This window comes from Mixophyes fleayi, chromosome 8, assembly GCF_038048845.1.
Source record: "Mixophyes fleayi isolate aMixFle1 chromosome 8, aMixFle1.hap1, whole genome shotgun sequence".
Classification (NCBI taxonomy): domain Eukaryota; kingdom Metazoa; phylum Chordata; class Amphibia; order Anura; family Limnodynastidae; genus Mixophyes; species Mixophyes fleayi.
This window is the reverse complement of record NC_134409.1, coordinates 97,161,321-97,233,409: the sequence shown is the minus strand read 5'-3', so window position 1 is coordinate 97,233,409 and position 72,089 is coordinate 97,161,321. Positions and strand designations below refer to the sequence as shown.

The following is a 72,089-nucleotide window of genomic DNA, read 5'->3' as shown; positions in this document are numbered from 1 at the left end:
AGTCTGTGTGCACGTGCATTAGGAAACTTAGACTGTAAGCCCCAATGGGGCAGGGACTAATGTGAGCGAGTTCTCTGTACAGCGCTGCTGAATTAGTGGCGCTATATAAATAAATAGTGATGATGATCATGATAATCTGCCTGACCCAAATCTACTTTCTTTTGCACAGATCCAAGCACAATTTTCAGAACCCAAACCAAGATTTTTTTTTTTATAAATACAGGCACTGGCTACAAAATCTCTCCCTCTTCAATAACACCCTAAATATACCTACCACACTTTTATTAACAAAAATCACATAAAAAAAAAATCACATCACAAAATTCTAAGGGTACATATTGTCAGAAATTTCCAATACTTCTCTAGATGATTAACCACTCTGAGATGCTGTGTAAACTTGTAAATAAAGAATAAGCCCTGAACAGGCACCACCTAAATAAGTTCTGATGACACAAGTGGAACAATGAGGGAAACAGAATATACAGTATATGTTCTAGAGCTGTCTGGTCCTACAGTCAATGTGGAGAGAAACATTCACTTTAATTAGGAGGGTAACAGGGAGTGACCCTGTGTCAGTCCCGCAGATCATATTTCTCCATCATCACCTCCCCACAAACACTAATACCTGCTTGGATGGATTGTATGTTTCTGTACGCCTCCATATATATTCTTTTTGTACTCCATCTAGTTTGATTATTTGATTATTACTGTGTTTGTTCCCAATTGTACAGCGCTACGGAATGTGCTGGTGCTACACAAATAAATGTTGATAATGATGATGAACATTGTCTTCAGACTCACATTTGTCAGGTTTTAGATTTGTAGATATGTCCTCAGTGTTCTGCTCTTCAGATTGCTCTGCAGTTGCTTCTTTCTTTATTCTCTGCCTCTTGTAAGATCCTGATTTGGGGACAACATCTGATGTAGGATTTTCTAGTGATGAAGTAGAAACATATATAAAATACATGCACAATGTTAAATTGATCAAACACCAATAAATATCTCATCTCCCTCACCAACACCCAGCAGCTTATTCAGCAATGTAACAAATTCCTGCTGGTGTAGAAACCCACACTAGTGTGGAGGTGAAGGTTAGGCTACATACAGACTGGCTCTGCCATCTCCAGGGCCCTGGGAAAGAATGCAGCAATCATGGTTTATATGTGTACATAGTGTTTTCTAAAGAAAACCCCTGATATACACTTTCTGAGAATCTTTCTTTTGATATCCATTCAAGTGAGTAAAGGGGCATTTTAGGAGCAGGAAGTATCTAAAGCACTGTAACAAAAATGTCTGTCTGGATGTTACCTTATAGTATCCAGTGTTCTCCTCAACAAATGTTGTCAGCCGGGTGTCACTAAGTAGTAGCCGGGTGAGGGCAGTGTCATAAATCGCAATAATAATAAAGAAAAAAAATGTTGGGGGTTATTGCCCCCACTTATGTCACTTATAAAGGCTCTTGCGTTTATTGCCCCCACTTATAAAGGCTCTTGCGTTTATTGCCCCCACTTATAAAGGCTCTTGCGTTTATTGCCCCCACTTATAAAGACTCTTGCAGTTATTGTCTGATTGCTGGCTGGTCTGGACACACTTTTTTTTTTTTTTTAAATTAACTCATTTTTTCCATGCCTGGCACCTGAACCTCTGGCTGCCTGGACTGGTCAGACTGCTCACACAGTGCTTATTATAACAGGATAAACAATGGTTTCTTTTATTATACCAGGACTCCAAGAGCCGGATGACAAGTAAGAACACCCGTGTGAGCACCCGGGAAATAGGTCCTGTAGAGAACACTGGTACCTTTAATACGATTAAAATGTGAAATCCAGATTATTTCTTCACATATGCCCAACATACAGCATTATAACACTCAACCTTCACAGCCAGTTAGGCAGAATATGTAAAATATTGTAATATTACCTATGATCAAAGTTGAAATGTGAACAGCCAACAAGTTCATTACGTAATGTACTTAACAAAGGCAAAACACAGAAAAATGAAACATATCAGGGAGTTAGCCCAAACTGAGAGGTCAGGAAATTCCATCACATCATAGTAACAACACTGTATTATTATTATCTTTTATTTATTCCATCCATTATACAAAAATATAAATAAAAACAGGGCGCATATAAAGACAACAAACAGTAAACGTATATGAAATCAGATGTAGTGTATCCCAACTTAAAAGTTCCACCTACTCAGTTACTATCTATTTATAACAGCTATTTAATTATTTTTATTCAATAATATTATGTTACATCTCTCACCTTTTTTTTCCTTTCTTATTTTTACTGTATCACATCCTGGGACTTTTTTCTTGTGCTTTTTAGCAGGAGTGGAACCTTCTCCGTGCCCATCCATCCTAAAAAAAAATTAAAAAAAAGAGACAATCTGAGTCAGTGTTGGAAAGAAGAAATTGGTTTTATAAAAATTGACTCTTAATGGGTACCTATCAAAAAACGAATAATTAACTTAATATGGCAAAAAAAAAAATTTTTTCATTTTGTCATTATTAGATATCACTATTGCAGAATACATGTAAATCAGATTTAGCTATAAATGTAACATCAGACACAGCATACTTGGCTTTGGAATTAGATTTTATAAAATGCCACAAACATTAGACACTTATATACCAAATACGACCTGACAACTGAACATGAACAATATACCACGCTGTTACACTTTCTTCTGATATAGAATACTACCCACTGTGACCTGATCAATGGACATGGTCATACAAATGGAAAATTGATGTTAGATTTACTGTAATTGTCTTTTCCTGCACTGTTGACATAGCAGTGGGACTTTCTGTCCTGCAGGTGGACAATAAATTGCTGGGCAGTGCATAAAGGAACCTCCTGCATTCACTTTACCAGTAGGTTTATTCCAGCTAATAAGAATGGTGGGCTTGCCCGACTGCTATGTCTACAGCCAATGAATACAAATTTACAAATCTGACAAATATTTTCCATTTTCTGACATGGCAGTGGGACAACGAAGGGTAATACCCTAGCAGTTAATAGTTAGGGAGGGATGCAATGATATTTATTTAGAAACACAAACTGCAGACAAGACTTTCACTGTGAATCGGATAGAGAAGAACATCTAACTTGCGATGTGTAGCTAATGTATTAATAGAAGTCCAAACTGTTGTTCTGCACAGTTCTTTAAATGAGGCTCTCACAGCAGATGACCACAAGGTCTTGACTATTTATCGAGATTTTATCATCAATGGTTCAGGCACTGCTTTTTGGAGGCTACAACATCTTAATGCAGGTAGAAATCTAATGGGCAACTGTTCTAGGATAGGACAGCAGCGTTCAAAAAAATAATCCAAACAAAGTATAGTGAGTCAGATTGACTTATGTTCTCTTTTCTTTTTAAGAACATTTATAAAGTTCTTATGAAGCTGGCCTTATGCTATACTTACCGCTCACAATTCTTATGGTTAGTGAGGAAAGCTGGCAAGACAATGTTGAGTACCTATTCAAAGTTCAGAAGACAGTCCAGAGCTATTTTAATGTTACTTGATAGGGATTCCTAAGTTTGGGCAAGAATGTAGAGCCCTTGTTGTCTGAGATGACTTCGTACTATTACAAAAACATTGGTGAAGATGCTTGGGGAGGTTGCCAGTCCAGACAAGAGGACATTGTCCTGTCCAGTGCTTGGAACCTGAGAAATCTACTGTGCTCTTGAAATAGGAGTATGGGGAGATTGGCTCGCCAAGATATATCTCAGAAATGCCTATCACACTAATCCAGTGCTTGACTTACCAGACATTTTATTTTGAAGGAGCTTGTTATCTGAAATTTCAGGAAATGAAGACCTAGTATAGCTCAAAAATCTCCTGATGTTTTCCATATTAGGAACAGGGGAACGAATACATGTATTATTTCTTCTTCTCCGATACTTACTCTGAAACCTGTTGGACCACATTTCCTTAATAAGTTTTAATAAAGTTTTTCAGGGCTTTTTATACACTTCTGGAGAGGTACTTGAAGTGGACTAATCCACCCCACCCCCATCCCTTTGAAAATAATTTATTTGCTGTCTTCCAGGTTTTGCAATAATATGGCTAGCCTGGTCTATTTGTCTCTCTCATCCTTAGAAATAGACCTTTAGCTGGAACCCTGTCTCCTTCTTCTGTGGTTTAGGATAGAAATGTAGTTTCCTGGCAATCAATTAAGGACCAAACAAGAAACAAATGTTATGCTTTGAGAGTGTCACCTGCTGCTATCACAACCAAACTGCCATTCTTGAAGCTAGATTAGAAAAAGACCCATACTCTTGTAGAATCAATGGGTGCCTCAGAAATAAAAGCAATAGCAATACATGTCTACCAAGGGAAATAATTGACAGTTTATCTGGGGACCCTCTGAACAGAACTTCATCTTTAGGTTTAATCCAGAACATCATAGCTCTGGATAGTCATGTAGAAGCTAAAGCTGCCTTTGAGACAATAGGTGCTCTTTTTACAATTGTTTCTTGGCATCTAACCAGAAAATAATTTTATTACACTCTGTACAGGAATAGAAAAACTGCAAGTCCCCAACATGACCACTGGACATAACAATTCATAAATTCTACTACATTGAATGCCAAAGATGGGTAACCAGTTATACTTAAAGACCGTATGTGCAATCCTCCAACCTTCAAAATGGCACACATTACCCTTAATTCAAATAAAAAACTGCCCCAAAACTACCTCAGCATCCCCACATGCTGCAAAATACCACCATGCCACTCAGACCACTACTTGCCATAAAATTATCTCACATGCCTTCAGGCCTTCCACAAGCTGTTAGATCTAACATGTACGCCAAAACTCCCCCCACCAACCTTCACTCATTGGCTAATCTAGTTAACCTAATAACAGCATAAAAATTACTTTCCTTTAGTCCGCAGAGGAAGGAGGGAGACCACGTGGTACAGAATACACTGCACTCCCTCTTACTGGATGTGTAGCGTGACCTCCCTGTGTTGTACAGAGGAGATCTCTAATGCAGATGCTGGTTCCCCTTGTTCATTCTTGTTCTCTGCCATATAACAAAGCAGAGAATAAGTCAGACCAGAGGCATAAAGCTGGGTGCTGCAGATGAAAGCTTTACACTTGACCAACATGTCCACCAGGCATAATACAATTATATTATACTATACAGGCATGAGACTCCTGAGAAGCAGACATGACAATTAACACAATAATATTGGAATTTACAAAGTGACTTTTAGTAGCTTTAAATTATTGGAGGAACATTTCAGAAAATTGTTCTACAGGTAACAGTGTAGAAAAGGTGTTGTTGCCCATAGCCACCAATCAGATGTTTGTCAAATTGTATAACTTATACTGGAGAAATAAAAAAAAACAGGATTGATTGCTATGGGTAAAGTCTCAATTGGTATAGGTACACGTGGCACAGTTTTCATAAATGTCTATCATTCTCAATAATATACAGGATAACTGATGCTGAGAGGATGTAACAACTAGAAGTCTGGAAGCAAATACACATGGCACACATGAACAATCTATGCAACAACTACAGAAATATTTTTAAAAATAGAAATGTGAACATATTACATGTCTTTGTCTTCAGCAGAAAAGGAGTTAATAATCAGCCAGGCTGCACCAAGCCCTCATCGCGTATAATCTACAATATTAAGTAGCTATTACCTACCTGCACCACACTGCAAACTAAACCATTAAGTAGAGAACAAATAGAGTTTTACTACTTTACGTCTGCACTGTAGCCGCCATTTTAGTGTGGCTTTTTTTTTAAATTACATTTCAAAATGAATCGGTGTCTCCGAAAAAAATGGCCACCTAAAGAAACCTCCGTACACTAAATAGAATTTGGGAAGCTGCAGGTTTGTTTTTAAAGCTGTGTCGGCAGTGTTATCATCGTGTGGCCTGAGCGGTCAAAGCGGCATAATAACTTATGAAAGTGAACTAGAGGTGGCCCCCTGTTGGAAAGAAGGACTTGAACATATTCTGGGAGTTACATATTAAAGTAATGTGTTACTAATTACGACGTCTGCACCACTAATGAAAAATATATTGTTTTTCTATGTACTAATGAAGGATGCATGTTGTTTTATTCTGAAAGTTAAACAAACGCTTCATGTAAGTGGTTTTAGTTCGTCCCCTGTTGCTATACTGACAAAGTGTATGATTAAGGCTTATAAATAGCTGCTGCTACCCAATATCTGATTTATTGTGCAGCTGGTGCCCTCTTGTGGGGAAATGTGTTCATTGCTTCATATATTGTAATTAGTGATGGATAGTGCATGATTATCAGCTCAAAATGAACTAATCTTCAAAGTGAACAAACTCATGTAGTTCACACCTCTGGCAAAGATTAGTTCATCAGGAAAAATAAAACAAGTGGGAAGAGTTAGACAGAGATAAAGCGCAGCAGCTCCAACAGTCTCACTCACACTGGCTCTTTAGTTTCTAATGCTGTAAAAGGAAAGTAGAAATCACAACACAGTTCATGAAATACAAACCTAATTTAAGAAAAAAAATCTGAAATTGCACTGACTAGCCAAAATAAGAGCTAGAGTAAGAATGTTGTGGGCAGCATGGTGGTTTAGTGATTAGCACTTCTGCCTCACAGGCAGGGCCGGATTAAGGGAATGGAGGCCCCTGGGCTAAGGCGCCTCCATTCCTTAGTATGGAGGCCCCAGTAGGGTCCTCAGTATGGCGATTACAGCACGCCGCGGAAGGACAACAATGACCGGCTCTGCAGTATTGATTGGGCCGGGGGCGCCCCCACTCCGATCAATAAAGCTGCTGAGCTCTGTGAAGGGCCTCCTGGATGCCCGAGGCCCCTGGGCTTTAGCCCAGTTAGACCTCGGGATAATCCGGTCCTGCTCACAGCACTGGGGTCAGGAGATTCCTGACCATGGCCTTATCTGTGTGGAGTTTGTATGTTCTCCCTGTATTTGCATGGTTTTTCTCCGAGTGCTCCGGTTTCCTACCACACTCCAAAAGCAAACTGGTAGCTTAATTGGCTGCTATTAAATTGACCTCTCTCTGTATGAATGTATGTTAGGGAATTTAGACTGTAAGCTCCCATGGAGTAGGGACTGATATGAGTGAGTTCTCTGTGCAGCGCTGCGGAATTGGTGGCACTATGTAAATAGCTGCTGCTGATATATAAAGCTGTGGGAAACCAGAATAGGTAGTTTGTTGGGTTTTGTATTGTCCTACACAGATATAAAATGTTTGAGCTCATTGTTTCTTATACCGGAATATGGCATTATGTTTGTGTAATCAAAATATGTGATTTACATTTGAATATTTGTTATTTCACTTTAATTTCTGCATGTAACTGATGTCAAGTTCCGCAAAAAGATGACGGCTGCAGGCTTCATCATTGCTGGGAATGACCACCCAATTTGTCCAGTGATGCTTGGCGATGCCCGACTGGCATCAGCAATGGCAGAGGATATGTTGGAGAGGGGTATGTACTATTGGATGGGGTGGCATACATTGAGAGTCTAGGCAGATGCTGCCTCTTAAGTTTTTATGCTGTTGTGGGTGGGCAATTGCTGGTATCTATTTTGCAATCCTTTCTACTTGTTTCCTACCCTTCCTCCAGTTTGCAGACTCTGTTCTTTCCTGCTCACTGTGTGCAGTTACACCCTCACTCTAGTTTAGCACTTTCTTGTCCTCCTGTTCTACCCATTTCATATTTCGCCATGTGTATGCTTTCCTTTTTTTAATTAGCCACAACCTGCACCCTCTTATAAATTGTCACGAATGCCCAGTCTTTCTCAGATGCATCAATCTAAAACAGCTGGCCGTGACTGACGTCACCTTAGTCACTTAGCAATGACAACACCTTTTCTGCCAATACAAAGGATTTACTATGGAGTCCTTGCATTCACCAAAACCACGTATTAATATTACACACTTAAATCACATACACATGTAGCATGAGCCTCACTTGCCTTCGTAAATTCACAAAGAATCACTGAGAATATGCTAGATTAAATGTAATTAATCCAAAAAATGTTTTCAAGGCTTAATTACAAAACAGTTAATAACAAGACATACAAAATAAGTTGCACAAATAAGTTTCAGAAATAAAACAGGACATAAAACCAGAGTCACTAACTTACTAGTTTAAAACTTGGCGTGAGAGGAGTACACTTTGGGAGCAATGGCACATTTCAACCGTGACAGGTCTCCCCATAGAAATGAACATTATTACGGGGTCAGCTTAATTGGCTGCTATTAAATTGACCTCTCTCTATGTATGAAAGTATGTTAGGGAATTTAGACTGTAAGCTCCAATGAGGGCATGAACTGATGTGAGTGAGTTCTCTGTACAGCACTATGGAATTAGTGGTGCTATATAAATAGATTATGATGAGTGTCTGTGCTTGTGTATGTTCATACTACTCACCTTTTTTGATAAAAATCACTGTCCTATTAGTCCAGAGGTCCAAACTCATGATGCTGGCTTTGGTACTGGGTCCTGGATGCCCCTTGCCCTACACTCCCCATCTGTGCTAAATATGCTACTGGGTTTGAAGGGGAATAGCTACAATGCTATTCAGCTTTCTCCAGCAATACTCAATGGTCATTACCTCTAAACTACTACAGGTGGCGCCGCTATGCTCAGACATTGTGTGGGACGAGTCATTTTCCTGGATTAGTAGTTCATTTAGTTCACAAGCAGGGCCTGATCAGCCATCAGGCTGCAGCCTGGGGTGCTGGGTTTACGGAGGGCTGCAACGCTGGCAGGCACTCTTTAACATTTTTTTTTTTTAAATGTATTATATTTTTTGTTTTGCCCTTAAAATGTGGGTGATCGCCTCCTCAGTGATCGGGGGGGGGGGGGGGGGGAGCAGCCCCGACTGTCACAGCGTCCAATTAGGCTGATGCAGGCAGCTAACAACACATCCGATGCGGTTAGCTGCCCTGTCAGTGTGGGCTGACAGTGCTAAGCTTAGTGTGGTCACGTGATATTATCACATCTCGTGTGACCACATTAATCACTGAGCCTGCACTGACAGGGCAGCTAACATCATGGGATGTGCTAGTAGCTCCCTGTCAAGAAGACATACTGGCCAGAGAGAAGAGGAGCAGAAGATTTCAAGGCTTCTATTTAAATATCAGGAGGGAAGAAGAGAGAGATAACGGGGGGGAATAACTGGAAACTGCTTGATGGTTGGGGTGAGTTAATGAATTGACTGGGAAAGGTTAATGAAGTAACTGGCGGGTTTAATTAAATGACTGAGGGGGGAGGTTAATGAAGTGACTGGGGGGGTGAGCGAATGAGTGGTTGGGTGGGTAATGAAATGGATGGTGGGGGTCATAATCCTTCTTGTGGTGGTTGATAAAAATGGCTGGGGGGGTGTCGTGGCTGGTGGGGGAGCTAATTAAATAGCTTGTGTGGGGCATGATCTCTGTATTGTGTGGTGGTGACTAGAATGCTAAATACTAGACAGTCAGGGCTGGTAGATATTAGTATATAATTGTAAATAATTTTCATATATTTTATTGTCTATGCCGGTACTAGGGGGTTGTTTTATATGGTCAGAATGATGTAACCGGTGTATTAGCCTAGGGCAGCTGTGACCCTTACTCGGGCCCTGTTCACAAGTCACATGATTCACTCTCCATCAGCTCTCTCATACATCTCATTGTGAGCCAGTACCTCTAACTACCACGTGTGGCACTGCTGCATTCAAACATTTGCACTGTGTGGAGCTGATTGAACTAGAACCAGATTGTCATGATTCATTCTCCTAGTATATTAGCTCACTAGGTTATCTACTTCTTCTACATCATTTAGCTCACAAGTCACAAGATACCTTCCCTGTCCGCTCAAGAAACAGTGCTGTATGCTATATACTGTAGTTCTGTTTATTCCACCCATACCAACCAATCAAAAATAAGATTGGGTCAAAGGACAAAATTGATAAGATCAGGCTTGAAATGGTATCATCTCCCTCGACAAGCATACAGCTCAATTCCTTTGTAGCACCTCTGACACTCTCTCTTCATTTGTGGCATCAAATGAAGAGAGAGTGTCAGAGGTGCTACAAAGGAATCAAGCATGCAGTGATTACTCCCATTTTAAAAAACAGAATTCTGACCCTAACTCTCTCGTAAATTACCGCCCCAGCTCCCATGCCCCTCCAAGCTTCTTGAGAGAATTGCCTACACTCGCCTCACACACTTTCTTACAGCAAACAACCTGCTGGATCCTCTTCAGTCAGGCTTTCTCGCTCAACACTCCACAGAGACTGCACTGACCAAGGTTGTCAATGATTTGATCACAGCAAAAAATAATAACCATTACTCTCTTCTAATTCTCCTGGATCTCTCTGCTGCATTTGACACTGTTGACCACTCTCTCCTCATACAAACGCTACAATCCCTAGGTCTTGAAGGCACTGTCCTACCCTGGTTCTCATCCTACCTATCTAATCGCTCTTTCAGTGTTAATTTCTCTGGGGCCACCTCTGCTCCGCTTCCTTTATCAGTTGGAGTACCACAAGGCTCAGTCCTAGGTCCTCTGCTATTCTCTATCTACATCACTTCTCTTGGAAAACTAATAAGCTCCTTTGGATTTCAGTATCATCTCTATGCGGATGATACACAAATTTATCTATCCTCTCCTGATCTTTCACCATCTGTGTTGTCTCGCGTTACTGACTGTCTTTCTGCCATTTCATCTTGGATGTCTTCTCGCCAACTCAAACTCAATCTTTCAAAAACTAAATTAATAATATTCCCACCCAAAAACAGAAGCTTCCTGCCTGACATTTCTATTTCTGTTGATAACATGACCATAAATCCCACCCCGCAAGCTCATTGCCTAGGTGTAATCCTTGATTCACAACTGTCGTTTATTCCCCACATCAACTCTATATCTAAATCATGTTACATACACCTAAAGAACATTTCCAGAATACGCACATATCTGACACAAGACACCGCAAAAACCTTAATTCATGCACTCATCATCTCCCGCATCGACTTTTGCAATTCCCTCCTTACTGGTCTTCCTAAAGTCAGACTTGAACCCCTACAATCTATTTTGCACGCAGCGGCTAGATTGATTTTCCTTACTAACCGTTTTTCCTCTGCTGAGCCACTCTGTCAGTCTCTACATTGGCTGCCTGTATTTCAACGAATCCAATATAAAATTCTTCTACTAACATACAAGGCCATCAACAAAATTGCACCGACATACATCTCCTCACTGGTCTCGAAATACCTCCCTACTCGACACCTCTGTTCTGCACAAGATCTACGTCTCTCTCTTCCACTCTCTTCACATCCTCCCATTCTCGGTTACAGGATTTTTTCTGGGCTGCACCCACTTTGTGGAATTCCCTCCCACGCACAATAAGACTTTCCTATAGTCTTCAAACCTTCAAGCGTTCACTGAAAACCCACCTCTTCAGACAAGGTTATGATATTCCTCAACCACCATCTTAATTTCCCTAGATTACCCTATTACCATCCTCTACACTGCTAACGCAAGACAACAACCCTCTGACCAACACTGCTACACACACAGCCCACTCAATACTTTTACCTTTGCGTTCTAGCTGGTCCATTGTGCAATATGATGTAGCACATGCCCTTGTGTTTCTAACTCCCATATAGATTGTAAGCTTGCGAGCAGGGTTCTCTTACCTCTCTGTCTGTATGTATTACCCAGTATTGTCTTATCAATGTTTGTTCCCAATTGTAAAGCGCTACGGAATTTGCTGGCGCTATATAAATAAATGTTGATGATGATGAAGGAAAGGGTTTTTTTTTCTAATTACTGTATTTTGAAAGCAAAAAAAAAAAGTGACTCTTTATATATTTGCATACTATGGAAGTACAAAATAATAATGAAAATGTAGTTAACTTTGCAGAGCACAACATGTCACTACTAGTTTGTTGTGATTGCCCTTTTAAAATATTAAAAATGATCAGACATATTAAACATATCTGATAATTTTAACAGGACTATAACTCACCCGATGAGCTAGTAGTAGACATACCTATGTATGTGTAGTATACTAGGGGGTATATTTACTAAACTGTGGGTTTGAAAAAGTGGAGATATTGCTTATAGCAACCAATCAGATTCTAGCTGTCTTTTTGAAGAATGTACTAAACAATTGATAACTAGAATATGATTGGTTGCTATAGGCAACATCTCCACTTTTTCAAATCCGCATTTTAGTAAATATACCCTGTGAGGATACCACCCTTAGCTGGGATGGCAGTTACCCTCTGTGGGATTTAACTCACTCGGGTAGACCAGAATATATACAAAATAAGACTTTATTATGACAGCACAACACCACAAGACGTTCACAAGTTACAGGGTAAATGGTAGCATGTATCCTCCAGCAGCCTCTTGCAGTCAGCACTCCAAAGTAATAGTCTCTGTCTCTTTCAAGGTCTTATCCTCCCGCAATATTACCACTACCGATTAGCAAAACAGTTATGGTGTCCCCCAGCCTGGGATACTGGCTCACAACGACCCTGTCCTGGTAGGGTTTCTTCCAGCGGCACCACGATCCCTGGCCTAGAGTCCTTTTCGCTGATGTCTTGTACACCAGGATCCTCCAAACTAGAATAGCTCCCTTGGCTTTCTCCTCTCCCTATATTCTTTGCTGTATACACAGGAAGTAGGGTCAAATGTCTCAAACCTCCCCCTACAGAAGGGGTCTCTCAGTGGACAATTTAGCTGGTGGACATACTGTCCCTGTTACCTTATTTATACAATAGAATGGCTTGACTCAATTAGCTGTTTTGGCTGGATACACTACACATGGGGTTACAATAGTACATCAAGGAATGACACTGCACGCTTACATGAAACAATAAGACTTTTGACACATTATATCAGCAGTGTTACACATTATAAGTCTGTGATAACTTTTCATACAATTACATTTATATTGATACATATTGATACATTTCCCCATGCTATTTCAACCAATATATTACTGTGGAGGAACATTGCATATCATTTAGAAGTTCTAACCTTATTACCTCTCAGATTACCTAGCTAATTAACATGGGCTGCCAACTAGTTAACTCAGACAACTCAGCTGCACCTCATACAATAGACATTTGAGACAAATGGTAATTACATTAGCTAACACAAGCAAAATGACTGCTGCTGTTCTGTTATTTTCACACAGTATGGCAATATTCTTTATATTTATACTACATACAATATCGCAGGTAATGGCAAGGGCAAAATGTACTTATAACATGAAATAATAATACACCGATGCTGTGATGTATATACTTAGACTGGGCCAAGGATTAAAAAGTACATTAAACTGTGAGAAACGGGTGATGAATACGAAGTTCTCAGTTCAGTAGCACCCCATTTCATCACATACCCCTAGATCTGTTTCCAATCACTTCTCTCAGCAGTGTTCCAGACAGTGAAATAATTAACTAAATGAAATAAACTTTTGAACTAATCTTTTGAGTGAACTAGATCATAATGAACTGATCTCCAAAATGAACTACTACGCGAATTGGGGGAGGGGGGGGGGGGGTGGGGTGCCGCGAATCGGGTCCCGGCAGCCTCTTCTCCTCTCAGTGTCTCAGTGATAGAGAGAGAGGAGGAGAGGCTGCCGGGACCCGACGAGCGATCACGTGACTCTTTTTTTTTTTTTTTTTAAATCTGTTTGGACTGACCGAGGAGGAGCAGCGCGCCAGAGAAGAAAGGCAATAGAAAGGTAAGTAAAACAACGGAGGGACAGAGGTGGTGATGGTGAAGGGGCACAGAAGTGGTGATGGTGAAGGGCACAGAGGTGGTGATGGTGAAGGGGCACAGAGGTGGTGATGGTGATTGGCACAGAAGTGGTGATGGTGAAGGGCACAGATGTGGTGATAGTGAAGGGCACAGAGGTGGTGATGGTGATGGGCACAGAGGTGATGGTGAAAGGGCACATGTGATATTGTGAAGGGGCAAAGGGGCAAAAGTGACAATGAAGGGGCACAGTGTGATGATAGAGGGACAAAAGTGACAAGAGCACATACTTGGATTTATGCGTATTATTTTTGCAAACAACTTAAGTAAGTATTTCTGCCCTGACTTCAATATTTATTAAGTTGTTTTGACCCAACTACTTAAAAAAACGGGACTGCTTGGTAATTATTTAGGGGTGCCTTTTTCTGCAGCAGGGTGGCCTTGCTCTTTTCACATGTTAGGTACGCCCCCAAAGATGCAAGCCACGCCCTCACCTCCTTTGGCAGCACATGCTTTTATGTCTACTTAACTATAGGGGTATATGGTAGGCATGCGGCGGCACATGCTTTCACTTCTACGTAACTATAGGGGTATATGGTAGGCTGCAAAAATATAGTGCTATGGATTGTTTCAGGGAGGGGGCCCAAAAACAGTATCCTGCCTAGGGCCCTATGAGGTCTAAATCCGGCTCTGCATGCAGCTTGTTTAATACACCCATGTTTTATACATGTGTGTCTAGATTTACATTTCTCAATCTGGTAACAACCAGACAATCCCCAGACTTGGGCTTTCAGTTCAACATATTAATAAAAAAAAAAAAAAAAAAATAGATAGCATTGCTATTGTTGGCAGTGACCCCTTATAGAGATAGGTGAATATTTATCAAACACCGAATTTTAAACACAATTATTTTCATTCCCTATCGCAATGTGCACATGCTCCGTTCAAAAACCTCAGGCTTGCGCACAAACATCCCTGCAATGTTTCTATGGGGAGTGCATTTGCGTTTGAAAAGCCAGGGATAGCAGCAGATATCTCCCATATTTGCTGCTGTGCACTAGTTATAAATTGACATGATCCTTAAATATGCGGCTATCCTCCAAAAAACTGTTTTCGGGGGATTTTAATGAAAAAAGAGGATTGATAAATGGGCCTCATAGAGTGAAGCCCTATCTTTGGCAAAAACATATTTTCACCGGATATAGAGCAATTCACCATTTAATAAATAGTCTTTAGTGCCATATGTAATGAAATGTATTGCACTTCTCATATGCTCATACATCCACTTTCATTTAAGAGGAGCCATTCTAGTCTATATTGACAATGAACCTGGTATCAAATGACTATTCTTCATGGCATATCTATTATCCAGCCTTGTACACTCTTAGGTCCTGTTATAGTGTTTAGCCCACGAGGATCCCTTTGTCTTGGCAGATCAGTGATGAGAATAACAAAAATCAGTTTACTATAAAATGAGTACCAAAATTATGAGAGAGGCCATTAGCCGAAGGAGTTTAAAATCATGTGTTGTGAGCTGATAATGTTACTCACCACTGGGGGGTTTTAAGGCTGTAGTGTAATCAGCCAATTAGAAAGGAAGTGGGAGTGTCGTGGAAAGAATATATCAAGCAGTGTGAGAAGGAGAGAGCTTCCTGTTTCCTGGATCCGGAGAGAGAAGCTGCAGCATCAGGCTCAGTATCTGTGTTTTCTGGTTTCTGTTAACTGTGTTTCATTTACTTTCTCACTTTTTCTTTTGCTTTGCTTCTCCTTCCTTTCTCCTCGTTTTGCTTTCTCTCTCTTCCCCCTTATTCTTGTCCACATTTCCTCCCTCAGTATGGCTTCATCCCGCCCTAGACGCTCCAGATCCACCCCAGCAAGGCTGGCCGGGTCCCCCCCTCCTCTCACGGCCGTGTCCACTTCTGCCCATCGCCCTGCTCTCTCCTCCGTCCCCCCCCCCTCCTCTCAAAACCAGCTAGAGACGCCGGGTCCTCTTGGCGCGATCAGCCGGAGCAGGGGAGGCGCTGTCGGCAGCAGACCACGTGTCTCGGCCGCCGCGAGAGTATCTCGCGGGGCAGGCCCGAGATGTGGTCGTAGGTCCAGGGCTCCGGAGCGGGCGGCGAGGCCGCTCGTGTCCGGAGCTATTCAGCGTGTCAGGCAGGCTGGAAGAGCCCGGGGCAGGGGATCTCCTTCCCCCGGGGTGTTGGGTGGCGCCCGGCGGCCATCTTTAATTTCATCCGCTGCGGCGGTGTCCAGGGGTCCTGAGGGCACTGAGGGGGGTGTTGAGGCCCAGGAGGTATCCTCCATGCCTGGCAGGGAACAGAACCCGGGGTCCCCATATAGAGGGCTTGGTCCGGTTATTTTGGACCCCCTGCTTCCCCCGGGTCAAAGTGGGCAGGGTGGGGTTCACCATGGTGTCCTTCATACTCCCCCCCCCCGGGCGGTTTAGTGTCGGGCATCAGTCCCCATTCCCCCCCTTTGGTCTTCAGGAGCCCCCTCCCCCCCCCTTTTTTCGGGGTCATGGTTCCCAGGTTTCCCCCCTTCCCCTTCCCCTGGCCGGTGTTCCCCCCCCCCCTCCCCCTGTTTCCTCCCCCCTTCTTTTCTCCATGGATGCTGTGGTTCAGTCGGGGGTCAGTTTTTCCTCTAACAAGGCCCCGGGTTTATTAGGTCCCCCCCCGGGTAGGTTTTCCCCTGGGGGTAGTGGAGTGGCTTGCCAGCAGTTTCCCATGGAACAATCAGCGGCTTTCCGCTCCCAGGTCCCGGACCCGGGTGAAACCTGGCGTTCCCAGCCACGTTCCATCAATCAGAACAGCTGGGATAGTGACCCCTCTTGGTCATTGCCATACCCCCCTAGGGGTTATGGTCCCGTATCAGGGACGGGCAGTAGGTGGACAGCCCCTTACCCTCCTCTGTCTGGGCAACACTTTCATGCTTACCCTGAACCCTCCTTGGGCAATATATTTGGCGTTACTGGTACGGTTCCGCCTTTTCCCCCGGTTTCCCAACAAGGGGGTGGGGATCAAAGGGCTCCCCCTCAAGCGGGTTTTCTGGGTCATCTCACGGCCTCAACCCCGGTGCCGGCCCCGGCTGGGGTCCTGCCTCAGCCTTTATGTAATCTGCCTTCTCCGAATTCTAACGTGTTTTCTCGTCCAGTTTCACAGGCGCAGTCGTCTTCCTTAGTTGTTCCAGCGGGCATGGACAGGTCACCTTCTCGGTCCCAGCAGGGAGGTGAGGCGGAGTGTGCGGCAGTCCAGCAAGAGTCTCAACCAGGCGGTTCGAGGGATGAGGGCGGAGCGGGAGTCGTTCTGCAGGAGGCGCAGGGAGCGGATGGTGAGTACGATGGTTCTACGATAAGCAATACATACATGTCCGGTTCAAGCATATCTACCACTAGTGACGAGTCAGCATCATCTTCCCCCAGGCAGGGTCAGCGCAAGCTTATCAAAATTCTGAACACTCATTTCGGGGGAGCTAAGAGGAAGAGCGCAGATCGACTGATTTCAATTTCTCCCACACCGGCAGGAGGTCCCCTGGTTAGATGTGAAAACACGGCATTGTTGATAGGTGTTAGGCGCAGCATGAGGCACAAGATTAAGAAAGGTCATTATGTGGATATATTCGAGCTGACAAAGGTCACCCAAAAGGAGTTGGCAGCTGCGTGCGCACGAGGGGGAGTGGGGGAGGATGCATACAGAAACTTTTCCAATTGGCTAACAGGGTATTGCGTTTTTTCAGCTTGTTATTTAGAAACTAGACCTGACGCAATCATAGACGTATGGAAATATCTTCACCTTATTAACGAGATGCATAGTTGTGAATGCCCAGGTACCTGGAGATTGTACGATAAGCTGTTCCGGGAGAAGGTGCACGGTCAGCTTTATATGCCCCTGGCTTTTAAGGATGTTGAGATCTGGTTGAGATTAAATAGGGCTCAAGTGTGGGAGGTGAGCACGGGGTACGGTCCTCCGCAGTTAACCAGGTTTCCATATGGGGGGAGACGAGGTGCTCCCCAGTCCTCCAAAAACCGTTGTTTCGCCTTTAACAATTCCTCATGCGGGAGGGGGGATTCGTGCCGGTATAGACACGTCTGCACCAATTGTAGAGGTAGTCATCCCCTTAAAGAATGCCCTAGGGGCTCCGTCGGAGTCGGTAGGGGACGGGGAGGGGCGGGGGGTTCTGTCTAAAGCGGACTCCCCCATTATATTCCCTACCCTTTGCAAATGGCTATCCCTTTACCCAGATGCGGCGCAGGCCTCTTTTCTCAGGGAGGGTTTTCGCCTTGGTTTTCGTCTTCCCATAAATAGTGGGGTGGCGGGTACTGCCGCCAGAAACCTTCGCTCAGCGTATGCACACCCCGACATTCTAGCGGAAAAAGTAGGTAAAGAGATAGGCCTTGGGCGCATGGTGGGTCCTTTTTCATCCCCTCCCATTCAAGATTTAGTCATTTCCCCGGTGGGAATAGTACCTAAGAAGGCCCCAGGAAAATTTAGGTTAATCCAGCATTTATCTTACCCGGCGGGTAAGTCAGTTAATGATGCTATTGACCCCCAAATTAGCTCAGTGGTGTACCAGTCCTTTGATGATGCGTTAGCACTAGTGAGAGAATTTGGCAATGGTGCGCTTATGGCCAAGTTGGACATAGAATCGGCTTTTCGCCTCCTTCCATTGCATCCAGAGTCCTTTAAATTTATGGGTTTTAGAATTCAGAACCGTTACTATGTGGATCGGTGCCTGCCAATGGGCTGTTCAGTATCGTGTGCATATTTTGAGGCGTTTAGTTCATTCCTCCATTGGTGTATCGGGGCAGGGACGGGACATCGCGGCATTGCGCATTACCTGGATGACTTCTTGTTTATAGGTCCGGCTAATTCCCCTAGTTGTAAGGAAACACTGTATGCTGCGCAAGCGTTATTTCGGGTGATGGGGGTGCCAGTAGCTGCAGACAAAACGGAGGGTCCGGCCACATGCCTGAGGTTTTTAGGTATCGAAATTGACACATTGGAAGGTTGTTGTCGTTTACCATCTGATAAAGTGGCAAAGTTACAATCCCTGATACGAGAGGTCTTGGCTGTTCCATCTTGTACATTGCGTAAAGTTCAATCATTGCTAGGTTCTTTCAACTTTGCCTGCCGAGTAATACCCATGGGCCGAGTATTTTGTAGGAAGCTTCAGCTAGCAACGTCAGGCTTGCGTAGTCCCCATTCCCAGGTGCGTTTGTCGACAGAGATCAGGGAAGATCTAGGCATATGGAGTCGTTTTCTAGTGGTTTTTAACGGTGTGAGAGTATGGCCAGCACACGCAGTAGCTAGTACATCGTTGGATTTGCATACAGACGCATCAGGCTCGAAAGGTTTTGGTGCCTTTTTTCAAGGGGAATGGTGCGCGGCACCCTGGCCGGAATCATGGAGATCCGAAGGCCTGGTGCGAAATCTGTTAACGTTAGAGTTGTTTCCCATCGTTGTGGCTTTGGAGCTGTGGGCTGTCCGGTTGCGCGGCAGGAGCGTGGTTTTTTGGTGCGACAACTTAGGTGTGGTGCAGGCTATTAACAAGCAAAGCGCCTCCTCACGTACGGCGATTAATTTGCTCCGTGTCCTGGTGTTGAGGTGTTTAGAGTCTGATATTACCTTTCGGGCACGTCATGTTCCTGGCGTGGACAACCAAATAGCTGATGCTCTTTCCCGCTTTGAATGGCAGCGTTTTAGATCTCTGGCTCCACATGCAAGTTTAACTGGCTTACAGTGTCCTCCTTATGTTTGGCAGATGGTTCGTTAGGGATAAGGTGGCTAGCAGAAGCGTCCCTGGCTCCGGCAACTAGAAAATGTTATCAAGGGGCATGGGAGCGTTGGTTGAGTTACTGCGCATCTTGCAACAGCGACACTTCAGGTCAGATTCCCTCCATTACGGGTTTTATGTGGAAGTGTTACAACGAAGGGGTTTCTAGAGCAAAAATGGGGTCCCTTTTGGCTGGTATTTCATTCACGGCTAAGTTGAACAACGCGCAGGATCCCACAAAGTCATTTATCATAACTAAAGCGCTGAAGGGTTGGTCCAGGATTCAGCCTATAACTAGCGACACACGCCGGCCGATTGACGGGCAAATTTTAGCCAGATTGATGGCGGCATTGCGTTATTTAGCTACAGATGACTATGAGGCTTTACTATTCGGGCTGGCTTTTTCAATGGCGTATCACGGAGCCTTTAGGGTTAGTGAGTTGGTAGCCAGATCTAAGAACGACATAGGGGGAGCTTTGTTGTTTAGAAATGTTATTTTACAAACTAATGTGATACGTTGTAAGATAGTCAAGTCCAAAACGGATCAGATAGGCAGAGGTCATTGGTTAGCGATGACGGAGCAGCAGGGAACATCCATATGCCCGGTCAAGCTGGCCAATCAATTCGCTAAAATTCGCCCCCCAGGGGAAGGTTTGTGGTTAAGTCATTCGGACAATACGCCAGTAACTAAATTTCAATTTAGTGCTTTGTTAAAACGGGCCCTTGGGGAGGTTGGCCTTAACCCTGTTGAATATGGCACGCATTCTTTCAGAATTGGGGCGGCCACCGCCGCTGCAGCCAGAGGGGCATCTGTCAATGAGATTCAAGCGCTAGGGAGATGGAAGTCACAGGCCTACAAGAAATATATCCGGCCGGATAAATGAGCCTTGTAAGGGCTCTTATATATATGGTCATGTTTTCTCCTTATGTCTCTCATGGTTCTTTATCGCTTTCATCTCTTCTTTTCTCATCTATCACTTGGTGACCCAGGGTTATGCTGCTCGCTGTGTTAAACGGGGGCATGGAGGGATTTTTCCTCTTGTTTTCCTTGGCAAGGCCTGATTAGTGTGTGTGCCTCCCGGGGTTTACAAGGGGTTTTTACCTACATATGGGTTACCAATTTTCCATTTCATTTTGTTAAGAATTAAAGAATAAAGATAATTGCTTAGCGAGACAAAATAGATAAAAATAAATAAATAAATCAGTCAATAAACGAGACAAAATAGTTAAAATCAATTGCTTCTAGAACTAAAGATAGGTTCTTTTTTCCTTTTCCAATATTCGAATTTAGTTGGGGTGGCCCCTCTGGTAGGGAGGGGATACCTCAGCGAAGTGTTAAAATTGAAATAAAAATAAAAATAAATAAATAATATAGTTCTGTTTCTTAACACGGTTGTTTGGTGGATCAGTTCTCAGATACGGTTATGATTGATGAGACTATTCATTCTGTTTTAGGTTTTTCGGTGAAGAAGACAAGGATATGGGTCGTGGGTCATTCATTTATCTTTTGGGCTGCGAAGCACAGGATAGCGGAGAGGTGGTCCGGTTTCACACACCCAGTTGACATCCGCTGGTTGGGTAAAAGGGGCATGGTATGGGCGGCTTTGATTCCCACGTTAGGGGAAGAAATAGAAGTACACGGTACCCCGGATATAGTGGTCATTCATTTGGGAGGTAATGATGTAGGAAAGGGCAAATCCCTTGATTTAATCATTAATATTCGTGAAGATCTCGCACAGATACATGCCCGATGGCCTTCAATGAAGGTTTGTTGGTCCAACATTATACCTCGATTGTCCTGGAGATCATCTATCCCCCCGGCCACATTGATAAAGGTGGTTAAAAAGATAAATGGATACGCAAGGCAGAACATTAGGGGCACGCAGGGGGTTGTCATTAGTCATCCTGGGTTAACGGTAGACAAGAGGCATCTTTTTAGAGCAGATGGGGTTCATTTGTCGCCAGTAGGAACGGTTTTGTTCATAGAGAGGATTTTTTCAGAGCTCAAGGGTTTAGTTTTTTCTTTAGGTGGCGGGCCGCGTGGTCCGTAGGGCACTCGGCTGTGGCAGGAGAGCATGGCAGTCATAAGGTTGTTAAACATACGGTACTTAATGTGTTGGCAATATAGCCTTGGTTCCCTCAATGTTATTAGACTCGTTGGTACTCTTGTAAGGAGTATCAGGTTTTTGCCTAGAAAGGGCTTGACCAGTTTGAGTTCAGAGGGTATTGAGTTAATTTATAGTGTATAGTACCGGCCAATAGTTAAGGTGTTAACCTAGGTTGGTGGAAAGGAGGCGATCTTCCACCGTATTGGTTCATGTTGGTTTTAGATGGCTGCCCTTGCTCTTCGCCACCTCTATAAAGAAAAAGGTCCAAATTGCTTATAGCTTTTGATAGTATTGATAGATAAAATAAAATAAAGATAATTAAAATAAAATAAATAAACATATAATTTAAATAATAATAATGTAATAAAAGGACCTTTTTTATTCCAAACTTAAGTCGGTGTCCGTGTCTTTATTTTATGGTCGTATATGTGGGGATGTTTTGAACAAAGAGGGGAATGCATTTGAAGGGTAATCAACACTATGCATTTTATTATGAGAGAGGCCATTAGCCGAAGGAGTTTAAAATCATGTGTTGTGAGCTGATAATGTTACTCACCACTGGGGGGTTTTAAGGCTGTAGTGTAATCAGCCAATTAGAAAGGAAGTGGGAGTGTCGTGGAAAGAATATATCAAGCAGTGTGAGAAGGAGAGAGCTTCCTGTTTCCTGGATCCGGAGACCCACCCACCCGCCCTGGTTCCAGGTTTTTCATTATATTCCCTCGTCATGAGGAGCGAGGTTTTTGAATGGCAGGAGAGCATGGCAGTCATAAGGTTGTTAAACATACGGTACTTAATGTGTTGGCAATATAGCCTTGGTTCCCTCAATGTTATTAGACTCGTTGGTACTCTTGTAAGGAGTATCAGGTTTTTGCCTAGAAAGGGCTTGACCAGTTTGAGTTCAGAGGGTATTGAGTTAATTTATAGTGTATAGTACCGGCCAATAGTTAAGGTGTTAACCTAGGTTGGTGGAAAGGAGGCGATCTTCCACCGTATTGGTTCATGTTGGTTTTAGATGGCTGCCCTTGCTCTTCGCCACCTCTATAAAGAAAAAGGTCCAAATTGCTTATAGCTTTTGATAGTATTGATAGATAAAATAAAATAAAGATAATTAAAATAAAATAAATAAACATATAATTTAAATAATAATAATGTAATAAAAGGACCTTTTTTATTCCAAACTTAAGTCGGTGTCCGTGTCTTTATTTTATGGTCGTATATGTGGGGATGTTTTGAACAAAGAGGGGAATGCATTTGAAGGGTAATCAACACTATGCATTTTAAGGAAACAAGTAAATGGTACACATGTATTTCAGTTTCAGAGCCTGATTTTAATACTTTAGAAAATAGCCAAATGTCATAGAGACAGACACTTTACATGTTGCCTTGGGCATTATTATTATCGTTCAATATTTATCCATTCTACTCCTTTTTGCTATTTATCCCTATACTTACAAGCCCTTCCCCCCCCTCCTTTCCCTTTTGTCGCCCCTCCTGATCCTTCCCCTTCCCCACCTGGCACTGGATGTGCCACACAACAAATTTAGTTCTATCTGGACTATCCCCATGGCTTTGTCCTAGACTTGTATTTGTAATAAGATTGTGCTGCTAATTTTAATATGTATTGTAACTTGTGTACTTATCTTAAAACTTGGGATTTGGTCCCTTTTTTAAAAAAGAAATTGAAAATACTGTAATGCTTAAAAAACTTTAAATGACCATTTGAATAAAGTATGAACATTGCTGCAAGACTGACATGTATAGGGGGACGACAAGAACAGTCACATCAAAATTAAATAAGAGTAAAATGTAAACTGTGTTAGTTGTTTGCCTGCATCACAGGCACTTTGCAAACACTCACAGGATCATATAGCATATAGAAGACACCTCCATAACATGCAATATGAAGACCTCACTCCCAGGGCCACCATCAAGGGGGTACAGCCAGTACAGCTGTGGGGCGCCCGGACAGACCAGTGGGCCCGGACAGAGCACCCCCACAGCCTCCCCCTTTGATCTTCCGTGATGATGTGGCTCCCAGACACTGGCTGGGTTCGCATGTGCGGTGACGTCACTGCTGTGCAATGCGCTCCTAGTAACAGTATTTTATCCACCATTGAATTAGAGGTATGATTATGTGTGTATGATGATTCAGATGTATCTCAAGATGCGTCCAACTCAAAAACAGTAGTATTTGTGCCAGAGATACAGGTGTATATACCAGGGCCGGACTGGGACTAAAAATCAGCCCTGGCATTTAAAGTACACAGGCCCACCTCAGTTCCAGCAGGAAAGAAACTGTGTGCCGCCGCGCAGCAGCGGCGCCAAAAAGGGCGTGACCACAATATGTTGTGGGTGTGGCCAACATGGGTTATTGATACATACATTATAATAAAACATTACATTTATCACGCCCTCCCAGCCACATCACACCATCCCCCCAGGCACATTATGACGCCCCCAGCCCACTGTACTTATCTATGCTTCTGGTGCTGCTGACATCCATAAGGGTGGGAACTTTTTGTAGAGTGAGTAGGGAAGCTCTTTGTCTCACGAGATTACCAAATTTGCCAGAAGTGCCAGATGACCAGTCCGGCCCTGATTCACTGCATAATAGTGGGATGTGGAGGTCTGACTGCATGTGGGTCTATTTTACAGCAAATGACGGACATGTTGGGGCATTTTGGCTAGTTTTTTTGGGGGCTTTCATCCATGAAATTAAGGTTAATGTGCAGACCTTTTGAAGGTTGGAGAATCGCACATGAGTATATTGGGTTGCCAATTACTGCCATACAGCACCAACCCTGAAGCACCCAAAAAACACATCTTTACTCCGCTCAGATAGTCTTCGATACACTTCACTGTACATTGTATATAAGCAATGCTTGTTGAATAGATAGAGGGTATTATTTGAATAAAAATCCTCTACATGTCTTACATTTAACAATGTTAAAAAATGTCAGCAAAGATGAGTATACCCTTTACAAACATATAAGGGTACAAATTGCTTGATACCAGTAAAAACTGTCCTTATTATGAGAAAAGAACTTATGGACCTAAGGAATTTTTTGGAACAGAGTCCAGCAGCAAAAGATCCTAATCACACAAATGAACTGGTGTTACAAAGTACATTAATTGAGTTCTATGAGTGCCCAAAAGAGACTGTGATATTGAGCTAAAGGTCCACAGAATCGCATTGAAATCATATTGCTTCAGGATAATACACTTAATACTTGCTGTTTAGATCCATCAACTGGATACCCAGCATCTTTAGGATAAATGACCAGGCTGTCAGTGTGTTGGAGGAGGCAGAGAGGCATCACAGGAAGTCACAGTGGAATGCACTACCTTCACAAGCAAATACAGGAAGTCACAGACAGCGCGTGCATTCCACAGTGGAACGCACTACTTCACAAGGTAAAACAGGAAGTCACAGACAACGCGTGCTTTTCACTGTGGAACGCACGCGCTGTCTGTGACTTTCTGTATTATCTTGTGAAGGTAGTCATGGGCAGAGGGGGAGAGGAGGATGGAACAGCCCTGACCCGCACGGTAGTAAGGTGGCTGGGTCCTGGGGAGGAGTCAGCCACCAAGAAGCCAATCAGTGTCGGGGCCGGCCTCTAATAGACTAAGGCCGACCCCATTAACTTTCAGATTGTAATAGCCAGTCCGCAGCGGCCCATCTAGCCATCTGCCCTTCTGGCATTTGCCAGAAGTGCCAGATGGCCAGTCCGCCCCTGGTATATACTTACTCCTAACTATAGTTGTGTCAGTAGTAAGTGCTAAAGTCACACACACTCACAAGTAAAGGGTACAATCCACTTGGCACATATATTGAAAAGAAGTAGTACCTGGCAAGTTATGGGCATTGATTGTCAAGCTGTTGATAGCTTGTGGCTTTTTGCCTTTAAAGCCATTGCCGCTTTAAATTCACCATGCATAGTCGCCGGATATCGGCGATTTGCAAAAATCGCTATTTGATACATTTACCCATTGGTCTATGCTCTACCATGAATTGGAAAGGCTAGAAGGCCAAAAAACCCCGGCTCACCTTGGCATTCACCTCTCTGTTGGTATTTTATCAGGACCACTCTTATGGAGCATCTCTGTGAGTGGAGCAGCAAAATGACTTACAAATCTCCGATTATAACTGACTAACCCTAAGAAGGTTTTCCTAAGTGGCTTTGACCAGTTCTGTATCCAATTGGGGTTTCACCTGCTCCTGTCCCACTCTGTAACCCAAGTACTTAACCTCTCTCCTAGCTACTGCAAATTTTTCTGGATCAGAGGTTATCCCGGCAGACCCTAAAGATCCCAATACGGCCTCTACCTTCGGAAGATAGGACTCCCAGTTCTGGGAATTAATGAAAATATCATCCAGGTATGCTGAAGCATGAGTGGCATGAGGCCACAGGAAATTATCTATGACCTGTTGGAAGGTGTCAGGCGCACCATGTAGGCCAAAGGGAAGGAATTTATACTGAAAAAGGACATCCGGGATTAAAAATGTAGTCTTTTGTTTGGCTGAAAGGGTAAGAGGGATCTTCTAACATTCATTGGTGAGGTCAAGAGTGGTCAAATAATTACTATCCGCTAAGTACTCTATCAACTCATTGACTTGGGGCATTGGGTAGGCATCAAACCATGAGCATTGGGTAGGCATCAAACCATAATTTGCGGAAGTCATTGGAGAATCTTATGGTCCCATTGGTTTTCTGTATCAATACAATTGGACTATTCCACTCACTTTGATCACATCCAACTAGGCAATTTTCTGCATTTCCCACCTTACTGCCAGCCATCTTGCTTCAGGGATACAATATGGCTTTTGTTTGGCTACCACTCCCGAAAGAGTACTTATGTCATGTTCAATTAAGGTTGTACTATTACGTCTCTTAAGAAATTTCTATCGGTCAGTTTTAGCACTGGCCTTCCCAAGACGTGGAGTCTAATGAAACCCCCTGTCTTCAGGTAGAGCCGCCGCAAGGTGGGATGGATTTTGCTGCCGGAGGTCCGCAGGTCGCGGCCCTTAGGTTAGCCCACTGACGCGATAGGTGATAGACAGTTGGTAAGAGACCGAGGGCTAGATTTACTAAGCTGCGGGTTTGAAAAAGTGGGGATGAAGTTCAACCAATCAGATTCTAGCTATCAATTTGTAGAAAGTAATAAATAAATGAAAGCTAGAATCTGATTGGTTGCTATAGGCAACATCCCCACTTTTTCAAACCCGCAGCTTAGTAAATCTAGCCCCAAGTCTAGAGCAGGGAGATCGGACTCTGAAGCGGTAGTGTAGTACAGAGAGGCAAAGCAGGATTTAATTAGCTGAAGTGGTACAGCACGCAAAGAAGAATCGGTGCAACACCGGGTCGGATACACTGAAGAAACATCACACACAGGAGAGTCGCTGGGTCAGATACACTGAAGCACTGACAGCAGGGTGGTCAGTATGGATAGCTGGGTCAGATACACTGAAGCACAGACAGTGGAGTAGTCAGTATGGATAGCCTGGTCGGATACACAGGAGCACAGACAGCAGCGTGGTCAGAATGGATAGCCAGCTTGAATATACAGGAGCACAAAAAGCAGCATTGTTGGTATGGATAGCCAGGTCAGATACACAGGAGCACAGGCTGCAGAATGGATGTCCATAAACAGAGGTTTAACAAGCCAGTAGGTCATACACAGATAAACACCAGAGAGTAGCACAACAGTACAGAGGGATAGCCAGATGCCAAGCGTAACATGCTCTGACACGGCTGCAGTGTCAAAGTGAGCTTAATATAGTCTGCAGATTACATATACCGCCTCCCATCCCTGATCATGTGACTGCCCGAACCAGGAGTTCTGACCTGCACACAGAGGCAGGGGCACAGGAGTGTGGAGCAGGAATGTGGGACAGGTAAGTTTCTAACAGGTATATGCTGGCAGGGCCGAAAAAAACTCCCTGTTCTGACATATCATGCCGTAAGCGTGTTGCCTTTGCTGAAGAGACATGGAGGCATTCTCATCATAGTGTGGTTTCAGGAGGTTTACGTGCTACAGCTGTTCCTCCCTTCTCCTACCCAACTGCCGGTTGTTGTAGTCTTCCTACTGTATCTATGACCTCATACGGACCTTGCCAATGCGAATACAGTTTACTCTCTTGAGCTGGCACCAATACCAGGACTTTGTCTCCCGGCTGTAAAAACCTGAACTACTACAGACTTATCAAAGTTCCTCTTTTGTTCGTTCTTGGGCACTTTGAACATTGTTGTTGGACTAAGGGACCTATTGTTGCCAACCTTCTATACAACTGTGATACAAATTAACAGGTCTTTAGGACCCTGTTCCTCCCAACCTTCTTTAAGGATATCTAAAATACCTCTCGGTTGCCTCACATACAGGAGTTCAAAAGGACTAAAGCCTGTTGATACTTGAGGCACCTATCATAGTGCAAACATTAAGCATGGTATGAGAAGGTCCCGGTCTTTCTTCTTCTTCTTCGCTACAGCTTTCATGATCAAGTGCTTTAATGTCCTATTAAAGCACTCCACCAGGCCATCAGTTTGTGGCTTTTACTTTTAGAAGCTGACATGAATGGGGTGCCCTGGTCTATCAGAATCTCCTTCAGGATTCCCAGAAGAATATACAATAGAAGTAGCACGTTAGAAATGGTACTGGATTTTATATTAGTGGAATGGCCTCTGGATATTGGGTGGCATATAGATTATTACTAGGACATATTGGTGACCGCGAGCAGACTTTTTCAAAGGACCCACCAAATCCATTGTTATACGTTTAAAAGGGACTTGAATTACCGGAATAGAACAAGGGGTGCCCTATAATCAGGTTTAGGACAAGTCCTTTGACATACAGGACAAGAACAACAATACTTACTTGCTGCCCTATATACGCCTGGCCAATAAAACTTCAATAAGATTCTCGGGTCTTATCCATCCCCAAACGTCCCCCACAAACATGTGTATGAGCTGCCTTTAAGACAAAACATGTATTTGCGGTACCAACAATTTTTCCCTGCACATTACCAACTCTATACAGCAAATTGTTTTAATGATATAGTGAGGTACACCTTCAGCTGACCTAGCGGCCTTTTCTACACCATTACACTTAATCACATTTTCCAAAACATTTTAAAGAGTGACATCATTAGCTAGTCAAGTGCAAATTCTCTTAGGGGAAACATATTGGGTATGACCAACCAGTCAGGATCCTCGTCTGGAGGCAGTTAGACCGTAGCTACAACATCCCCCCACCACCAGCGACACAGATGGATTGTTCTTTCGTCAGTCCGGCTGATCACGACTCCTACAATTATGGGAAAGTGTTTCCACGGACCCCTGTCCAGCATCTAAAAATGGCAACTCCACAATTTCAAGGAGCCTACCCCCTGTATCCTCAAACATGTCTGTCAAGATCGGATTTTCGGCCGTTGAGTTAATTGCTGATATATCTGGCCGGACTTGCTGTTGGAGGACTTCTTTAAACAATAGAAAGTCTCTGTCCAAAATGAGTCAGTAACGGAGCTTTGGAGCAATGGCGGATACCACAGTAACCTGCTAAAGTGTCCTCATATGCTTCAATGGTAACGTGGATACACAGAACTTTCACTCTGGGCAACCTGGTGGTTATGGACTCTGGCATAACAGAGCTAGAGACTAAAGTGTGTCCACCAAAGCTAAAACTTAATTTTTGATTTACAAGAACAGTCACTTGAAACAGAAAGGGACTACCCGCTGTAGGACTCAGGATGCAGGAGGTAAAACCACGAAGAAAAAGTAAGTGAACGAAGTGGTTTTATTAGAAACATAGGTTAGGGATGCAATAACTAGTAAGGCAGTAATATAACCACGGATCTTAACAGCGAAATAGGCAATACTGTGAAGCACTGGTGAGATGCAGTAGTCAGCGGGTTGCAGGGTGGATACCTCTGGGGTGGCAAGATGAGTAGCCTGCGGATTGCAGGGTTGGATACCTTTGGAAAGGTGGCGAGATGAGTAGCCTGCAGATTGCAGTGTTGGATACCTTTGGAAAGGTGGCGAGATGAGTAGCCTGCAGATTGCAGTGTTGGATGCCTCCGGAAAGGTGGTGAGATGAATAGCCTGCGGGTTGCAGGGTTGGATACCTCTGGAAAGGTGCTGAACTGTGTCTGCAGCAATGGAATGAACAGCTAAAACCACAAAATCAGGTACACAGGTAAGAATAAGCAGGAACAGGGGACTGAGGTGATAGCTTCCTATCAGGAAAAGAGACCTGTTGATCTGGCCCAGACTGCAGGGCGAGGCTATCTTTTAAGGAGTAGCGGCAGGTGAAAATCTTCCTGAGAAAACGAGCTTAACTCAGCAGGAAGGGAAACAGTTCAAGCATCACAGTGGCCCTTTGGTGACATGGTGGTACTGCAAGCTATATGTATGGAAAAAGTCCAACATTGTTCCTGGCAGACAGAAACTACAGGAGGCAGATCGTGACAGCATAATATGAACTGGGGGCATTACTGTGGCGTAATTTGAAATGGGGGCACTACTGTGTGGCATAACATGACTCATTACCATTATTATCTTGATATTAGTAGCATAAAATAAGAAATATTTTAACACACATGCACACCTGGATTTCACTAGATCATACTTGCAAACTCTCCCGGAATGTCCGGGAGACTCCCGCATTTTGCGAGAGTCTCCCGGGAGAGTGTGGCAATATCCCGGATCTGCCCACTTCACTAGGAAGTGCCCACTTCCTAGTGAAGTGGGCAGAATTAGCTCCCAAACGCTGCGATTCCTGGTGAATCGCGTTGTTTGGCCCCGCCCCCCGCTGTCAAATGACGCGTTTGCGTCATTACGTCATGGAGGCGGGTCCAAAAATGATGCACATTTTGGAGCCCCGCCCCCATCAAGCCCACCTCTCCCGGAAACCAACTTTGTCAAGTTGGTAAGTATGCACTAGATAACTGCCTCTTGATATTGATATAAATAATTTATCATTATGCAGCTTTTATAATATGTGTTGTTTATTACTTTGCTATTGTCTGTGTAATGTCTTAAGAATTTGTACTCTTATTGCCTACATTTAAATTTAATTCCTATTGTAATTCAATGTAAGTGTTGACATGTAACTTTCATTGTTGGTACTTTATATTTTTTTTATTTTTTGTCAGGTATTATTTAATATGTTTTCATTAATATTTTAAATCTTTCTTATAACATAATCTAGTTTTGTGTACCTCTTTTTTGTTCTTATTTGAGTTTTAAATGCATGAAATATAAAACTACGTTTCGGTATATATCTTTTTGTATACTTAAAACAGACATTAGGGCTGAGACCATCGTTACTTTATTTGAATCCCACCACTGGATGCAACAGTGTACTATCACATAGCCAAAATACTAAAAGAGCGTGGGATAAAGCACAGCCAGCAACATGTGGTAAATAAATTAAAGTCACTTTGAACAATATTTCAAAGTGCATGACCACAACCGGAGAAAGAGTGGTGCTGCCGGTATGGAATGGCCATTTTATGACCAATGTAACGTGGTGTTCGGCAACTCTGCCCTGGCAAATCCCATAGCACTGTCATCATCAAGCTGCCGTGATGTTATCAATAGTCCTGAATCAGACTGGACTGTCTTAACGGATTTCACAATTTAGGGTTGTTGCTTGGGTGGATGCAGGTATGATCGAGATCATGATCTAAATTTCCCAAGTTGGGAATAGTGGGAGGAAGGAACTGGTGTCTGATGAGAAGTGCTACATGCATGACCCACCCAAACACTGCAATAGCCTCCTGATAACTATTAATGCATAGTATAAAGAAGGATATTACACTTGACCCATACTCCTTTTGTCTTTGAGGAGATGTCTTGGTCTGTTCATCCATTTCAGCCAAGATGTGTGTTGTATACTAACTCAACCTTATATGCTTAATTATTTCTTTATAATGCCAGACCAGGGAAACATGAGTATCAGTAAAGGACTTTCAAGAAAGTGCAAATTTCACCCCCACAATAACTTTCTATTTGCGTGTGTGCTCATTTATCTGCCTTGTGCATACCCACAATCTGGTTTGTGGTACCGCTCCTGTAAAATCAGTCTATACTTACTTTTGTGGGAATGCGGGTCAGGCTGGAAATGCACAATGTCATTTCAAAGTCCAGTCTGCTAACGATAGGACCACCTCCTTACATTAAATTAAACTTTTCGATTATTCTCTTGAAATAGCCCTCATTCCAGACTCGGTTATGTCTCAACTCAATCATAAGAGTAAGGTGACATTGCCACTGTATTTATTTCTGCCACATTTTAATATTTTGATCACTTGTATCTGTGTGCATATAAATGCTCTTTGTGGTGTGACACCAAAGGGTGAGGTCTGCTTATTAAGACCAGAAGATAGATGGGCTAAACTTGTTGCTTTTGGCAAAGCACTTCTCATAACAGTAGAACTAATGCTTGGCATTACCAAACATCAACATGTAGTAAAGCTTATCTCACACCTGCCATACAAAACACATTTGTTTTCCAGCCAATTCATTTTATCAATATTATGTTGCAGAGCAAAATCTAGGAAGGTAGTCTTCCTTAAAGGAATATAGCTCCTATAAATGTAAACAACATATTGAAGAATGTTTGTAAGTAATCAAACATTCCAAGGTATTTCCTAAACAATATTTTCTCTATAGCTTTGTTTAGATGTATAACTTTCTTATGATGTCCCTCCTACTAATCTTCCAACTGTCCAACATTTTAATCTAAATTTTCCTGTCCCTTTCTTCCAAAATCTATTTTTTTTTAAAGTTGAGCTGAATAATATACAGGAAATACCTGAATTGCTTTAATTCAAACAGATGTTTATGGGGTTCTTTTTCACCCCAGGTTGGTATTTTGCGTATCTTTTTTCTTGATAACTCAGAGCTAGGGATGGCTAAACTTTTTTAAGGAAGAGGGGAGGTATTTAGCATAGTCAAGCCCCTCCATCACTCTGTTTGGTTGGCCTCACCCCTCCTGCGCTTTGATCGGACCTCTCGGCCGCAATTCAAAGGTATGTAGAGTGCTGCTGGGGCAGGGAGGGGACAGAGGCGATTGGGTGGTTTATTGCACAGGAATGAAACCAGTTATATCACAGCATCTTAACTGATATGTCCTAAACAAGTGAATTAAGACTTGAAGCATGAAGGTGAAACACAGTTATCAACAGCCTATGTATAAAAATGTTGTATTTTGAATTTATGCTAAATAGTAAACTTGGCTGGAGCTCCATACATAGGTCTGCTCACTAATGCAATAAATTTGGAATTGCTTAAAATGTCCATGTGGACATGGTCTCATAGGAAAGCACTGCAGAAATGTTAGAGCTTTAAAAGTATCAGATGATCAGAATTATACCATAAGTTGCTACTCAAAGTAAACTGTAATGTCAAAGGTCAGTTGTAATTGCTGGCTGCTTTATATTTGTACTGTCTTGACAATAATAGAAAAATCACACTAAGAAACCAGATTGTGGTATGAAATAGGTTGTGTCCAGTAATCCTACAGGAGGTTGTTAAAATTGTTCTAGCTATTCAAGCTGAAGAGCAATTATTGACTTTTGACAGATGGGTTAATATAGTCTCAAAGCCATCCAGTGTATTATTATTTATATAATTTACACATATGCCATTTTGATGCATTCCAAATCCACTTTTGACATAGCAGTTATAAAGGGTGAGAGGGGAGACAGACAAGAAGTGGGAGTAATTATAAACTATGACAAGAACTAAAAGATTAATGCAGACGGGAGTGCCAGTGTCAGACGGCAGCAGACAAGAGAACAGATAGGACAGAAGAAGTGAGAAGAGGAGGAAGTGAAGGTGATACTGGAAAAAATAGGCTGAAATAAAAGAGAAAGAAAATTAGATTTTAATAAGGAGACCTGCAGAGGAAGCTCAGAAGGACAGGGGAAAAAAAACACTTTAAAGTACTCAGTAAGGATACCATACTTTATTTAACTGGAAAAAGTATTTTGAAATGGGATCTTTGCAAAAGTACATTTTTTTCATCTGGTTAATACATTTTGGGTTCCTGTGGTCTCCAGCTTTCTTCGATCATGCAGTTGACCCCAGATATTTGGACATGAACCAAGCAGACTTGGATGTAAGCGCTCTACAACGCAGACTCTCCTCAGGCACCCGTCCTTACAGCCTCTCCTTGTCACCATTGGATTACCACTATTCTCCAAAACCTAAGCATCTCAGAGTCCCACGTCTTCTGCGCCTTCTGGGTTCTTCCTTTGACCCATTCTGGATGTCTGTGGAGAAACCTGTAGACAATGACACCACCAGCCAGGGGTCTCCATTTAGCAAGGATCTGTTTGATGGTGCCAGTCGCTACCGTAAGAAGCTTTCTCAGGAGGCTCAACACATTGACTTTGATTCCCTGAAATTGCCAGCAGACCTTTCATCCAACGACAGCCATATCTTGCTGAATGAACTCCGCCAGTGGCTTGTACAAAGAGCTAGCTGCAAGCTTATTTCTACTTGGGTCGACCTTGGTCCTGTTTTCTGGCCACGATGGGTGCGGCACACAAACTGCGATGAAAGTAACAATGCATGCTCGTGGCCACCTGGAATGTCATGCCGTCAGGCACAGCTCACTCAGATTAAATTACTGGCCTGGCACTGCTGGATGCAGGATCCTAGCAAAGGCTGGGCATCACAGAATTGCATGTGGAGGCAGGTACCTTACCCAGTGGTGGCTGCCTGCAAGTGTACCTGTCGGTAAAGACATATTCCTTTCCCAGCTGGGATAACCTGTACCAGCAATAATCTTCTGTTGGCAATATTTAGGGACGTGTACTGCAACTATCTGCCTAACAACTGTAAAATAAAGCCTTAGCAAGTTGTTGTTTTTTCTTACTGGAGTCACTGATCTTAGACCCAATACATTAACTACTAAATAATCCAGTGTGCGTTACATGTTTGATACATTCTTTTTTAATAACTCCCTGGCAGTGAAAGGGTTAAGTGTGGACACTTAACCCTGAAGGTGCCTCAATGTAGGGAGTTTGTATGTATGTTTGGGGGTTAACTTGTCATATAAAGAATATTTCTGAGTGTACACAACAAGCCTGAGACAGCACGTCTGGGATAAGAGTGAAGGTCGCAGGGTAACCCAAACACAGCTGAGAGTAATCCAACCAGTACGTGCTGAACACAAGTACACAAACTTACACTATTCTGTGAAAGGAGCTCAATTAAATATACAGATATAGATTATAAAGGTTAAACTGTAACTAAGGCTTCCATCATAACGCGCCTATTTTTAAATGCTAATAAGTGGATTGGTATAACTGATCTGCATTATCATGTCTGTGCATATTACAGCAATTATTTTCCTGCCATCTAACCAATTTGTGAATACATGTTTTATATTTAAGACCAGCATGTACAGGAGAGTTTAGCTACACTTAAGTCCTTTGTTTGGCCCTATAGCAAATAAAACTATCCTTTAGTTTATTTAGTCTGCGAGTGCAGTTATACTTTGTTGTACATCCAGGCTGTGATTTCAAGAAGGTTATCCTGCTTACAAGTAGAGACAATATTTATTAAATCAGTTTACACTGCACTACAATCTTGACTTTGATTAATAAAATAATTCAGAAAAGACATATAGGGGTAGATTAAAAAAAAACAAAACAACGTGGTCCTCATTACCATTACTACAGTAAATTCTCCATATTTTTGCACGAGCAAAAATCAGCAGAGAAATCACCATAGTAATGGTAATAATGCACAGCTATTACCATAGTAATGCTAATAGGTCACGGGCCATGTTATTCTAAAGAACAACACGGCTCCCTAATGTAGTTCTGTGCACAATTATAATTGTACAGGTTTGACATTTGTCAATATGTGCACATTTGCAATACAGTAAAAGCACTAAATTATGCAGTTGTAATTATGCATAGACATGGTTGGAGGGAAAGCCATAGATAAAATAACATTTTGCCTTTATGTTTAATTTAATCATACAGCACCCCCAATTTGAATTAAGACTTGTGTATATAGCATCCCAGAGTTCTTATAGACTAAGGTTATTCATGTCTGTACCTGTCTGGGGAAGGATGGCTACTTTTGGCCTGGAGGGTAGATACAAGCAAGTGGTTCAGGCTTTTCTACAAATGTGCCATAAAGGAAAAATGTGCATGACAAAACCATATAGGGCTTGGTTTGTCTAATGTGGATGTGGTATTGTATAGCAATTGAAATATGAAGACTTGTTATGTTAAAGAACTACAATCAAACAACACCTACCAGCCCCATGTGACTACTATTCAGAACAAAGCACATTCTAGTAACCGATAGAAAATATAATATTTTATTTATAATATATCTATATATGATAGAGAAGCAATGCTAGTGTCCATCAGTCAACACACAATGCATACTAGTGCAGCGATTGGCAACCTGACGCACTTCAGGACCCGCAAGGAAAGTCCTCTAACCTTCAAATGGGCCATCCATCACCCTTACTCTCAGTAACAAATAAGAATATATTTACTCAAAGAAAGAGACACCTATCTGTAGCTTACATTAAAATTCCCGCTGATGTGTTATTAAAAGAGTGTTAAAAGCTATAAACAAACAAATCTGACAGAGCAGTAAAGAGGTTGGGCCCACAAGGGAAGGCTTGGAAGGGCTGCCTGTTGCCCATCACTGTGCCAGTGACTACTCTTTAATGCTGATGTTAGGAACCCCTCCAGCCGGCACAACACAACCCGGAGTCTACTCTGCCAGTCAGGTGTTCACTGGAGCCCCTGATGGTGGGGACAGACTGGGCTGCAGACTGACAGAGGGTCGTGAAGTGTGTACCGGCTGGGGAGAACCCAGGCAAGAAGAGTCAGGTCCACGCAGAGGTCAAAGGCCGGCAGCAGGTAACAGTAATGATGAACAAGCTGAGGTCAGAGGTCACAGGCAAAGTAGCAGAACGGGTAAACAAGCCAAGGATCAGGGTCACAGGAAACACAAGCGAAGTCCAATACGAAGCCAAGGGTCATACACGGGAAGTCAAACGTAGATACAGGATACAGGAACTGGAACAAGCAGGTCAGCAGACTGGAGCACAGAAGCTATAACCGGCAATGAGGCAGCAGACCTCATTGCCTTAAATACCCAGCTGAACCAATCACAGGTAAAACACACTCCTGCAGGTTAATAGAGCAGTCACTAATAGAGCCAATCAGGGCTTGCCCCTGGCCTGCACAGTTGCAGGCTAATGCCTGTAATTGCCTCCTATAATCTGCCTATATTAATTAGCCCACAGGCTGTAGAACGCTGCGCCCGGCTTCCTCCTATTGCCAGGACGCAGCTCTGAAGCGTCTGCTGGTTGCCCCGGCAATGGCCGGGTTATGGCCGGAAATGACGTCCCGGTCGCCATGGCGACGGCTGGGACGCGGGTGAGTGAGTCGCGGCGGCTGGGCACCGCCGCGGCTCGTAACAGTACCCCCCCCTTGAGGAGGGGTCGAGGGACCCCGACATCCTGGTTTTCTAGGGAATTTTTTGAAGAACTCCTTCAGTTTCTTTGGGGCATGGAGTTGTCTCCGCGGGACCCAAGATCGCTCTTCTAATCCGCGATTCCTCCATTGTATAAGGAAATGCACCTGTCCTTGAACATTTTTAGAATCAAGGACCTTTTGAATCACAAATTTTTTTGGCCCACTGGAACCTCTCCCAGGCACACTTGAAGACTGGGCTTGACCAGGATAAAGCACTGGCTTCAATAGGGAACAATGAGAGGTGTTTGGAATTCTTAACGAGCCTGGAATTTTTAACCTAAATGCGACGGAGTTCACCTGCTTGATGATAAGAAACGGCCCGATGAACTTAGGGCCCAATTTCTTGCAAGGTTGTCTGAGCCTGATATTTTTTGTAGACAGCCAGACTTTCTGGCCAACCTTATGGGAGCAGGGGGTACGGTGTCGGTCCGAATTTTTTTTTGCAACAAGTGAGGCTTGTTTTAAAGATGAATGTACTTTCTTCCAGACAACTCTGAGATCCCTGGCAGTGGAACGGATCTCCTGAATACCAACGGACTGGAGTGAATACAAAGAGTTAGATCTGGGGTGGAAACCATAATTGCAAAAGAACGGAGAGGTTTTCGTGGATGAGTGACAGGAGTTGTTACAGGCAAATTCTGCCCAGGGCAACAAGGAGGACCAGTTGTCATGGAACTCCGATATGTAGCATCGCAAGAACTTCTCCAAGGACTGGTTAACCCTTTCAGTCTGCCCATTTGACTGAGGGTGGTATGCAGATGATAAACTGACCTTGATTCCCAGGAGGGTACAGAATGATCTCCAGAACTGCGCTATGAACTGGGAACCCCGATCGGAGACGATGTCTGTAGGGAGTCCATGGAGGCGGAAAATGTGTTGAATGAACAAGATTGCCAAATCTCGAGCAGTAGGAAGCCTAGTGAGTGGAATGAAATGCGCCATCTTGCTGAACCGGTCTACCACGACCCAAATGGTATTGTGTCCCGCAGAGGGTGGCAGATCGACTATAAAGTCCATGGACAGATGTGTCCAAGGTTTACCAGGGGCGGCCAATGGAACTAACTGACCTACCGGGCGAGTCCTGGGAACTTTGTTCCTGGCACAAACTTCACAGGACCGGACGTGACTCTTGACGTCAGCAGACAGAGACGGCCACCATACAGTACGGGAAAGGATTTCCAGTGTTTTGTAGACTCCAGGATGCCCAGCAGTCCGACTGTTGTGTGCCTCAGCAAGGACTGTCTTCCTTAGATGAACTGGGACAAACAAACATCCTGCCGGAGTGTTATCAGGAGCCAACCTCTGGAACCTTTGTAAGGTACAGCTCAAATCTTGAGTTAATCCGGCATGAATCATAGACACAGGAACAATAGGCTCTGGGCAGGTGACCGGAGCATGATGTGCCAGGAAACTTCTAGACAGGGCGTCCGCTTGAATATTTTTGGAACCAGGACGATAGGTGATAATAAAGTTGAACCGAGTGAAGAACAGCGACCACCGAGCCTGTCGGGGGTTCAGACGTTTGGCTGACTGTATATACTGTAAGTTTTTATGATCCGTTATAACGGAGATCTGGTGTGCAGCGCCTTCCAACCAGTGCCGCCATTCCTCAAAGGCCCATTTAATTGCCAGCAATTCTCGGTTTCCCACGTCATAGTTGGTTTCCGCTGATGAGAACTGACGGGAAAAAAAGGCACATGGATGTAAGCGGTGGGTCTGGGGGTCTTTTTGTGACAAGACGGCCCCAGCACCGACGTCAGACGCATCTACCTCAAGAACAAACGGTACCCTAGGATCCGGATGTCTGAGAACCTGAGCAGACACAAAAGCTTTCTTCAGGGTTTTGAATGCATTTATTGCCTGTTGTGACCAAACAGTTGGATCACCTCCTTTGCGGGTCAAGGTGACGATAGGAGCCACGATATCAGCAAAGCCGCCAATAAACCTCCTGTAGTAATTGGCGAATCCCAGGAATCTCTGGACCGCCTTGAGGTTATTCGGTTGTATCCAATCCAGAATTGCTTGGACCTTGGTTGGGTCCATGGAGAAACCTTCTGAGGAGATTAGATAACCGAGGAAGGATACCTTCTGGACCTCGAACTCGCATTTCTCGAGTTTAGCGTAGAGGTGATGTTCCCGTAATTTCTGTAGGATTTGTCTGACATGACCCTGGTGCACAGACAACGATTTTGAATATATGAGGATGTCATCTAAGTAAACAACAACAAAGTGTCCCAGGAACTCACGTAACACCTCATTAATCAAGTCCTGAAATACGGCAGGAGCATTACTAAGGCCAAACGGCATGACCAGGTATTCGTAATGGCCCGAGAGCGTGTTGAAAGCCGTCTTCCACTCATCACCTGCTCTAATACGTATGAGATTATAGGCCCCACGAAGATCAATTTTTGTGAAGATAGTGGCTCCTCTTAATTGATCAAAAAGAACGGAGATGAGGGGAAGGGGGTAGGTGTTCTTAACCGTAATAAGGTTCAGCCCTCGATAATCGATACAAAGACTCAACATGGCCTGCTAGGGTTTGTGCCGGAGACGGTGTGGATCCACTTGCATCCATCCTAATCTTGTCTCCGTGAGTGGGCCGGTTATAATGTTAGGAACCCCTCCAGCCGGCACAACACAACCCGGAGTCTACTCTGCCAGTCAGGTGTTCACTGGAGCCCCTGATGGTGGGGACAGACTGGGCTGCAGACTGACAGAGGGTCGTGAAGTGTGTACCGGCTGGGGAGAACCCAGGCAAGAAGAGTCAGGTCCACGCAGAGGTCAAAGGCCGGCAGCAGGTAACAGTAATGATGAACAAGCTGAGGTCAGAGGTCACAGGCAAAGTAGCAGAACGGGTAAACAAGCCAAGGATCAGGGTCACAGGAAACACAAGCGAAGTCCAATACGAAGCCAAGGGTCATACACGGGAAGTCAAACGTAGATACAGGATACAGGAACTGGAACAAGCAGGTCAGCAGACTGGAGCACAGAAGCTATAACCGGCAATGAGGCAGCAGACCTCATTGCCTTAAATACCCAGCTGAACCAATCACAGGTAAAACACACTCCTGCAGGTTAATAGAGCAGTCACTAATAGAGCCAATCAGGGCTTGCCCCTGGCCTGCACAGTTGCAGGCTAATGCCTGTAATTGCCTCCTATAATCTGCCCATATTAATTAGCCCACAGGCTGTAGAACGCTGCGCCCGGCTTCCTCCTATTGCCAGGACGCAGCTCTGAAGCGTCTGCTGGTTGCCCCGGCAATGGCCGGGTTATGGCCGGAAATGACGTCCCGGTCGCCATGGCGACGGCCGGGACGCGGGTGAGTGAGTCGCGGCGGCTGGGCACCGCCGCGGCTCGTAACAGCTGATCCCCGTTTTGGATGTCACTATAAAATGCAAACTCCTAAAATCTCTGATGGCTTTATAATGCAGTTCAGCGTTAAAATGTAGCCCTTCCCGCTCTGAATCTCTGTTGGTGCAGACTGAAATGTTTACTTAACCCTCCTGAGGTCCCGCGCTGTCTGTCAGTGTGCTGGAGAAGAAGTTTGACAGCTTTCTGCACTCTAAATGGTAAAGCATGGAAATATCCAACAGAGTGCAGAGACCTTCCACCACTCTGACTGAGGAATGGCAGGAGCCAAGTACCAATCTAAGCTAGGAGCAATCTGTATATAGAAAACAGTCTGGGTTTGAAATCTTAAACAGTTGTCATGTCTTCATTTACTTTGATTTGTGGATAGATTGGTTGATTTATATTGGATCCCGAGGAAAACAGACTCACACTACAATGAATCGATACACCAAATATTTACATCCTTACTCTTAGCCACACCCTCTAAACATCAAAGAAAATCAAGACAACAGAAGCACAAGATTTTGCTACATACAGGTAAGCCCCCCCCCCCCCCCCCATTCTTCTCATTGTATACAGATCCAAAAACATAGCACCCCAACCACTACAGAGAACTAGGTACTGGAAGTACCTACCTAACCTCTACTGTAGGCAGCACCCCCACGACAACACAACAAATAAGACGCAGGTAGTCCTAAATCCTCTTCAACAGATAGCGTCAATCTATTGGGTCTAACTGAAGTCAGTCATACCCAGTAAATATGTGGCTGCACAGTACAAGATTTTGACTGGAGAATGAGAGGAAGCCAGAGGATTCTTCACACCCGTTACGATTGTAGCCCGACCACAAAAGTGCAAGTTGTATTGATTCGGGGGCAGATGCTACCCTTCCCAGCATCTGACTGATGTTATACATGTAGGCATTACATTACATGCCACCATCCTCACATTTATTAGAATGTCTTATTTGGTCAGAATTTCAAGCTAGCCCTTAAAAGGGAGCACTGAATATTATGAAAACCTGTCATTATTGACAGATAGATGTAAATGCCTTAACACACTGACAGTTTATCTTTCAAGTCCTTGCAAATTTTGCCAGGAGCCGTGATATTGCCTGACAAGATCACCCATTCACACTGCAGGCAGACAGACATTCAGTTAGACAGTGAGATATGCAAACGTTGACACACCCTGGCTTAAGTTAATTATCTAAACTTGTCTAGACTCATTACAAAAGGGTCAAGAATGAACAAAGAACAAAGATAATATGTAGTGATAAATTCAACATTATATTAAAATGTACACATTATCTTACAAAAGGAGCACAGAACTTGTTTTATTAAGGATAGGAGTTATACAAGCCATGAAATAGAGAATCAAAATGTACAAGGCATATCCACCATGTAAACTGCGAGTGCTAGATGTCAGATACAGATTTGGGATCGATTATCCAGAATTTTTATGAGGTTTTTCCAGAAAAGGGTTTCTTCAATGATTTGGAGCAAAAATATACCAAATGTTATTTAACAACAACCCTGGTCTTTCCTCCCTATGCATCCTGCAATCTCTTCCCTATTAAATATTTTTACAGAAAGGCCCTATTCAGAAGCATGCCAATTAAAGCGTACCTTCTAAAAACACTTAATGGAAATGTGCAAAGTATGTGGTATTCACTTGTAGCAGTTTATGTAAATGTAGATAGTAGTTATGTACAAGATATGTTTGGTTGTCAAAAATTATGTTTGCATTTGTGCCTAGTCTGATATTATTTCAAGCTCATAAACCGCCCTACTCATTCCCCATTACACCAGCTGGGTTCTAGTGTTCCAATGGTCAAGCATGTCATCTGGTCCTTCTTCCATCTCAGGACACCACACCATGTTTACGGCCCACTTCTGTAAACGCCTGCACGCAGTTGTCAATGTCCTCGTCACTGTGGGCTGCAGAAATCTGTACACGGATGCGAGCCTTGCCCTTAGGGACCACCGGGAAGCTAAATCCAATGACATAGATACCTAGCAGGACAGAGGAAGGTGAGGGGCAGAGGTTGAAACATAAATTGAAAAGAAAAAAAAGTAAAGAAAAATGCCATATAAAGAGAAAACGCGTAGCGATGACTAAACTGGTGTAGAGAAATTATATATTTTCACACACACTTTAATCCAATTCTATTTCCTCATACCATGACATAGTACAAAGACTCAAAGAAAGTCAGATGCTACAGATTTTTTCCCTTCATTTGTTGTGTAAAGTATGTACCCGTAATAAATAAATAAATATATATATATATATATATATATATATATATATATATATATATATATATATATATATATATATATATATATATATATATATATATATATATATATATAAAATTTAGATTTTTTTTTTATTTTATTTTTTTACAAATAAATGAAAGTCTGCACTTCAGCATTTTTATTTTTTTTAAAGACATATGTGAATGCGCAAAAATAGTCAACACATATCCTGCTCATTTTTCCCTTATACAAGGGTACCACATGTTTTTTTGTTTGTTTGTTTTTTACGGGCCGGCTGGACTAAACGTTGTGGCATATTTAGGCTTTTAGGGAGCAATTATTCCTTAGGCAAATTTCTGGCACCATATTGTCACGGTAAAAACTTAAGGAATGCCCCTAAAAGGACACCATAGTTAAACATTAGACCTGCCAGAGTATTCCTCTTGGGTTATAGTGTGCAGTTTTGGCCTGCTGGATATTTGCATATAACTATTTGAATTAGATGGCAAAGAGAAAATAGCTATTTCGAGAGTGTTAATGTCTGCATTTTTTATGAATTTTGTTGGAAAATATTAGTCTTCATTTATTTTGCCATTTAGGAATTTATCATGCAACACTGAAAATAGGAGGGAAAAGCACCTCAAAATGTATTTCAGGCTGAAATTTTTTTTTATTTTTTTTTACATAGCAGACTTTCCTCAGTGCTGAAGTGCCAGAATAACAAACACTACAAATAACTATAGATGCAAAGAGGTTTTATCTATTTTGTACCACCGTTCTTTAAACATGTATTTGAGAGCATTAAGATTATTTTTGGCTTTGTCAGCGCTTTTGCCACTTTTGGGGGAGGGGGGGAGATTTTGGTGATGACTGATAGATTTAACCAGCTACCTGCTAAACATTAGACGCCAGGCTGGGAGTTGACTTTATACACTAACCCCCCTGATTGGAGATCCACTTCAGTTATCTACAAACACATATCGTCCTAGTCCTCACCAAGTCCTGAAACTTGATAAACTTAAAACCCTTTTGTGTATTATTTGTGACAAGATAGTAAGTCAATAAATAAGTCAGTATGAAAGAGCAAAGTGTGAAAAAGTACAACGCTACGATTCTGCAGCTTGTAGAATCACACTTAGCAGCAATAACGTGACATGATCATTATCTGTAGAAATGAATCAGTCTCCTTAATCATATTTGAGGAACGTTGGCTCATTCCTTACAACACTGCTTCAGCTCAGGTATAATGTATGCACAGCTCCCTTAAAGTCCTGCCAGAGAATCACAATAGGGCTGAGGTCTGGACATTGTTTTGTGCATTCCAAAACCTTGATTCTGCTGGTTTTCAGCCAACCATACAGTTGCAGATTTGCTGTTGTGCTTAGGATCATTGTCCTGTTGCATTACCTAAACAAAGCTTCAGTTGTTCAGTTGTCAGAGATAACATTACATTACATTACATTTTCCCCTGGAATACTTTGATACAGATTGCATGGCGGACTCAATGATTGCAAGGCCACCATGTCTTATGACTGAAAAACATCCCCAAATCAGAACACTGACTTAATCCATACTGCAATGTTTTGTTTTTTTTGGGCGGGGGACTTTCTCCTGGCTACCGTTCCATGAAAAGCATACTTGTTTCTGATGGTAGACTCAAACACTAACCTTTACTTTGTTGAAAGAGGCATGTGCATCCTGAATGTAGGTTTTGGATAATTTTTGAGACACCCACTCCTGGGAACAATAACTCATTTCCAAATACCCTGTTTTATTCTGGGAATCAATCTGCCCTGACATTGAAAGAGTTAATTTCCAAAGGTGGAGGTGGAAGCCGTGTGAGAGGTTAAAATCTGTTGCCTGACACAGTAATAATGTTCATTTCTATGGGGAGACCTGTCACGGTTGAAATGTGCCATTGCTCCCAAAGTGTACTCCTCTCACGCCAAATTTTAAACTAGCAAGTTATTGACTCTGGGTTTATTTTCGGTTTTATTTCTGAAACTTATTTGTGCAACTTATTTTGTATGTCTTGTTGTTAACCATTTTGTAATTAAGCCTTGGAAACATTTTTCGGATTAAATGCATTTAATCTAGCATATTCTCAGTGATTCTTTGTGAATTTACAAAGTCTGAGTGAGGCTCATGCTACATGTGTATGCGATTTAAGTGTGTAATATTAATAAGTGATTTTGGTGAACGCAAGGACTCCATAGTAAATCCAGACAAAAATAGTGGCAGAAAAGGTGTTGTCATTGGAAAGTGACTAAGGTGACGTCAGTCACGGCCAGCTGTTTCAGATTGCTGCATCCGAGACAAGCTGGGCATTCGTGACAATTTAGAATTGGTTAATGGTTAAAAGAAGGAAAGCATACACATGGCAAAATATGAAATGGGTAGAACAGGAGGACAAGAAAGTGCTAAACTAGAGTGAGGGAGTAACTGCACACAGTGAGTAGGAAAAAAAGAATCTGCAAACTGGAGGAAGGGTAGGAAACAAGTAGAATGGATTGCAAAATAGATACCAGCAATCGCCCACCCACAACAGCATAAAAACTTTAGAGGCATCATCTGCCTAGACTCTCAATGTATGCCACCCCATCCAATAATACATACCCCTCTCCAACATATCCTCTGCCATTGCTGAAGCCAGTCGGGCATCGCCAAGCATCACTGGACAAATCGGGTGGTCATTCCCAGAAATGGTGAAGCCTGCAGCAGTCATCTTTTTGCGGAACCTGACATCAGTTACATGCAGAAATTAAAGTGAAATAATGAATATTCAAATATAAACAACAGATTTGGATTACACAAACATAATGCCATATTCCTGTATAAGAAACAATGATTATACCTGTGTAGGACAACACAAAATCCAACAAACTACCTATTCTGGTTTCCCACAGCTTTATAGTAGATCAGCAGCAGCTATTTACATAGTGCCACTAATTCGGGAGCGCTGTACAGAGAACTCACTCACATCAGTCCCTACACCATTGGAGCTTACAGTCTAAATTCCCTAACATACACACACAGACCAAGAGAGACTGAGGTCAATTTGATTATGTAGCAGCCAATTAACCTACTAGTATATTTTTGGAGTGTGGGAGGAAATCGAAGCACCCAGAGGAAACCCATGCAAACCTGGGGAGAACATGCAAACTCCACAAAGATTAGGCCATGGTCGGGAATCAAACTCATAACTCCAGTGGTTTGAGGCAGACGTGCTAATCACCATACCACCATGCTGCCCATTATATATGTTATAGTGCACTCCCTACTGTAAACTATATGGAGATTAGGAGTCACTGAGCAGTTCTCTGACCATATAAAAGCACAAGGCCTAGTGCTTTAATACAGGTCACAGAAATCTGGCATGACTTAGATTACTTGTATTAGAAGTGCACTATTCCATACAATGCACACATTTTCCTAATGAATGTGGAAACACATAGAAATTTCAGTTTATACATATATTCTTTACAGGAGTTTATATAAAAAAAAAAAAAAAAAAAAAAAAAAGTCACCTTTTAATGACATCACACTTTTTCAGCCAATGAAAACTGCTCTGGTGATGACTCCCACAAATTGCCAGGGCACAGACTTGTGCAGTATGAATGGGGTCAATCCGGGAAATTCCCGGGTCCGAGGTGCAGTATGAATGGTGTTTCTGAGCTGGGACGCTCCGAGCCCCGGCAAAAACCCAGGATATTGCCGGGGCGGCAGTATGAAAGCGGTAACTTGTGATTGCTCCTAGCCTCACAATATGATCTTTGACGCTTTACATTGTCAGATATGCATCAAAACATAATTTGTGTCTCCAATAAATTGCCATCTGCGCTAACCCACCTTTTAAAAGCAGTTCATACACATAATTGTCTACTTAGTATGTTGGTCGAGATCACACAAAAACCCAATCAAATCTGAAGCATGCACATAAGACGTGTGCCCTAGTCTATATAACGAATCCCTCTTAATGATCGTACCACCCTACTTACAGATCATGGTGTCTTGTTGTGTCATGTAATGGATTATCTCAAAATTATATTCAATTAGATCCCTCAAAAAAATATATATATATTTAAGGGTTGTACTATGCAAACTTGTATGCAAATGAATATTCCTTAAATAAAGGAGGCCAATACAAAGTCTAAATTCAACCCAGCGGGAGCCAAAGTTCCCAGCGTGTATATTGATTTGGACTCCTTTTGATTTAATTTCTTGCCAAAGTCACCTCCTTTCAAGTCTCTTTTCACCTGCTGGATAGCCATAAATTTCATCTTAGATGGATCTTGTCAATGGTTTGATTTGAAATGATTTGATAAGTTGTGATTTTCTAAGCCCATTACTCACATGTTCCAATAACCTGATTTTTAGTTTGCTGCATGTCTGGCTTATATACTGTAGACAACAAGGGCATGTGACAAGGTATATCACTCTCAAGGAGTCACAGGTGAGTATCATTTACCATAAAGGTCTTGGTACCTACAGGACAGTGGTTTTTTTTTTTCTCTGAGGAGGTCACCTGGAGCAAACACCCTCGCTGGGCTGTCTGCAGACTGAAGACTAGGAAGTGCCGTGATCGGTACCACCTGCCGGAACTCGGCTTCCAATGTGGAAGGTCTCCTGGGTTGCCCCCTTCACTACCGATGCAGGTCACGCAGGGGGAGCCCTGTAATGCCACCATGCTGGGAGAGTGGCAAGAAGAGTCCTCCTTCCAGGCACCAGTGTGTGGGTGTTAAAGATGTGGTCAGCCTCCGGTGGGGCGCTGCAGAGTCCAGGGCTTTACTAGGGAAGCCCTGGCAGGTGAGAGCAGCATCGACAAAGGCAGACCCACACTAGGCACACCAAAAGGCTGGTGGTCTTCCGGTGATTTCGGACATGCTGGGCTCTGGGTGGAGGTGCAGACTCCATGTAGCATATAACACACCCCCATCCCTGACTGATTTAAGCTTTGTTCTGAAGATCAGTCTAAAGCATACAGCATGGCAGCAGCCCTGCTCTCATGTGTCTCCCAAGCTGCAGGTAATTATTTTGCATTTGAGATTGCATGTTATATTTCTGCAGAGTTTGTGTCTGGGGGGGGGGGGGGGGGGGGGGGGGGCGGGGGGGGGGGGGAGTGCAGTCCCAGGCAGAATAATTTGCACTCTCTCCCTTGACTGAAAATCTAGTACTGAAATGATAGAACTGAAAAATCAGTCTAGATTAGACAGTGTGCCAGAAGTTATACTCTCCTCTGCCTCCCCAGTAGCAGCTGGTGTTTACGACTAGCTCCGGTGATTGGGTGTATATTTTCTTAGAAGGCTTGCAGTCTGCGAGGCCTAGGTCTGAAATGGCAACCTTGGCAGAATATCTGTGGGACACATGTGCTTGTCAAATCGGAACCAGAATTTGATGGTCTCAAATCTGAGTCAATGTTTGGGAGGTGGACACCTCTTGTTTTTTCTAGTGAGGTCTTTTTAGGCCTAAGTTAGATACGTTTATTAGCCAAGCGATGGGTGGAAAGAGTTTTTCCTACTGGTAAATCTGCCAAGAGATCTTGGTTTCAGCCCTTTTGCTTTGCAGTAAACATTGGAGGAATAGAGTCAGTTCTCATGTCTTCATAGACGACAGCAGAGACAGAAACAGGCTTGGTCCATTAAGAAGCAGTCAGCCAAGCAGGCTGCATGCCGAACATTCTGCTCACCAGCAGAGGCTGTGTTAGGAGTCTGTCTGCTGCTTTATAGGGATCAGTGGTTCAATTCCACATCCGGTTCTTGGGTGATGAGAGTTATAGATCAGAGATACATCATTGATCTCCTACGTTCTCAATACCCATCTCCCTGTAGACCAAATAAAGTACCAGGACATGTGACTATTCCTTCACGGATTACTCACAGAGGGTGTGAATATCCCACTTTTAGTAGAACACAGGGGAATTTATGTCACCAGACTGGCAAAGACTGCCATGGCAGGGGTTAACGCAGCTGGTTTTAACAGTTTAATTGTTGAGCGCCTTGTGGGCAGCATGGCCCGGAGAATCGGCTGAACTGCTGTGTCGGGCAGCCACGCGAGCCTGAGTGCATACCTTTACAAAGGGTTAGAGGTTCAATGCGTCTACGGCTAAGGACACAAGTTATGGACATAAGGTGCTGCGCACTACAACTGCGTGAGCATACTCAACTGAATGTGGTAATTAAGTTTTCATGGGCCAGCGTCCACCAATGGATAATAGAGAAAACAGGATTTCACAAACACCAAGCGTCCACCTAATTACACTAGTTTTAGTGTGAAAAAAAGTACACCAAAAGCTAAGGGAGGGAGGAGCATTTAATTGTTAGATTTATTTAGTGCAATCATCCTAAAAGGAGACTATACCCAATGGTCCAGTACCCTACATGGATTTAAAGATAAGTATTTAACACAAGTATAAGAATGCAGTTTTAACAAGTACCCAATTCCTACCGTGCGGTCTTCGCAGTCATTGACTGTGCAATTGCATTGCTTTCCATCAAGAGGTCAAGAGCTTTGGAGGCACTTCCCACCACGGCTGGAGGAAGAGTATTGGAGAACAGGTATGGTCGGGAGCGTTGCCGGAGCAGATCAATTAAAGGCTTTGGGCCTGTTGTGTATCCACCTACAAGGATTGGTAATTTGTTAGCTCCATTTATTGAAGATTGAACACAGCCTCTTCCCTATTTTAAAGTACAGTATACATAATGGGCATGCACACAACTTGGCAGAGTTTTATATGTCATGCTAATAGTTTTTACCATGTAATTCCATATAGCTTAGTATATATTCTAATACAGACTCCACCTAATCCTACTTACAATTATAGGCTGTTTTATCATCAGGGGTTTGAAACTGGAATTGCAAATCTTTATTTATAATTTTATTTTGTGCATCCCTTCTCCATAGGATCAATCGCCAGACTTTAAGCTGCCAGCACCGATAGAGATTTGCGAGAGAGATGCTCTTTTATACTTTGTTCTTATATGAGAAAACCACTTAAGCAGCCATTATTTTTCAGTTACATAGAGCCTACATATTACTCAGCATTTTACAGGGTACATTTAAAGTTACGTACTAGTAAAAAAAAAAGTTAGGTTGAGGATTGTATTAGAAGATCTAATAGTTATACTATGGGGTTTCCTATAGCCCAAGACTGTGGGTGGGAGAAAGTAGAGCATGTCCTGAAAAATGTAAACGTTTAAATAAAAGGGATGGTCCTAAAGTGGTAATATGGTAATAAGATGGGCTTTAACAAAGGGATGTATTGCACATCTCCTGTCAGACTATTTTCTAGGGGAAAGTCTAAAAAATAAATTGCAGAAAAGATTGGGTATCAGCGTGTGTTGCACTTTTGTAAAAGACGTGTGCGTTTCATTACCCTGCCTGAAAATAGGAAATGGTTACTTCCTGCTCTTTACATGTGTAGCTATATCCATCTCACCTTTATATACAGTCAAGGAACCGCAAGATTATTAGATTGAACAGACTAATTATCTACAACTCCTGGACCTCAGACTACAGAATTACCAAACCATTAACTTGTGGGATTTTCTGATTCAAGTGTAAATCAGATGGTTATGCAACGCTACTCATTAATCATACTAGTTTGAATTACTTTAGTCTAACCTTTCTGTTCCTTCCATTGTATGGTAATGAAAGGAACAAGACAGGTTAAGTTTTAAAAGAAAATTAAGAATAAATGGCCAGTTGCAACATGTCGATTTCATATGGGGTAAAGGGTCCACTTTGAAAGTCTTGGTTGCCCTAGACATACACTGTTAATTATAGTGACCACTGACCTGCAGCTCCACCTAGTGCTTTGCCAAGAGTGGAATTCACAATTGTCACCTGGTCCATGACTCCCGCAAGCTCATCTGTGCCCCTATGGAGAGATAGGAGGGATTGAACAAAACTAAATCAGAATTCCTGCTCAATGACGGACATAAAAGAACACATGGCAGATTCCCGTGTAAAAGGTTAATTTTGTGGGGGAGTGGAGGAATTGCATATGATTCACAAATATAGAATAGAAATGTTCCCATAACGTGCCAGAGTTGAAGGTATTTAGAAATGTACTGTAAGCAAGTTTCCTGTACCATTCTTTACCTGTGTTGGCCATAACATAAAAAGAAAGCAATAAAAAAAAAAAAAAAAAAAAAAAAAAAAAAAAAAAAAAAAAAAAAAAAAAATCGGACACGAACCAATGACATTTTGCTATATGTATCTATTTTTGTGCTATTGTACCAACTTCTATGTGTAAGAACATAGCTAAGTGGATCATGATGACAACAGCTGCAAGGGTGTTCATTGCTAAATGTAGCACAGGAGCTAAATGTTTTCAGTGGAATGTAGCACAGGAGCGAAATGCTTTCAATGGAATGTCTTTTGCATCTATTGCATACAATAAAATGGGAAGCAGTATATACAACTAATACCTCATGTTTTCATTTTGCTAGACACACACAGATATGCAGTTTAAAGGATAAGCGCTGACAACTTTCTGTTTTTTATACATATATGGGCATTTATATTGCCACGCAGCTGGTACCACATACAATATGGGATATACCGAGCGCGGGCTTGTTGCCAAGCAGCTGGTACCACATACAATATGGGATATACCAAGCGTGGGCTTATTTTTCAGCAGTATATAAGTCTACCATAGGCACTTCTGAAAAGTAGAACACAGTGTTTGCACAAAGCAGTCAAATAGTTACTTTTGTGCAAAATTAGAGGATCACTAAAATTTATATATAGTTCTGTATAGTCATAGAACAGGAAATAGGAGGTGGAGAGAAAATTGCCCACATGGGGGGCGGGAAGGGGGGGGGGGGGGAGAAAAAAAATAAAAATAAAATAAATAATGCAGTTTACTGGTTTCATTGTGACATATGAAGGGATATTTGGGAATTCTACCAGTTGTAACAGTTTTACATTAGTTCATGTGTGCCCTATTCATGCACTTATTCTATTTTATGTGCCTAGAGTGAGCTAAGGGAATGCCATTCAAAGTAACACCCAGTAGTGAACACTGCCCCTTGTTGTGTAAGATTCTAGAATGCCTGCATATGACAACAAATGTTTGTAATCTCCACCCCTTGGATTTTAGAACTAGAACACATACAGGAAAGCAGAATTAAAGACATTCTGCACAGAAACAGGTTACCCAAGTCTGACCAGCTCTGTCCCATCACCTTGAGCAAGGAATTGGTAATTTTGCAATCATTGCTGTCTTCTATCATAAATAGCACAGGGATAACAGCATGATGTCACAGAGCAGGAACCAGCAACTTCTGCTCTCTGCAGCCAGATTTTGCCTGGTCTGTAAATGGTCCTTCCTGAATTACTTTTAGAGCCTCCAGTAATTCAGGGAAATGTTAAACTGCAGGAGTGGCGATATTATGGTCACAGTACTTACTCTTATATGGGGTGGGCGAGAGGTCTATAGCTCTACATGACTTTTAAGTGCCACTGCATCCATAGTTTTACATGTCACACTGACGCATTTAGTCAATTTTTATACATCATTCTCTTACCGTCCATTTGGTCCCATGAAGCCAGTGGCATGACATTCATCAATAAACACCAGGGCATTGTATCGCTTTGCCAGGCCACAAATCTCACGAAGAGGGGCAATATCCCCATCCATAGAGAAGACGCCATCTGTAGCTATGAGACGCAGCCGGTGTTTCTAAACAGACATAATATATTATAGGATGCTTTCATCCTGCAATTCTAATTTATTTTTTATTTACCACATATCCACACAGGTCATTACAATGGGTTGGGAACCTCTTTACGATTAATCGGTACCCCGATAACAGATACCCTGACAGGAATACTCCGAAGGAGTATTCCCCGGCAGACTGGTAATATGGACACCTGGAAACACTGACCTGAAACCCTGCCGACGAATGGAGAAGCCGGCAGGTAGCGATGACGCGACTTTCAAGCTCCACATTAGGTTTGCTGCTGTTAACCTGGTATTTTAAAGGAGGCTCCCCCCTATACAATGTTCTTTAGAAAGCCTAATACATTGTACAAACGGCACCTCCTTAAAATACCAGGTTAACAGCAGCAAACATAACGTGGAGCTTGAAAGTCGCGTCATCGCTACCTGCCGGCATCTTCATTCGTCGGCAGGGTTTCAGGTCAGTGTTTCCAGGTGTCCATATTAACAGTCTGCCGGGGAATACTCCTTCGGAGTATTCCTGTCATGGTACCGATAATCGTTTCAATAATTATCACCGATTAAAATTGCATATAAAATTAGCAGATTAATGTTGGCAACTAGAAGGACCATTTTACTTAAACAATTCTGTAAATAAATAGCACATTAACATCCAGTTCAAAACCTTATTTTTCCACATCAATCTAGGCTGCCATGCAAAAGAAAAAGCTACATTTAAACAGACTGACATTATATTTCAGGGAGGGTTAAAATATTCCATCTTCTAAAATTATAGCCAAAACACAACGCAGTTATAAGATGTAAATTATTGGTATTATATACTCTACAGCCGTATTCTCCCCGCTTATCAAGTGCTTCCCGTGGTATGAATATTACATGGTGTATCGACCCCCACAGGAACCTTAACCTCTAATACAGCCTCCCTGAGTCTTAAAGTACTGACGTTCTCGAATGTACCCATTTGACTCTAGTTTGTCTCTAAATAGGTCTCCTTTCTTCCCTCCCCATCTATTTCTGGTTTATGTTTTGGCATGGAATTTTTGTTAAATGTCGGCAATGTTGATTGTACAGCTTTTTGAGGTCATTGATTGTATCCAGTAACCATTGCTACCATGTGTCCATTTTGTACTTATTTATAAACTCAATAAAAAATGTTTTTCAAAAGATATAGATAGATAGATAGATAGATAGTTTTCAATCTTCTTACCACAGACAATAGATTCACCAAAAGCACAATATCTGTTACAATAGAGGAATATATACGCAACATGAGAGGGGAATGTGCTCGGGTCAGCTGGTGGTAGCCAGCATATCGAAGCTGACTTCCACGACAACACTCACCCGACATGATGACTCATGATGGGCCCATGGACAATCTACTTTACAACGCGTTGTATATCGCCCATGGGTGCATACTTACATTACCCCCTTAACAGTAGCGCTAACAGCGTTGCGGATGTAAGCGGCGTCATCAAGTCGCTTCCCACAGCAGTCGTCATCGATCCTTGCCGGAAAGGAGCCCTTCAGAGTCATCATGTCGGGGTAAGTGTTGCCGAATTATTCAGTGTAATTATAATTTACCCCATCCGGGTCAGCAGGGTGTGAAAATAGTACTCTCTCCTGAGAAGATCCCCCATAATTAACTGCTTCAGCTTGTTTGAAAGGCACTGTGGCCACGGGAGCATCGAATGGGTTGAACCTCAGCATAAAGGATTAAAGATGTATTAAAGGGTATATTTATTAATTTAAATGTAAATATTTAGTGTATGGGCACATTTGTGCTGGTTAATAACTGGCGCACGGCGCCAGAAAGGGTCAAGTCCTTGCACTGGGAGTATAAATATATTTCATTTCATATATTGATTTCTAATGCAACAGCCTTGTGTTTATAAGAAATGTATTTATTCCTGAGGCAAATGCCAGAAGAGGAAATGTGTGACTGCTTGGAGACAGGTGGACTCATGTTAATTAGACATATTCCTGTGAAGTGACCAATACATCTGTTTAGCCTGTATACACAACAGGGGGCCAGTGCCTTTCTGTCCGGGGTGGCTGCATCTCAGATCCTGTTTAAATAATACAAGCAGCAAGTTAGCATATAACAGAGTGTAAATATTCTAATTTTGCATTGCATGTAAAACCATGTTTAGGGAAACATATTGCATCCCGATACTAAAAATAACTCAGCTAGGTTCAGCGGGCGGTTTTACCCCCTGCTGAGGTGTTTCAGAATGTGTATAAAAAGCGAGCTGTTTGACCATGCAATGTATCATTATTGTTCCATCTGACTTCCTGATCACTGGTCCCTTCAACCAGTGTGAACTGTCCTTATCAGGACACTTGATCGAATAAACATCACTTGTTTCAAAATCCTGCTTTGACAATTTATTCCCTACTGTATTTCCTGTGACCTACAGATTAGACCCAAATCTAAACAGTTTCCGGCTGTTCTGAGGTTTGGCCCCAGCTTTCCAGTACCACCACTGTGTCTGCTACCCAGCAGCTCTGGCCAGTGTGATAGGCCAGGGGGGATCCATCCACAGCAACCCTGATCTATAGTAAGAGGTCAGGAGTACGAGCCCAGGTACACCAGCAATGGGGTACTCTAGCAGCAACAGTTACCCAGAAGGAATACAGTTCTGGATGCCGTTAAGGAGTCCAGTAGTGCAATTTAAGCCCCTCCTACTGTGGTTAGAGGGCGCAATTGCGATAAAGAAAGGGAACAGTGGCAAAGAAAGCTCAACTGGTACCAAACAACAACAGACAGAGTGGCATAGGCGGTACATCCTGCCACATGCACCATAGTTCAAAGGGGATTTAGTTTTTTCCCCCCCAAAAACAATGCATTAGTCAGTCATTCAAGCCAAGCCTGTGTGATACTCCAAAATCTTTAGTTGCCAATATATTTGACCTCCTATTATTTGAGCAACACTTGTCATGCTTGAAATATTTTTTTGAAAATTAAAAAATCAGATAGTGGGAGTACATGCATCATTATCACCATGGGAAATCTTAAACAATTTGAATTTAACATTGGTTTAAAAGTGTTCAAAAATTCAAAGATTGTGGTTAGAATGTAAGCAGCCAAGACGATTGGCCAATTTCCTGAACTAGCCCACCCTACTTGCCTAAAACTCTGGAAAAAAAACCTGTGCGTCCTACATTGGTTTCATGGCTCAGAAACTAAATGACTACAAACCTAGGTCCCCCTCTGGAAATAAAACCTGAAATCATGAATGGACTGTAATAGTAGATTTTTACCAGAGTAACTGAAATCATGGCACCTGTCATACTATATAGAGTTATAAAAACAATCCTTTAATCCTCACGCATACTTTTCCACTAATCATGTGGCCACAAGCCACACGTATGCTCATACTGCACCTGTGCATCTTTCAGCTTAGCCTCTAGATCATCTAAATCCATGTGTTTATAACGGTACTTGTTGGCCTTGCAGAGGCGGATGCCATCGATAATGGAGGCATGGTTCAGTTCATCTGATAGCACAGCATCTTCAGGACTCAGTATGGCCTAGAAATGCACAGAAAATTAATTCAAAGTTGCAGAATAATGCAGAGTTGATAAATGCAATGTGGTAATTGTCCTCTACAGAAAGGGTGCAATTACAGATCAGTTTCCTTTGCATCAAAACAGCTAGAATTTAAAATATGGGTGAACTATTTTTGGCCTAACCTATACATTCATTAAGAAAAATTAGAGTGAAAATTTGTAAGGAACCAATTCAATTACGAGGTCCTATAGGTGTTTCTGCACACAAAGTCGGGTATTACTGTACATAGAAGATTGCACTTTTTTGCTCACACCTTAAAGTCATGAAATGAGAGAATATTCTTGTTAGATATTATGATCTGGCTCTGCCACATACACAATTCTGTTCAGCCTGCAATACCATGTTTTACCACTGTTATACGGTGCTGTTTTGCAGCCTGCTATAAAAGTGTTGCTTTAGGTTTGTTCTTCAGTTTAGTAAAAAGTGTTTTACAGCATTCATAACAGCTCCTGGACTCCATGTTCTGCTTGTATGAATGAGCACATACACTACAATACAATTATACTAGAAACATCCCACAGAGAGACATCATGCGGCTAATTGAATCTCCCCCTAAGTTTTACGTTGCCATCACATAGATAAATTTATACAGAAGGATTTGTGTTATTCTGTCCTGTCCTTTAATGGCTTATGAGTTTCAGTTACTATAGGTAATGCTGAAGTTACTTGGTATTTATAGTACATTTTGCAGTTATTTTGCAAATGTAATGCATACTTGCCAACTCTCCCGGAATGTCCGGGAGACTCCCGCATTTTGTGAGAGTCTCCCGGACATTCCGGGCGAGTGTGGCAATCTCCCGAATTCTGCCCACTTCACTAGGAAGTGCCCCACTTCCTAGTGAAGTGGGCAGAATTAGATCCCAAACGCCACGATTCCCGGTGAATCGCAGCGATTTCGGCCACCCCGCCTCTTCACGCCCCCCCTCCACTGGCTGGCTCCCGGAAGGGAGCTGAAGAAAGTAGGCAAGTATGATGTAATGCTGCAAACTGATGCACTGAGCCACAGCAGCATGCCAGGCTGGTGTAAAACCGGTTTCAAATGCAGTGCAAGTCTGCTCTATTTATTTATGAAAGATAACTGCGCTCTAACCAAAAACTAATATCTATTAAGCAGCTAGGTTGAATTGGCAAGGTGATCCTAACCTGCCTGGAATATAGAAGTTAAAGATATAAACCAGTGTTAAACACAGATATAAACTAATCTAATATATAAAAGAGAAAATTTGTCCTTCTGTCCGTCTTTGTATACAAATCCACATTTTTCAAGCGAAGATCATGAAATTTTGCATACGAGTGTATTAAAACATGACGGAGGCAACTAAAAAAATTTAAAATTGAAATTCATTACGGGGTGGGGGTGGCGAGGGGGGTAACACCTAAAAATCATCCAAAACGACCATAACTCTGGAATGTCTGGAACAATTTACACCAAACCTGGTACACATATGACTTACAGTCTGACAACAAATATTGTGGGGGCAAGACACCCCTAGCACTCCTAAGGGTGGGGGTGGCGAAGGGGGGGGGGGGGGTAACACCTAAAAATCATCCAAAACTAGAGTTATGGTCGAATGTCTGGAACAATGTCTTGGAAGAAGTTCCAAAAAAAAAGGGAAATATATTTTTTCTGGATGCACCCGGAAGAACAGGTAAGACGTTTCTCATCAAGTTGTTAATTGCTAAAATTCGAGTACATTCCAAGATAGCTATTGCTGTGGCCTCTTCTGGAATTGCTGCACTTTTGCTCCCTGGTGGAAGAACAGCACATTCAGCTTTCAAGTTACTGCTTAATCTGGCCCGAAGTGAAACTCCCGTCTGCAATATCACTAAATGAACAGAAAAAGCACAGATTCTATCAATAAGTATAGATAGATGTCTATCAATAAGGCCCAAGGACAATCTTTACATGTAGCTGGAGTCAACTTGGAATCACCTTGCTTTTCTCATGCACAATTTTACGTTGTGTGCTCAAGAGTTGGATCACCAAGAAATTTGTATGTATTTGCCCCAAATGAAGAAACGAGAAATATAGTTTATCAAGCTGTTTTGAAGTAATTGTTTATCGCTTCGTTCCATCATATACAGTTCAAATACAGTTTGACATTTTCACTTTTCACCTTCTACTGGTCCAATTTTAACGTGATATTTACATGTATGTTTAATATTTAGATTGATTTTTGTAAATAAACATTCTTTAAATCCCGGGCAACGCCGGGTATTCTGCTAATGTAATAATAAATATGTATTCTAGATGGCAAATATGTAAGCAAGAAGCCACAATCAGCAAATTGAAAAATTAAAATTGCAATAAGCAAAACAATGAATGAAAGCTGAAGAGATGTAACACAGAAAAAGGGAATAAAAATACAAATCAAAACACATAATTGGGCATAATACCAAAAAATGTATATAATCCTAATTTTTTTTTTATAAAAGCATAAAAATGGAAGTCCGAGAGTTCCCTCAAACAAAGCCTTAAGGATGAATGATAATTGTCCACGCTTAAAACTGCCTGCACATGCCAGGTATGAAAATTGAAATGAAAAATAAAAATTAATTTGCAATATAGTCTAGATTTCAAAATATAAGAAGATGGGCGCACTATCGGCCACTATAATAGCAGTCGATGGTGGGACTGAAGTCATGCAATGACTTTTTCAAGGGATATTCTGAATGATGTAATGGAGGTCCTCTCCTTTATAGTCCATGAAGTGCATTGATTGGTCTTATTTATCATTGGTAGCTCATAATGGTGACAATGCCAACAACATGGTTTGAAATGTATTTTCCCACAGAAGTCTGCCAAAGTTTCGGACTTCAGACACACCCTTGAAAATCCCTTTAAAAGGTAATTTCATGACAAAACCGGTCGGGACCTCAGTGCATTGTAAACCAGGAAATAGTAAGTAGCATGCGTTTCAAGGTGGAACGCCCGCCACCGTTACATCTTCTTTATCGTGCACACCACAGCCGACTCATTCTATTACTGTCACTGAACTTAGAGGACTTCAGCCCCACCATCGACTGCAAGTATAGTGGCAGATAGTGCGCCCAGCTTCTTATATTTAAAATGAAAAAGGATTCCCAATTCTCATATCTGGCATGTGCAGGCAGTTTTAAACGTGGACAATTATCATTCATTATAAAAGTTTTGTTTGAGGGAACCCTCGGACTTCCATTTTTATGCTTTTATAATTATATACATTTTTGGGTATTATGTCCTATTATATGTTTTGATTTGTATTCCCTTTTTCTGTGTTGTTATATCTCTACAACTTTCATTAATCGTTTTGCTTATTGAAAATTTTATTTTTCAATTTGTCGATTTTGGCTACTTGCTTACACATCCGCCATCTAGAATAAATATTGTGGTATTTATTATTACATTAGTTTATATCTGTGTTTAGCGCTGGTTTATATCTTTAACTTCTATTTATTTATGGTTTAACACCAGCCATTATGTTTGCAACACTGCACTTATCCTACAGCAATCTACAGCGACACTAAACTATTACTATAGCACCTAGAGTAACAAACAGGGCCACCGAGAGGTGGGTGGGGCAGGTACATTTTACCCGGGCCTGGGCCGGGCCCTCACTGTTAATTTAAAATTGTTCTTTTTTTTTTTCTTTTGTTATTCCCTGCGGTTTTTTTCTCTTACGCGCAGGGGGGGCTACGTCGGGGCCGTCTCGTTTGTTGGTGGGGGAAGCTGTAAGAAAAATAAAGACATACTCACGTGATAGCTGCGCCGGCGTCCCTCCTCTCTGCTTCATTCACACTGACTGTCGGGTGTGACATCATCAAGTCACGCCCGTCAGTCAGTAAGGAGCGCTGCAGCCAGGACCGAGCCAGAAGAAACAAGAGAAGACAGAAGAGAAAAGAAAGAAGCTAACATAAGGTAAGCAAAGAAACGGAGAGAGAGGCACAGAGTGAAAAAGAGGGGGAGAGAGGCACGAGGTAAAAAAGAAGGGGCAGAGAGGCAAAGAGGAAAAAGAAGGGGGGAAAGTAGCATGGAGGGCGCAGTGTGAGCATAAGGTGACACAGTGTAGTTGTGATGAAGGGGCTAGATGTCCTGAAAGTCAGGAGTGCTTGTACAAATGTGACGCTCCGGCGAATTCAGAGCCTAATGATTTTAATGTTAGCCACGCCCCAATGGCGCATTTGTCACGCCCCCAAATGCATGACCACACCTCCGGAAAATTTTGCGCCGCGTCCGGCGGAGGATTTTTTTTTTGCATGCTCGACTATAAGGGGGGCCCCATGAATTTGTTGTACCGGGGCCCTGAATTCCTCTTGGCAGCCCTGGTAACAAACACAGAAAACCTGGACAAGAAGTGGTCACACTACACAGAACAAAATGTAAAAACCAACCTCAAATATTCCAGCATTGGCATCAAAGCAGCTAATGTACAAAATGGCATCTTCCTTTTGATGGAACTGAGCAATCTGCTTCTCGAGACTCTTGTGTATATTCTGAGGAAAAGGGGTGGAACACGTGATGCTTGGGAGGGTTCTGTTAAATGGGAAAATACTTCTATATACGAATAAAGTGACATACTTAATTAGCATTTTCAGCTCTCTTTCAGAAATTAAATGGATAAGAAGTCCACTTACATAATAAAAAAAAGCAATATATACTAATTGAACCCCAGTGGACATAGGCCAAATGCGGTCTTTGAGACAGCGATATAGTTATTGTAAACCACCCATGTAGGGCACATCTATGCAGTAGTCTAAGCAAAGTAAAATATACTAATCATAAGACTAGGTTGTTCTTCTTAAGGGTACTCACCTGTGTTCCACAGATAAACCTTACAGAACTCAACCCAGCCCCAAATTCTTCCAATGCCTCACATCCAGCACGAATTACCTCAGGGTGGCTGGACAGGCCAAGGTAGTTATTAGCACAAAAATTTAAGATGCCTTATAACAAAAAAAAAAGTGCGGGAGAAGAAAAAAAAAACAAAACAAAAAAAAAACGTTAGGGACAATTTGATTGATAATGCTTTATATGTGTATAAAGAATAAAGTACTAACATAGCCACTATCAGTAATATTAAAATATATGACACAAATAGAAGTCCACTAATTTTTGATCTATGTTGTATTTTATGTTGGTTTTAGATCTCTGATTAGGACTGAAGATGAATAGAGCATGTCTGGGCATTCATTTCAACTATGCATGCGTGAAATGGTTAGCTGGGTCATACATGCACATAAGACTGGCCCAGAAGCAGTAAGTCAACCCTTACCACTCCCGGCTAATATCACTGAGGCACAGCTGCCTTGATGAGATTTTAATAGTAAATTGCAACAACAGAAAATCTGCCTCGTCTTCACTTAAAAAAAAAAAAAAAAATTACACCCCCAAGTATCCTTTTTTGACACAAAATCAACTTCAAAAGGACCACAGCACATTTAGTTAATGAAACACAATTCACCAATGACTATGGGTTTTATATTTTAAACCATGTCACTTCTCCAACTGGTGTGATGGTATAAAAATTGGATTTCATTTATTTTATGCGGAGCTGAAGTTTTGGTGTCTTATGTTTATATAAATATCACAAAAAACAGTGTTATTTTTAGTGATGAGCGGGCTCGGATTTCGCTAATCCGAGCCCACCCGAACAGTGCAGATCCGACGGGATCCGAGCACTGTTCTGGTATTTCCGCCCGCAAAAAAAATCCCAAACGAGGCTATGAAGTGTCGCGTTGGATGTCATAAATTCACCGCTCACGGCCGCCATCTTCATTCTGGCTGCGATCACTCGTGAGGAAGGTTGTAGTTAGGGAGCTCCTGTCCTGCTTTTCAGTGGTTTCCTTTGAGATCCTGTGCGGAGTCCAGTGGTGCTGCCTGTGTCCTGTGCTCTGTTCTGCTAAGGGCATTGTTATTTCAAAATTATAAAAAAAAAGTCTCTAAAAATTTCTACTGCAATATATGAATAGGTTCACTGTTCCTGCAGTCAAGAAATATTATTACTGCAATATATAAAAATACGGTTTATAGTTTATATAAACTACGTTCACTTTTGCTGCTGTACCAAAAAATAGGTACTGCTATTTCAAAGTCAAACTACGTTCACTGTTGCTGCTGTACCAAAAAATAGGTACTGCTGTATAACTCCAGTCCAGTGGTACTCTCCTGTGCCGCAGATATTTTGTAAAGGCTTTGCCGAGTGTGTGTGGTTTAGGGGTACGCTCTCTTGTGCTGCATATAATGGAGTACCAAAATTTGGAGGATAAAGTAGAGAAAGATCAAGAACGACTTCCTCCTAATGCTGAAGCTGCTGCCACGAGTCATGACATAGACGATGAAATGCCATCAACGTCGTCTGCCAAGGGCGATGCCCAATCTCCTAGTAGAGGGCATGTAAAATCCAAAAAGCCAAAGTTCACTACAATTAGCAAAAAAAGAAAATTGAAATCATCTGAGGAAAAACGTAAACTTGCCAATATGCCATTTACAGCAGGGAGTGGCAAGGAACGGCTTAGGCCCGGGCCCGTGTTCATGACTAGTGGTTCAGCTTCGCCCAAGGATCTAAGCCCTCCTCCCCACCCCCCCCCCCCCCCCTTCTAAAAAATTTGAGACTTAAGCTGTCATCAACAACACAGCAAACAACTCTGCCTTCTAAAGAGATGGCATCACAAATCCCCAAGGCGAGACCAAGGGTGTTGGTGGTTGCGAAGCCTGACCTTCCCATCACTGTACGGGAACAGGTGGCTCCTTCCACCATTTGCAGCACGCCCTCTGCATATGCTGGAAGGATCACCCACAGTCCAGTTACAGATTTGGCTAATGAAGGTGTCAATGTTGTACACCGGGAGGAGGAACTTGACGAGGAGGATGCGGATGTGGTTATTTTAAATGAGGCACCAGGGGGGAAAACAGCTGATGTCCATGGGATGAAAAAGCCCATCGTCATGCCTGGTCAGAAGACCAAAAAATGCACCTCTTCGGTCTGGAGTTATTTTTATCCCAATCCGGACAACAATTGTATGGCCATATGTAGCTTATGTAAAGCTCGAATAAGCAGGGGTAAGGATCTTGGCCACCTAGGGACATCCTCCCTTATACGTCACCTGAAGAACCTTCATAATTCAGTGATTAGTTCAGGACCTGTGGCTAGGACCGTCAGCAGTCCAGGGGACACCTAAATCCCTTGGTCCTGTTGTATACACACCACCAACACCCTCCTCGTCAACTTCCTCCACGATCTCCATCAGAGATAGTCCTGCAGGCCATGTCACCGGCATGACTGAGTCCTCTTCAATCCGGGATTCTTCCGGGGAATACTGCAGCGGTACGCCTACTACTGCCGCTGCCGCTGCTGCTGTTGGTAGTCGGTCATCTTCCCAGAGGGGAAGTCGTAAGAACGCTACGTCTTTCACCAAACAGTTGACCGTCCAACAGTTGTTTGCCATGAGCACAAAGTACGACAGTAGTCACCCTATTGCAAAGCGGATAACTGCGGCTGTAACAGCTATGTTGGTGTTAGACGTGCGTCCGGTGTCCGCCATCAGTGGAGTGGGATTTAGATGGTTGATGGAGGTATTGTGTCCCCGGTACCAAATCCCGTCTAGATTCCACTTCACTAGGCAGGCGATACCCGGGATGTACAGAGAAGTACAAAAAAGTGTCCTCAGTGCTCTGAAAAATGCGGTTGTACCAACTGTCCACTTAACCACGGACATGTGGACAAGTGGTACTGGGCAAACAAAGGACTATATGACTGTGACAGTCCACTGGGTAGATGCATCGCCTTCCGCAGCAACAGCAGCAGCTGCATCATCTCCACAACGGCTGCTCGTTCCAAGGCAGGCAACATTGTGTATCACCGGTTTTAATAAGAGGCACAACGCTGACAACCTCTTAGAGAAACTGAGGGAAATAATCTCGCAGTGGCTTACCCCACTTAGACTCTCCTGGGGATTTGTGGTGTCAGACAACGCCAGTAACATTGTGCGGGCATTACATATGGGCAATTTCCAGCACGTCCCATGTTTTGCCCACACCATTAATTTGGTGGTGCAGCATTACCTATAGAGTGACAGGGGTGTGCAGGAGATGCTTGCAGTGGCCCGCAAAATTGCTGGACACTTTCAGCATTCTGCCAGTGCCTACCGCAGACTCGAGCAACATCCAAAAAGGCTGAACCTGCCCTGTCATCACCTCAAACAAGAGGTTGTGACGCGCTGGAACTCCACCATCTATATGCTGCAGAGGATGGAGGAGCAGCAAAAGGCCATTCAAGCCTACACAGCCACCTACGACATAGGCAAAGGAGTGGGGATGCGCCTGAGTCAAGCGCAGTGGAGACTGATTTCCGTGTTGTGCAAGGTTCTCCAGCCATTTGAACTTGCCACACGAGAAGTCAGTTCCGACACTGCCAGCTTGAGTCAGGTGATTCCCCTGATCAGGGATGTTACAGAAGCAGCTGGAGAAAGTGAGGGAGGAGCTGGTAAAGCATTGCGATTCAACAAAGCATGTAGCTCTTGTGGATGAAGCCCTTCGTACGCTTTGCCAGGATCCGAGGGTGGTCACTCTTTTAAAGTCAGAGGAATACATTCTGGCCACCGTGCTGGATCCTCAGTTTAAAGCATATGTTGTGTCTCTGTTTCCGGCGGACTCAAGTCTACAGCGGTGCAAAGACCTGCTGGTCAGGAGTATGTCCTCTGAATAGGACCGTGACATGCCAACAGCTCCTCCTTCATTTTCTTCAACACCTGTGGCTGCGAGGAAAAAGCTCAGTTTTCCTAAAAGACCCGCTGGCGGGGATGCTGAGAACATCTGGTCCGGACTGAAGGACCTGCCAACCATTGCAGACATGTCTACTGTTGCTGCATTGGATGCTGTCACTATTGAAAAAATGGTGGAGGATTACTTTGCTGACACCATCCAAGTAGACATGTCAGACAGTCCTTATTTTTACTGGCAGGAAAAAGAGCCAGTTTGGAAGCCCCTGTACAAACGGACTATATTTTACCTGAGTTGTCCCCCCCTCCAGTGTGTACTCCGAAAGAGTTTTTAGTGCAGCGGGGAACCTGGTCAGTGAGCGGCGAAGGAGGTTGCTTCCGCAAAACGTTGAAAAAATGATGTTCATAAAAATTAATTATCAATTCTTCAATCAAGAACAGCACTGGCCTCCAGAGACTACAGAGGGACCTGTGGTTGTGGAGTCCAGCGGGGACGAATTGATAATGTGTGAGGATGAGGAAGTACACACTGAAGGGGCCCAAACAAACCAATCATTTCAGCCACAGTAGTTTGGTAGGCCCTGTCGCTGAAATGATTGGTTTATTAAAGTGCGCATGTCCTATTTCAACAACATCAGGGTGGGTGGGAGGGCCCAAGGACAATTCCATCTTGCACCTCTAGCAAACTCTTGCAAACTGCCATCCTGTCTGCCACTGCACTGCCACTCCTAGATGGGCCACGTGTTTGTGCCGCCCACTTGTGTCGCTTAGCTTAGATATCCAGCTACCTCGGTGCAACCTTTTGGACTAAAAACAATATTGTGAGGTGTGAGGTGTTCAGAATAGACTGGAAATTAGTAGAAATTAATGTTATTGAGGTTAATAATAGTGTAGGAGTGAAAAATAACCAAAAATATGGATTTTAGCACTTTTATGCTTTTTTTAAAAAAAATCAGAACCCAAAACCCAAAATCAGAACCAAAACCTTTCGTGGGGTGTTTTGGCAAAACAATTCAGAACCCAAAACCTCAAGCTAATCAGAACCCAAAACACCAAAAGTGGCCGGTGCACACCCTTAGTTATTTTAACTGTATGCATTATTGTGTTTAGCTCTATGCATGCCCCAGTTACATGAACAGACATGTAAATGCAGTTTACATGACATGGAGTATGCTGTAATGACATGAGTCAGCGGTAATGTATAGCTGGGTACACACTACAAAAAAGTTCTCCAGATGCGACATTATAAATGATTTTACCAACGACAAAGTCCTGATCAGCGTGTCGATTAATATGCACACACTACGCACTATACACGTTTTACCTCCAAATCTGTGCTCTTCATCGGTCATAACCATCTGCTGAAAAGACTGACTCTAAACTCTGTGGAGATAGGCCTACACTGTTCGTTGGGAGTACGTACACACTTCAGAATTTGTCCAACATTGTTCCATCGTTTATAGAGATTTTTAGTCTGTTTATAAAATCAAATACGATGTGCTTTGAAACGGTAAAACACGATCGTGGGAGCGTACAACTAATGCAATATTGGACCAACCGGTAGCTTATCATGGGATTGGCGCGATAATCGGGTGAAAAACCTGCAGTGTGTACCCAGCCTATCACAATGGTCTTTGTGTAGTTATTCAATTATTTTTTTGATTGTATTTATATGTTGTTTAGTCCACCAGGTGTGTGAATGTAATTGCAGAGTTGCACAGAACTGAACTTATGTGCTGGAGAAAACATTTGTGTCATAATTATCATTTGGTACCTGTATTCCTTTGCCAGTGTATATATTGTGACAAGTGTGTGTATTGTAACAAATACATGGACTAGTTACATAAACACAGTCAAATAAAGTCTATTCAACAATGATTAATATAATACATTGTGTCCAGAGTGGTCACAAAAATATATACATCTCAATGTATATCTCTATACAGGATTCTACCAGGGCCGTAACTAGGGTTGTGTGATAGGGGCGACCGGCCAGGGCGCAACGCTGAAGGGGGACTCAGTTTATGAATATTTTAGGTTTGTTTGGTTAAAAATTGAGGGATATGAGGGCAGCATTTTTTCCTTTCTCACCCCACGCACTGAAATTGTAAGTTACAGCTCTGAGTACTACTCAATGTGGTGTGTATTCTCCAATACATTGCGGAGATGTATGATAAAGAACTAAAATCCATGAATTATAACAGAAGCCACCATCAGATTTTACAGCAATCACAGCTCCATATCACGATCCAGAGTTGAAAGATATAATACATGTTTAAAACAATTGTAAACTGTAATAGATTAAGCAATAGTCACTTTTACATGCACAATATGCCTACAAGAGTTCACCATACCTGTATTTTTTCCTTCCACTGTGATGTGAGGTCCTTGTTTAGAAGTGATGATCCTTTCTCCCTTCCACGTCCCTGCCTCCTTGATATTTTTAAGCTCTCCCTCTAGAACCCCTCTGAAGTGGGCAAGAGTAGACTGTGCCCTGCCCGGCCTGAGGGGCCATCTGGAGATACATCTAGCCCACATGCTAACAGCTGTAGTGTATAAGTTACACTGTGCAGCCGACACAGCGGAGAGCCAGAGTACAGCACCACCCGGACGGGGGTGTGGACCGCGGCAGCCAATCACAGGCCGCGACATGATCCCACCCTATCAGTGCTGGTTACCACAGCCAGATCATTCTTATTCCATGGCGGCCACAGGACTTTAATTCCCTCTGCGTTCCTTGATGTGAGTCATTCTATTATCGGCCAATTATCTATTCTGACTCCTTAATTGCCATTAATTTAATTATTTTTGTTACAATATTTCAATTCACGCCGGTCTAATACAATCCCTGCTCTGTAGAAAACAAAAACTGGTAATTAATCCTACTCTTATTTCTCGTCCCTGTAATAAGAACTCCCCCCTCCCCCCCATTTGGTTTGGCCCATTCTGTACGAGGCAGTGTTGTTAGTTCTCACTTAGCAGTTGCAGACTCTTGTCACAATAGACACATAAATGTATTATGTACAGTTCATATATGCCTAACCAGCGGATGTGGAAATGTAGTGCTAGAGTTACCTTATATGTCTGAATAACGTGCTACCCAGCACTGACAATGAAGAGGTTAAATGTTTGCCGACAGTAACACGTCTCACATAGCATCTAATAGCAACGCTGAGTATCAGGCGCTTGTAAGCACAATAGTGCCCTCTACTGTGTGTCAAAGGGAAGTAAAGTGTTAAACTCTAAAATAGCTAAATCAGCAATGTCAAAAGCAACTAACTGATAGTAGACTATTTTGATTTTACTGCACACACAAGGGCGGGTCAACAACGCATAGTGAACGCCCTTTGATGCTGGGGATCCAATACAAAATGTAAGCAGATGTATAAACACGTCAAAAATAATTAAGACATACCACCCACAATTTACGATTACAGAAATGAAGAGGAGAGTGTGTGTCGCAGTAAATGTGCAAAAAATGGGGGCATGGCCACCTCCCATTGTGGCTGTGCCATCACTCCCTTGAAAATACCCCTTAAATACACGGAATTAAAGGGAGATCACCTAGTGGAACATAGTATACATGGCCAAAAGTATGTGGACACCTGAAGATCACATCCATATGTGTCTGTTAAACATCTGATTCCAAAACCATGGGCATTAATTTTAGAGATTGTCACTGACCCCCGTGGTTTGGTTTTGGATCTGGATTATCTTCGGGTTTTGGTTTTGGCAAAACCGCCCTTGCGTGTTTTAGTTTTGGTTTTGTTTGGTTTTGTTGGCTCCACCTGTTTCTTGGATAAGTAAGGTAATTCTAAAGCTAATAAATTAGGAAAAAAACAGTTTAATCTCTGGTAGGCCGTCCTTAATTCTGCACACAAACCTGATTGTTTTCCTATCCATCTTAGCCTATTGGCAATACAGCCATCATCTTGGGTGTATATTACACTTATAGATAAATATATAAAGAAATGGACAAAGGTGTTTTTTTCTCGTGTGGTTTTTTGTTGTTGTTTTTTTTTGGGGTCAGGGGGGGGAAACCCTGACAATCCTGCGTGCGCCCCTGCCCTCCTCCACTAGTAGTAAAATAGAAAACAATTCAGCCAGTCTAGACTGTAGAATATAAATAGAAATGGACAAAGGCAGTTTATTTAACCCCCTCTCCATTAGTAGTAAAATAGAAAACTATTCAGCCGTTATAGACTGTATAATATAAATAGAAATGGACAAAGGCAGTTTGGTTTCTGTCTGCATCAGCTCCCCCTCCACTTTTAGTAAAGTAGAAAAGAAGCAGCCTGCATAGATTGTACAATATAAAACAAAATGGACAAAGGTAGTTTGGTGGCTGTCTATGACCCCCCACCCCCTCCACTTGTGGTTCAATAGAAAAAAAGCAGCCTGCATAGACTGAACAATATAAAACGAAATGGACAAAGGTAGTTTGGTGGCTGTCTATGACCCATGACCCCCCCACCCCTCCACTTGTAGTTCAATAGAAAAAAAGCAGCCTGCATAGACTGAACAATATAAAACGAAATGGACAAAGGTAGTTTGGTGGCTGACTATGACCCCCCTCCTCCACTTGTAGTTAAATAGAAAAAAAGCAGCCTGCATAGACTGTAGAATAAAAAAAGAAATGGACAAAGGCAGTTTGGTATCTGTCTGGTCTGCATCAGACCCCCTCTCCACTAGGAGTAAAATAGAAAAGTATTCAGCCGTTAAAGACTGTAGAATATAAATAAAAATTGAGAAAGGCAATTTGGTATCTGTCTGCATCATCCTCATCAACATCATCATTAGCGCCCTTGTCGCCTACACAAATCTCCCCCTCATCCTCTTCTAATTCCAACGTGATGTATCACCGGCTACACTCGGGCTGTTCAGGCACACATCAGCAGAACTGCTGAAAGGGCCCTTCTTTATGGGTACTCTAACAGAATGCTCACGATTACACATACCACTTGTGGATGGACTCTCCACAGGGATTGGTGTAATTTCTGATTCTGAGCATACATTATCCTCTAATGCATTACTGTTTTCTTGCAGCTCGACTTTCATGCGTAACAGTAGTTGTGCCCCACTTTTAGACTCCAAATTACTTGGTCTTGCTTGGTCACGAGTGACCGTACAAGAAGAAGGCTCAGTAACATTTCTTGATCTGCCACTAATAGAGAAAGGCGAAGGCCTCATTCTTTCTTTGCCACTGTGTGTGTAGAATGGCATGTTGGCAATTTTTTTTTATCGGCAGTTAACTTTTCCTCAGTTACACTTTTTTTTCGCTTCAACACGGTAAAAAAAAAATTTGTGTGTGTTTTTTCCCTGATTTAAAAAGTCTATGTACTTTTACATAGGCATTACCAGATGACGTACTGGGAATACTACCATCAGCACCTGCTTGCTGATCCTGCTCATATGTGGACAGCTTTGAATCCATTTTAATGAGCCCAAATCACTTGTAGTGCAAAATATTCAATAGATAGTGCTGCTAGATAGGACTTTCTGCAGCCAGAAAAAATATTGTTTCACACTGGGGAATATCAGCCACCCCAAAGCACTTGTAGTGCAAAATATTCAATAGATACTGCTGCTAGATATGACTTTTTGCAGCCAGAAAAAATATTGTTTCACACTGGGGAATATGGGTCACCCCAAAGCACTTGTAGTGCAAAATATTCAATAGATACTGCTGCTAGATATGACTTTTTGCAGCCAGAAAAAATATTGTTTCCCACTGGGGAATATGGGACACCCCAAATCACTTGTAGTGCAAAATATTCTATAGATACTGCTGCTAGATATGACTTTTTGCGGCCAGAAAAATTATTGTTTTACACTGGGGCATATGGGACACCCCAAAGCACTTGTAGTGCAAAATATTCAATAGATACTGCTGCTAGATATGATAAGGTAGCCCACTATGGGACCAGCCTGGAGGGTAGATTCCCCCCTGCCACCCAGCCCCTGCTCCAGAGTCTAATATATAACACAAGTATGGTTTGCGCATGATGATCTGAGGCTTGTGTGCAGATGCTCGGTCATGGAAATCCAATACATGAAGCAGTTCTTGTGCTGTCATTATTTAAACTGTCAGTTTGGAAATCGTTAGTGAGTGTTGCAACTGAGGATAGATAATTTTTATACGTTACATGCATCAGTACTTAGCTTGTGTGGTCTATAGCTTCAATCCTGATCTACTGTTGCTCCAAGATGTTTCTACTTAACAATAAGAGCACTTACAGTTGACCGGGGCATCTCTAGCAGGGCAGAAATTTGATGGACTGACTTGATGGACTGCTGGCATCTGTGGCAAAATAAGGTATTAATATCACAACCAGTCTGCACCTCATTTCTCACAAACTGTGACTATAAAACCAAATACTTTTTCTAGCCCTCTGGGTCCCCATATTTGTCAGTCATATTTATACTATTCTATCTGTAAGTAGTTAAAATGTCTGCCAGCATGATTTTCTTATCTTGCAGACTAGTCCATTGTTTCAGCCTAGGCAAAAGGATTATTGTCCACCAGTCCTGTATGAATGTACATCACACCAGGGAAGTCTCTTGTCTTTGTTTAGCTGTGTGTCTGTGTGTGCTAGCATAGGGAAAAGGTCAACAGATAGATGACTACGTTATATAGTTAAATGTAATGTCTCTGGATTGTAACCTTAGTTGTTTAAACAACTTCTGCTGTAGAACAATACCTGTCCTTAATTGTATCAAGAACAAATCATCTATCTGTGAAAAGATAAAAATAGAAAAGGACCAATCAGGCAGATCCTGAAACTCTTGAGAAGGTCATTTCTGCCTTTAAATACCAACTCCAGAGAACAGCAAATTGACATTTACTACACAGTGATGGCTGAAATCAGGCATTGAGGCCTCAGCCTTTGCCCTGACAAGAAAGCGACAATCGGACTTGAGTACTGCCTTTGCCCTGATCTACCTCTCCAGGTCTTGGGGAGCTGTGTGTCTACCAAAAGCAGAGTGACAGTGACTCAGGACCGCTGCCTTGCTGGTAGCCAGGAGAAGATCGGATAGAGTGGCTAGGAAACTGGTGAGGTGTTTTCAAGCTATTCTGTATATTTTCAGACTAGTATTATTTATATGCTGTTTGGTGCTACCATTTTGTTAAATAAACCTATTTATTATATTTCGGATATTTGCCTGGGTGATTTTGAACCTTGGATAGGTATCGTGTAGGCCAGCTGTGTGACACATAGGGTTACACTAAACCTGGTCTCGTCACAGCATCCTATGACGGTGTCAAGTTGAAAGTCACTGAACTCTACAGTACGACCCATTCTACTGGTAATATTTGACTAAGGAGAATGCATGTGCAGCAGCTCCTCCCAGGCATGGACCACACCAAAGGACCAAAGGAGAC

The 72,089-nt window shown here is 42.6% G+C and overlaps 4 protein-coding genes across 8 annotated transcripts in view; 2 read left to right on the top strand and 2 right to left on the bottom strand.

Annotated features, from left to right (window-relative positions):
- Positions 1-5,812, bottom strand: part of LOC142099475 (putative endonuclease 4) — a 47,249-nt gene extending 41,437 nt beyond the window's left edge. For 2 of the 3 annotated variants that reach the window (XR_012678551.1, XM_075182944.1), the window contains exons 1-3: positions 5,582-5,655; positions 2,271-2,365; positions 802-933 (exon numbers count right to left, since the gene is read on the bottom strand). Coding sequence is in view for 2 of the 3 variants with exons in the window: in XM_075182944.1 (XP_075039045.1) it covers positions 802-933; positions 2,271-2,365; positions 5,582-5,583 (229 nt within the window). In the remaining variant the exon portion in view is untranslated. Of the gene's footprint in view, positions 1-801; positions 934-2,270; positions 2,366-5,581; positions 5,656-5,678 lie in introns of those variants that run through there. The other variant, XM_075182945.1, reaches the window with a different exon arrangement.
- A 9,420-nt stretch (positions 5,813-15,232) lies between these two features.
- Positions 15,233-22,802, top strand: LOC142099473 (uncharacterized). 3 transcript variants are annotated; one of them, XM_075182942.1, is made up of 3 exons: positions 15,233-17,069; positions 19,500-19,622; positions 20,967-22,802. In XM_075182942.1, exons 1-3 carry the CDS (start codon positions 16,151-16,153, stop codon positions 21,560-21,562), a joined length of 1,638 nt encoding a protein of 545 aa, XP_075039043.1. In that variant the 5' UTR covers positions 15,233-16,150; the 3' UTR covers positions 21,563-22,802. The 3 variants fall into 3 exon arrangements, with proteins under 3 accessions (XP_075039043.1, XP_075039044.1, XP_075039042.1); XM_075182943.1 differs by lacking the exon at positions 19,500-19,622; XM_075182941.1 differs by having other exon boundaries at positions 19,500-22,802.
- A 10,853-nt stretch (positions 22,803-33,655) lies between these two features.
- Positions 33,656-34,426, top strand: LOC142100138 (noggin-like). Its single transcript, XM_075184095.1, has one exon. The coding sequence runs from the start codon at positions 33,719-33,721 to the stop codon at positions 34,364-34,366; it is 648 nt and encodes a 215-aa protein (XP_075040196.1). The 5' UTR covers positions 33,656-33,718; the 3' UTR covers positions 34,367-34,426.
- Positions 34,427-41,807: 7,381 nt separating this feature from the next.
- Positions 41,808-67,320, bottom strand: GCAT (glycine C-acetyltransferase). Its single transcript, XM_075182940.1, has 9 exons — positions 67,060-67,320; positions 60,801-60,931; positions 60,380-60,481; positions 55,822-55,968; positions 52,283-52,437; positions 50,546-50,628; positions 49,197-49,368; positions 45,369-45,490; positions 41,808-42,506 (listed from the first exon to the last, which is right to left on the bottom strand). The coding sequence occupies exons 1-9, from the start codon at positions 67,241-67,243 to the stop codon at positions 42,355-42,357; spliced, it is 1,248 nt and encodes a 415-aa protein (XP_075039041.1). The 5' UTR covers positions 67,244-67,320; the 3' UTR covers positions 41,808-42,354.
- Positions 67,321-72,089: the final 4,769 nt, after the last annotated feature.

Coding starts and splice junctions, on each gene's coding strand:
- LOC142099473 (XM_075182941.1), top strand. CDS start 16,151: ATGGTGTCCTTCATACTCCCCCCCCCCGGGCGGTTTAGTGTCGGGCAT. Junction 17,070..19,499: donor GGAGGCGCAGGGAGCGGATG/GTGAGTACGATG, acceptor TATGTTTGGCAG/ATGGTTCGTTAGGGATAAGG.
- LOC142100138 (XM_075184095.1), top strand. CDS start 33,719: ATGAACCAAGCAGACTTGGATGTAAGCGCTCTACAACGCAGACTCTCC.
- GCAT (XM_075182940.1), bottom strand. CDS start 67,243: ATGTGGGCTAGATGTATCTCCAGATGGCCCCTCAGGCCGGGCAGGGCA. Junction 60,932..67,059: donor AGTGGAAGGAAAAAATACAG/GTATGGTGAACT, acceptor TTTTGTTATAAG/GCATCTTAAATTTTTGTGCT. Junction 50,629..52,282: donor TTCATGGGACCAAATGGACG/GTAAGAGAATGA, acceptor ATCTCTCCATAG/GGGCACAGATGAGCTTGCGG.